We start from the raw sequence: 72,089 nt of genomic DNA, 5'->3' as shown, positions 1-72,089 counted from the left end.
CTAATAGCAATTAATGTTCTTTCCTGTTCTAATATTCTAACTCAACTTTTATTTTCCCCCCTCCACTAACAACTCCCTCAGTTTTTATTCTTAAACAAAAGTGGCAGGTGGCCTCCTAATCTCACTCACCTATTCAGATTTCTCATTTTCTCTTCCTCCTTTTTTTTTTAACTGGCTTTCATGGCACATGACCCTTTGTTAATTCTAACTCCATAGTAATTTCTTCTTGTGTGGACTCCAGGCAACTTTGTTGGTTTTACAGGCCACCATGAAAGCTCATACATTTGACAACCAGACCCCCTACATTTTCTTAGTTTAGGCTGAGAGGTAGAAAAATGATCAGATTAGAATAAGTACATTGGATATAATTAATTGTAAAGGAAAATCTTTTTTTTTTTTTAACAGAGTCTTGTTCTGTTGCAATGTTCAGGTTTCAATGAAGTGTGGTAGGATAATCACAGCTCATTGCAGCCCTGACCTTCCAGGCTCAAGCGATCCTCTTACCTCAGCTTCCCAAGTAGCTAGGACTAAAGGTGTGTGCCACAATGCCTAACTAGTTACAAAAAAAAAAGAAAGAAAGAAAAAAGAAAATAGCTTTTTTTAGAGATGGGGTCCCACTATGTTGTCCAGGCTGGTCTTGAACACCTGGGCTCAAGCAATCCTCCCGCCTTGGGCTCCCAAAGTATTGAAATTGTAGGCATGAAGCACCCCTCCTGGCCTCTTATCTTTTATGTATCTAGGGTTGGCGTATCTGTGGGGTGTTAGAGACTTGATGTAGGCAGAAGAGAAGAGGTTTAGGTGAACTCTTTAAAAGCCCACTCATTTTGTTTTTGTTCAACAAGTACCTGCTGAATTTTCATCTGTGCCAGTACTATGCTGGACAATACCAACAGTGGATATAATGGTAACAGCCCTGCCCTCTCAAGCTTATTCTTTGGTAAGAACGGTGGACATTTAATAGATAGGATACAAATAAATTAAGTGGTAGCACTTACTCCACACATCAAAAGTTATTCTGACCACTTGAAAGACAGCATTCATCTCAAAGCATCTTACATTTCTCCAAAAAAACATAAAGAGGTATCTGTTGATTTCAATATTAATGCTAAGATGCCATAATACAAATGCTCAGTGGATATAGCATGCATACATATGTATGTACATTTTCAGATCGTTTTGTTAAGGATTTTGTTTTCTGGGAGATACAGTTGTATTTTGGGAAAAGAAATGGAATCAGATGGTCCTGGCATAGATTTTAATGCTAAGTAGCTGTGCTGCCTTGAGCAATCATGAATCCACTCATTAAGAGTAAAACAACCTACTTCAAAATATTGTTGTAAATACTTAATGAAGTAATTTATTTTAAAAAGTCCTGTAGAATATCTGACAGATAGCATAGTGAATTAACATTTGAAAAAATAATCACAGTGCTTAGACACATATTCAATTTTTTCTTTAGCAGATACAGTTAAAAGTATCCCTCTCTAGAATTTTGAGCCTGACACAGATTTTAAGTGAAGAGAAAAATTTCAGCCTATATGTTTTTGTCTGAAATAATAGTTACACTGATATTTGTATTAAAAAATTTTTAGTAAAGCCAACTCAGCAGAATTTTAAGTGGCTGTTATTGATATGTCAAGGATAAATAGTAAGATTTTTTTAGATCAAAGAAGTTTAAAATCTTTTGGATATCTAAGACAAATATATCAAAAATAATAATTTTTGATTTTTTTTTTTTCTTTTTAAGATGGGGTCTTACCATGTTGGTCAGGCTGGTCTTGAACTCCCAACCTCAGGTGATCCGCATGCCTTGACCTCCAAAGTGCTTGGATTACAGGTGTGAGCCACCACCATGCCTGGCTGATTTTTTTGTTTGTTTGGCCAGCAGTTTCTTTCTTCAGCTTATTTCCTTGACACCCTCAGAGAATAGGGCAGAGACATAGTGTATCAGTTAGCTATTGCTGCATAACAAACTACCCCACAACTCAGTAATTGGACTTGCCAATTATTTCTTCCCAATCATATGTTTGCAAATCAACTGGGAGTGTGCTGTACTTGGCTGAGGAGCTCTGGCTCAAGCCAAGGGTCCAGTTGCACTTCACTTTTTGATATGGGTTATGCTCAGTTGTGCTTCATCTCTATTCATTCGATAGCAAAGAATAAAGGGGCATCAGCTGTCCAATTGCAATTGCAGAGGCATGAGACTCTTGGAAGCCTAGGTCCAGCACGGGCAACTATCGCTTCTGCTCACAGGCCATTGCCCAAAATAAATCATATGGCTAGGTCCAAAGTCAAGAGGCAAGGAAATACACTTCATTTCTAGAGTGTGAAAAACTGCATTGTTACCTGGCAAAGCACAGAGATTCAGAAAAGGATGAAGAAATGGGGCCAGGAACTTATTCTACCACATTAAAGTAGGTTGAAAGTTAGTTATGTGCAGCACACAAAAGTACACTACATCTAATTTTAAGAATTTTTCACCATATGGGCCAACAGAAAAGAAAGAAGAAAATGGTAAGGAAATATCAAATTGTGAATTTCTTCAGGAGGCATATATTCTAATATACCTTTCAGAATTTTGCAAGAATTCTTGCTCAATTGTAAGCACCACTGGATGGTATTTTGAACACTTCAAATTAAACTGTTTCAGTGAAGCTGAAATGTACTAATTTTGAATACTTAGCCATCTGGTGCATTATATGCTTAATTACAGCTGAAAACTCATGAATGAACAGTATGAGGCAATTTTTCTTTCCAGTGGATCCCAATTGTGTTTGTCTTCATTCTCAGGAGAGGAAAAAAGGAGAAATTTGCCAGTGTTACATTATGCCATTTCTTGGGCTTGGTCTTTTCTTCTCTTTTTATGTATGTCCATCTTAAAAACACCATCAAGCCATGCCAAGATCCTTGTACCTCTTCATGAGAATCAACTACAGATGCAAATCTGTTATGTAAAGTAATCATGATCATAGAAGATTATTTTATTCTGTCAACTAATGAACTCAGTTTCACATTTAAACTCGGTTTCCTCAAAGCTTGCATGTTTTATATATATATTCTGTAGCACATTTCTCTCTATTCACTGTATTCAAAACTCTTAACTAAATACAGTTATTAAAAAAAAGAATTAGTGGTTCTATTTTCATTGTGAGAAGTACAATTAATTTAGAAAAATTGAGCTAAGAAATTAAGAGCTTAAGCACAGACTTTACTAATCTCATTTTTCCATTCCCTCCTGAACATATTAAAGGTCAGTAAAAGCCAACTCTGCAAACACTATGCAAGGTACTTAAGGCACGTTCAGCCTTGGCCATGTTGCTCAGAACTTGCAGATATAGCTTAAGACTCTTCTTTGCTATCAAAATGCTTGTAGTCTGGTTGAGAGGCAAAGCAAAGTGATATGAAATAGTCAACTGCAAATCTACCACTATATTGTATGCTGTATTTCTTGGTATTAGACGTAACCTCTCTTTCTCTACCCTACTTTAATTAGGTCTGTCCCCACCCTCTTTATCTCTCAACACACCCTGCTTGTATCCTTCAGAACACTTATCACAGTTTCTGGTTCTATGTTTGCATATGTGTTTGCTGCCTGCAGGCCCCATTAGGTTGTAAGCTCTAATGGCAGGTGCTATGTCTGATTTATTCACTGATAGATACCCTGTACTTCACATAGGGAGTTAGCCTCTGTAAACACTGTTAAATGGATGACTGAATGAATGAGTAGAAGAAATAAAGAAGGAATAAATATCTCTGTTGAAGTAAAATAATTTAGAGTACTTTAATTTGAGATTTACAGTGTGTTAGAATGAAGACCCATACTTGAGGGTTTGTTGCTGTTGCTATGGGGATATAGTGTGTTAGATGGAAGAAGAAAGGGCAGTCAGGTAAGCAGCTATGACAGAAGTGTGTGCCCATCCTCCTCCTCTGTTACTCAGCATGTCTGGGATCTGGGCCAGCTCTAAAGGCACAATTCTCTAGTTTAAGGAAGAAAGAGAGTGTGTGTGTGAGAGAGAGAGAGAGAGAGAGAATGATAGAGAGAGACAGAGAGAGAGAGACTTACTGTGTTCACTCTGGTCTCAGAATTCTGGTACTGAAAAGCAGTTCTTGGTCAATTGTTGTGTGTGGTAATAATAGGAGAATCTCACTCTTTATGAGCAGGTACGATTTACAAAGCACTGTCAATGTGCCATGTCCTGTGGTTAAGTGCTTAAACAGTGTACTCTCTGATTCTGGACAACAACCCTAAGTGGCGGTTAGTACCGAACCCATTTTACATCGAGGTGACTAAGGATCAGGAGAAGGGAAATGGCAGTGAAGTGTCTTGGCTGAGATTTGAACTCAGTTCTGTCTAACTGGAGTTCATGCTCAGAGCCCAAAAAACTGTAATAGATTTTTTCTTCTGAGAGACTTAATTTGAATTCCTTTCATTTTGTGCATGAAAACAACTTCAAGACAGTTACTTAATCAAATCAATTAATAGTTACTGAACTTCTAGGTCTTTGGGATACAAAGATTCACTCATTCACCTAGTCAACAAATAGTTCCTGAGCACCATTATGTCCTAAGTACTAATCTAGGGGCTTATAGTTTATCCATAAATAACAGTCCAAGATCCTGCTCTCATGAAGCTTACATTCTAGATAAGGAAACAAACTATAATCAATACACAGAATAAGAAGTAAATTATACCTTGTTTTATTTTTATTTATTTATTTGAGACGGAGTTTCACTCTTGTTACCCAGGCTAGAGTGCAATGGCGCGATCTCGGCTCACTGTAACCCCTGCCTCCTGGGTTCAGGCAATTCTCCTGCCTCAGCCTCCCGAGTAACTGGGATTACAGGCACGCGCCACCATGCCCAGCTAAATTTTTGTATTTTTAGTAGAGATGGGGTTTCACCATGTTGACCAGGATGGTCTCGATCTGTTGATCTCGTGATCCACCCGCCTCGGCCCCCCAAAGTGCTGGGATTACAGGTTTGAGCCACTGTGCCCGGCCTATACCATATTTTAAAAGGTATTAGCTAAGATTGCCGGGCGTGGTGGCTCATGCCTGTAATCCCAGCAGTTTGGGAGAATGAGGTAGGTGGATTGCCTGAGGTCAGGAGTTAGAGAACAGCCTGGCCAACATGGTGAAACCCCGTCTCTACTAAAAATATGAAAATTAATTAGCCAGGCTTGGTAGTGCTTGCCTGTAGTCCCAGCTACGTGGAAGGCTGAGGCAGGAGAATTGCTTGAACCCTGAAGACAGAGGTTGTAGTGAAGTGAGATCATGCCACTGCATTTCAGCCTGGGTGGCAGAAGGAGACTCCGACTTAAAAAAACAAACAAAAATAAAAGGTATTAGCTAAGATCGAAAAATAGAAGATGGTACAGGGCCTGGCAAAAGGGTCAAGGAAAGTGGAAGTCCAGGTTGCAAATTTAAAGACAGAGTTCAGAAGAGATCTCAGCAAGAACCTGACGCTTGAGCAAAGTGAGACACGAGATCTCTAGGGAAGGGAAGCGCCGGGCAGAGGAAAACAGCTGCTGAAAAGCCTTTATTGTGGATAAGGACAGCTTAAAGTAAGGCGAGTCACTGCTTTCCAGGAGCTCACACTCAGGATGAAGGAGCTAAACAAACAAACAAAGTAATTACACATAATTATGGTTGAGAGTAATCAGTCTCAAAGAGAAGGTGTGTGCTTGGTGTTATGAGAGCTCAGAAGTAGAGGGACTGACTGCCTGGGGGCATTTGGCAGGCCTTGCTGAGGAGATGATGATGTCATTTTTTCCTAAAATAGAGGACATTTCTCAACTGGCTGAGGGAAGATCGACAGAGATGTAGAAGAAACTCGTTGGAGCATCTCGTGCTCAGGAAGCAAGAAGATGACTTGCCTGAAGCCAGAAGTTGAATGGACAAGGGATTGATAGGTTGGAAATGGAGATTAAGGTCAGATTGTACAGAGCCTTGCTTACTGCTAGAAGAAAATTTCATGTCTTAAATGATGTGGAGGCTCTAAGCAATTTAACCACAGTGGAGGGGAGGCATTTATACAAATTAGAAATGTGGGTTTAAGAGAGGTTAAGAAACTTCTTGGGCCACAGAGCTTCTAAGTGGCAGAGCTGGGATTTCAGTCCAAGCTTGTTTGACCTCAGAACCATGATAACAGGAGAATTTCCCCTGTTGAATTCCCCCTTAGTTATTGCAGAACAGTGAACCTTGTGAAGTCAGGTGCTGTTCTTATTAGGAGAGCCTGGTCAGAGGTTGCCTTGCTTTTGGGAAGTCCAGAATCCACTCTGCCTAGAACTTTACTTTTTCAGAAAGTCCAGAATTCATGTCATCTGTTATTTTATCAACGTTTACATCAAAGTCGTCACAAATTTTTCTCATTTTTAATGGTTGAGTACGTGGTATCACAGATACATTAAGTAACTTCATTGAAATCACCCAGCAAGTCACTTTCAGACCTGAATGAGAAGGAGACTAAGCAAATTGAAATGAAAATACAACATAAATGTATCCAGTCAGCAGGAATATGTTAGGCCCTATTTTTAGGAGTTAGAGCTACATATAAAAACAATTATGCTGAACAAACTTAAATTTGATGTTTAAACTCAGAGGGGCATTGAAATTAGATGAATAAATATTATATCCATGGTACAGTATAATCACAGATGGTTTTCTTTCCCTTTTCTGGAAAGATAAATTTAGAAGCTACTGCTTTGCAGGCATGTATTTACGTCATGACTATTATAAAAAGGTAATATATTACCCTAAACTTTGTGCCTTTTTGATTTGTTAACATAAGTGTGAATGTACATAAGTCTAAAGGAAGGCCTGCAATAATTTTCTTTTTCTTGTTATTTTCAGGCAGGAGTGTGGACATGTACGTGTACATATGTTCTAGGTAATGATTTATAAAGCATCAAACTATCAGAATATACATTTTTTTTTAATTTGAGAAGATAATCACATTTTGGTATAAGTTGTGGTAGATTCATGGCACCCCATGAATCTAAAAATCAACACATTATTTAGGACAGGTAAACTGAGGATGAAAAAACAGATTTCTTAGCCAGGCATGGTGGCTCATGCCTGTAATCCCAGCACTTTGGAAGGCTAAGGTGGACGGATCACTTGAGGTCAGGAGTTCGAGACCGGCCTGGCCAACACAGTGAAATGCTGTCTCTACTAAAAATACAAAAATTAGCCAGGCATTGTGAGCACCTCTAATCCCAGCTAGTCAAGAGGCTGAGGCAGGAGAATCGCTTGAACCCAGGAGGGAGAGGTTGCGGTGAGCTGAGATCGCACCACTCACTCCAGCCTTGGCAACAGAATGAGACTGTCTCAAAAGAAAAAAATAGATTTATCAAATTCAGCCACTTAAATAACAAAAATGTTTGTCTCTTTCTCATTTGGTCTGAGAATTCAGTTCTAGTGAAGCTCTCCACCATACAGCGATTCAGAAATCAAGGCTGTTGGCTGCTTGGACATCTTTAACGTGCGGCTTCTAGGTAGAGCATTCTGAGCATTCCATCACAGCCAACCTAAGTTGGGAAAGAGGAAAGGAGGAGTGCACATGGAAATCATTTATGGTCCAGATCTGGAGGTGGTACACAACACCTCTGCGAACATGCCAAAGGAGAGAGCTCAATCACATGCCATGCTTAACTGCTATGTTGTTTTGGGCCAGAAGAAGGGGAATATATATTTTGGTGGACAGCTAGCTGGTAAGATCCTTTTATGGTTTTGTTGGATACTGATGGAGAATGATTCCAGAAGGAAAAAAGCATCCTACATTTACTTACCACAGATTCTGTCCACGAAATTATCATACTCATAAAACCTTAAATCCCCGACCTCAGTATCAACTCTCTTGACTTGCATTTCTCATTTTATTAGCTTTCCCATGCTTGAAGTCAATTTAAATGACATTTTTACTTTATTTTATTTATTTATTGTTTATTTTATTTATTTATGTATTTATTTAACTTCTGCGATACATGTGCAGAACGTGCAGGTTTGTTACATAGGTATACACGTGCAATGGTAGTTTGCTGCATCCATCAACCCATCATCTGCATTAGGTATTTCTTCTAATGCTATCCCTCCCTTAGCCCCCCACCTCCTGACAGGCCCCGATGTGTGATGTTCCCCTCCCTGTGTCCATGCTCATTGTTCAACACCCACTTATGAGTGAGAACATGCAGTGTTTGCTTTTCTGTTCTTGTGTTAGTATACTGAGAATGATGGTTTTCAGCTTCATCCATGTCCCTGCAAAGGACATGAACTCATTCTTTTATATGGTTGCATAGTATTCCCTGGTGTATATGTGCCACATTTTCTTTATCCAGTCTATCATTAATGGGCATTAAATGACTTTTTTTTGTTGATAACAGTTGATTCACATTCAAGCTGATGCTAACTGGCAATTATCAACCAGTGGCTCTAACTTTAGTAGGCATCAAATCACCTGGTATAATGTGCAAATTCTAGGCCCTAACCCCACAAAGTTTCAGGGTTAATAGGTCTGGAATAGAACCATATATATATATTTATTTATTTTGAGATAGAGTCTCTCTCTGTTACTCAGGCTGGAGTGCAGTGGCTTGAACACAGCTTACTGCACCCTCATCCTCCTGAGCTCAAGCAATCCTTCCACCTCATCCTTTTAAATAGCTGAGACCACAAGTGTGCACCACCACACCCAGCTATTTTTTTTATTTTTAGTAGAGATGAAGTTTCTCCATGTTGCCCAAGTTGGTCTCAAACTCCTGGCCTCCCAAAGTGCTGGAATTACAGGCATACAGGCATAAACTACTGTGACCAGCCCTGATGTTTGCATTTCTAAAAGTTTCAGATAAGGCTGATTCTGCTGGTCTGGGACCACATTTTGAGAATAACTACCCTAGACTTTTGCAGTGATGTCTGAATTTTTCTCTGCTATGCTTTTGCCACCTCCTTACAGCAAAACCATCCCTCCTTGAACCCAAGAAGACTTAAAGATACCTGCTCACTTTCTGTAAGGCAGACTGAAACTTCCGTGTGAGTTGGTGTTTTTGCTAAGATTGTGCCCTCCGATTGTATTTAATTGGACAAGAAGCTGTGATTTGACTTATTCCATATCTGAAAGATCATTCTTGCCCTCACACTATCCCAGACTTCTTTTTGGCATAGGTTTTCTTGTCACATGCTCCAAATTTGGATTTGCTAGTCTAAACCCCTGGCTCACAGTAAAAATTAAATAGTCTTACTTGGAGCCTTCAGTGTGCTTCTTCCACTTCTCTAGCAAGTGGCATCACTCAGAAAGTTGTATTTTTGTATCAAATGCCTTGCTTGTCTGGGACTTTTATTTTTATTTTATTTTATTTACTTTTTTGAGATAGAGGTTCGCTCTGTTGCCCAGGCTGGAGTGCAGTGGTGCAATCTCGGCTCACTGTAACCTCTGCCTCCTGGGTTTAAGCGATTCTCTGCCTCAGCCTCCCGAGTAGCTGGGATTACAGGCACGTGCCACCACACTTGGCTAATTTTTGTATGCTTTTGTAGAGACAAGGTTTCACCATCTTGGTTAGGCTGGTCTTGAACTCTTGACCTTGTGATCTACCCACCTTGGCCTCCCAAAGTGCTGGGACTACAGGTGTGAGCCACCATGCCCGGCCTGTCTGGGACTTTTAAACAATGTTTTAAAACTAGCAACCTTTGTTTGCTAGTTTTCTTGAATAACTACCATTCTTTATGTATCCCAAAGATATATACATCTTTGCTACAAAGATACATCACTTCTTTATGGAGTAAAGAATGGTAGGCACACTGTATTTTTTAATAGCGCCACATCTTGATCTTTATTTATTATTCAAAACTGCATGCTTATTATTGGTTACTGCAGGCTGCCTGTATAAGCCAACATTTATCGCATATTTGAAAATTTGATTCTTTTTCTTTTTTGCTTCCAAAATAATTATCTCAGGCAAACCGGAGTCTATGAGAACCATGATCATATCTTTTGACCCAATTTGTCTGCTGACTTCTCTTGGTGATTCAGTGTAAAACACTACAGGGGCTAATCTGCCTGGGGCAGGAAAGTACAAAATAGATTCGGTACAACAGTTTCAAGGCTTACAGGTAATTAACTCAGCATGATTTAGCTGGATTTGTACCAAGCATGTGTTTGCCCGTGCTGAGAAAAATAATACTTTGTCTCTTTCATCAGTGGACCTCAAAACACTTTGTAAACATTAATTAATGCTTATCACATGTCCCATCATCCCCATTTCCAGATGAGGAAACTGAGCAATAGAAGCTAGAAGGTGATTTGCCTGTAGTCTTGCAGGTGGGCCTGGTGGAGTGCACAGTAGAACACTGATTTTGGTCTTTTGACCTTTGGGTCATACTTCTTGTCGATGGAACAGCTGACACCACCCTCTTAAATATGGACAACCAAGTTTAGTCATTCCTTCAAGCTAATCTATTCAAAATACAATAACAAAGTGAAAATTTAGGAAAGCTATGTGGCTATGTTTTGTATAGATAAACTCTGGTGGGAGTGTGTGTGTGTGTAATCACATATGTGTATGCTTCTGAACATGTACTTAACATTGAGTTAGAATCATTACTTAGTTAGGCAGCATTATATAATGGTTTATTTTCCCTGTGGAGAGATCAACTGACCAATGAAGGGAGGGAATGGGAGTAAAGGGTTGGTTGGCTCTTTCCATGGATCAGGTCATGAGATGGCTGGGAGTAGGGGCTCACCCAACTCTCAGGGAATGGCTGCACTACAAATTGGCTCTCCATGGGACGAGTGGTTCTGCCCCTCTGCAGTTGGAAGAGCTGCCTCTAAACCCAACTTTATACCCAATGTTCACCAGTTGCCAGTTGCCAGCAGCTGGTGTTTCCAGATAGCTCCCTGCATAGCAATGACTGGCCCAGGCTGCTCATTCCCTGCCTGCAAGTCTGTTCTCACACTTGCCTTACAGAAAGGGAGAGCAGAGGGAGGGTGGTGATTTCTCTCCTGAAGCACCCTTTTAATGTGGGCTCAACTGTACTAGGCAAGAAACCTCTTCCTGCAGGGAGACCTGGGCGCATGCTGACCCTGTTCTCTTGTAGTTCCAGCCTGCACCATGGGACACCACTGGTAACAGACCAAGCCTTTTATAAACACACCTGTCCTAGGCATCAGAGTCTTGACTCTCAGAGTCAGGCCCTCAGTCCTGATAACCATATATCAATAGTGGGAGCAATTTTTATTGGCTTCAGTAGATAACTTTTTAAAGACAAAAGAGGAATTGTTAAGAGTGTCCAAATGAATTAAAAATGATGTGCCTTTTACAGGGTACTAACATAAACAGTATACATTTAATGAACATTTCACGTGCACATATATAAACACAAATGCAGATGCTTCTTAACTTACAGTAGTGTTATATCCTGATAAACCCATTATAAGTTGAAAACATCTCCATTTAATGCAACTAACTCACCTAAAATCATGGCTTAGCCTAGCCTACATAAAAATTCTCGGAACACTTATATTAGCCTATAGTTGGACAAACTTATCTAGCACAAAGCCTACTTTATAATAAAGTGTTGAATATCTCATGTAATTTATAGAATATTTTACCGAAAGAGAAGAACAGATGGTTTTGCACTATTGAAAAGTCAAAAAATTGGACGCCAGTAAGAACGAGGAAGATGAAGGCCATTCAAACTCCTCCCCACGACACACTGAAGCAGCGACGGCACAGCGGGAAGAATGAAAAATGTTTATAGGAGGCCTTAGCTGGGACACTACAAAGAAAGATCTGAAGGACTACTTTTCCAAATTTGGTGAAGTTGTAGACTGCACTCTGAAGTTAGATCCTATCACAGGGCGATCAAGGGGTTTTGGCTTTGTGCTATTTAAAGAATCGGAGAGTGTAGATAAGGTTATGGATCAGAAAGAACATAAATTGAATGGGAAGGTGATTGATCCTAAAAGGGCCAAAGCCATGAAAACAAAAGAGCCGGTTAAAAAAATTTTTGTTGGTGGCCTTTCTCCAGATACGCCTGAAGAGAAAATAAGGGAGTACTTTGGTGGTTTTGGTGAGGTGGAATCCATAGAGCTCCCCATGGACAACAAGACCAATAAGAGGCGTGGCTTCTGCTTTATTACCTTTAAGGAAGAAGAACCAGTGAAGAAGATAATGGAAAAGAAATACCACAATGTTGGTCTTAGTAAATGTGAAATAAAAGTAGCCATGTCGAAGGAACAGTATCAGCAACGGCAACAGTGGGGATCTAGAGGAGGATTTGCAGGAAGAGCTCGTGGAAGAGGTGGTGACCAGCAGAGTGGTTATGGGAAGGTATCCAGGCGAGGTGGTCATCAAAATAGCTACAAACCATACTAAATTATTCCATTTGCAACTTATCCCCAACAGGTGGTGAAGCAGTATTTTCCAATTTGAAGATTCATTTGAAGGTGGCTCCTGCCACCTGCTAATAGCAGTTCAAACTAAATTTTTTGTATCAAGTCCCCGAATGGAAGTATGACGTTGGGTCCCTCTGAAGTTTAATTCTGAGTTCTCATTAAAAGAAATTTGCTTTCATTGTTTTATTTCTTAATTGCTATGCTTCAGAATCAATTTGTGTTTTATGCCCTCCCCCCAGTATTGTAGAGCAAGTCTTGTGTTAAAAGCCCAGTGTGACAGTGTCATGATTAGTAGTGTCTTACTGGTTTTTTAATAAATCCTTTTGTATAAAAAAAAAAAAAAGAAAGAAAAGAAAAGTCAAAAAATTGTAAGTTGGGGACTACCTATACATACTTTTGGGGAATAGGGCTATTCATCAACTTCCAGATCCTCCTTACAAAAGCCTTGGAAATCTCTAGCTGATGTGGTGAAGGACATGGTTTCTGCTTTCCTATATCCTGGCCCTCTTTCCTTTTTTTGTCTCATATTTGGGTTTCCCTTCTGCGGCTTAGGTCATTCTTGCCCCATACCAATCCACAATAAGATAAGGTAGGGTCTTTGCTACTGCCTTTTCATTACTACTCCACAGTTTGATGTTCTCGAATGGTAGTGTTCATTAGAAGTATCTGGAGATCTTGTTTAGAAGAAAGTGTGGCTTCCTGGCCCCACTCTTAGAGAGGCAAATTTAATAGCTCTAGGATAGGGCCCAATTGTCTGTTTTTAACAAACACGCCTAGGTCATTCCAATGTATGTGACCCATGGATCACACTTTGAGAAACATTGCTTTAATATTTGTCTTTGGAAACATCTTAAGTTTGTTTCAAATACAGCCTTTGCCAAAGCTAATCCTCTATGAAGTGCTGGTTGCCCACTTTGTTAAATAAACTCCAGGAACAGCTTTTGCTGCTTACCTTGTCTCTCAGCTTTCTATGTCTCAATATTCTGTTTGGCTTCTGATCTCTTTATCCTCATGTGTTCTCTCCTGTACACTAGGGTAAAAGAAAAGAATTTTTATTCTTCTGAAAGTGTAACTTTTAGATAAAGGTCCTAATTAAAAAGAAATCTCCCTATTATACACAGTCATGTATAATACTATTAAGCACCCCTCAGGTGGCAATTACTGATTTTTTATTGTTTGAACAACTGGAAAGGTATGCTTGTGGGTGGTCCAGTTTTTAGAAAACATAATTATCTATTAGTCAAAAAGATGTCTTCTGTTTTCATTATACTGCTTACATATATCTATATATATATATATTTATATTTATTTATATATTAGAAAATGAAAAGACAGTGTACACTCAGCAAATTTGATTTCTGTTATTGTCTTCTTCTAAATTATCCAATTTTCATTCCCTTTTATTGCCACTGGCATATATTTTATAATGGACACATGGCAATCAAGGTCTATATTTGCTAACACCTGCCATCCCTTTAATTCCAAGGATCTATCAAGCAGGCACCTGCCATTTTATGCAGTTAAAAAAGAGTAAACAAGAAGATTGGTTTGCCCGACACTGAGAAGCAGGATGGTTTCTCACCATGGCAGCTAATATTACACCCTATGTCAGGAAAGCAAAACTATGACCTCCAGGCCAGATCAGGCCCATCACCTATTTTTGTAAATAATGTTTTATCAAAATAGAGCATGATTATTTGTTTCCATGCCTATGATTGCTTTTATGCTACAACATCAGAGTTCAGCTGTATGGCCCATACAGCGTATCATATTTGTGTCTGTCACTGTGCTACAGATGGGCCCTTCTGTGGTCACTATTCACATGGAATAAGTAGCAAGAGCATTTATGAGATTTCCTGCAGCCTTTCTGGAGGATTGGGCTCAATCACTGGCTGAGTGTTTGCTGTATTTCCTTGGGAATGAGTATAGGGAAACTACATTTAAAGAACATTTACAGTACTTTTTATAAATTGTCTTCTTTTCTCTCTGGCTTTAAAAATGTAAATATTTCCCAACTTGTTTTCTGGTTAGAAGAACTTATCGTTATAGGTACCAGGGTTTTCCAAACAATATCCTGAAGCACACTGGTATTCTTTTATATCTGAATATATTTTGTTGTTTTTGTTGCTGAGACAAGGTGTCACTGTGTTACCCAGGTTGGAGTGCAGGGGCACAGCCATAGTTCACTGCTGCAGCCTTGACCTCCTGGGTTCAAGTGATCTTCCTGCTTTAACCTCTTGAGTAGTTAGGACTGCAGGTAGTGCACCACCATGCCTGGCTAATTTTTATATTTTTTGTAAAGACAGGGTCTTTCTTTGTTGTCCAGGATGGGCTTGAATTCTTGGGCTCAAGCTATCCCCTGCCTCAGCTTCTCAAAGTCCTGGGATTATAGGTGTGAGCCACTGTGCCTGGCTTTAGATCTGAATAATTTTTTTTAATTAAGAAGTTTGGTAAGTAATGGGGTAAACAAACTTTTACTTTATTTATTTTTTCCTTGAGATGGAGTCTCACTCTGTCGCCCAGGCTGGAGTGTAGTGGCACAATTTTGCCATCTCTGCCTCTAGGTTCAAGTGATTCTCCTGCATCAGCCTCACAAGTAGCTGTGATTACAGGCACACACCACCACACCTGGCTAATTTTTGTATTTTTAGTAGAGACAGGGTTTCATCATATTGGTCAGGCTGGCCTCGAATTCCTAACCTCGTGATCCACCCACCTCGACCTCCCAAAGTGCTGGGATTTCAGGCGTCAGCCACCATGTGCAGCCAAACTTCTACTTTTTTATGCTGTAGAATTTATCAGAGCTTTAATATGCTCCAACTCTAAAAATAAACTATACCATGGAACATCTTCCAAACTTGTTTGTGCAGTGTTTACATATTAAACCAGGGAATATTTTTTGAGGAATAGTAATTTTTGCGAGAACACGGATTAGAAAATGCTAGCCTACTTCAAGTCCTTGCCTTTTATAGCATGATACTAAATAATTCTCAATAAGCATGATTTGCCTTTTGGCAAGTTTGTGTCAGGAAATTCTACCCACTTAGTTGCAGCCCTGCTCACCTACTTGAAACACTATTAATTTGTGGCTTCAAAGTCTATATTCACAGCATTCCAGTGACTTGATCTGTTCATTTTAATTGTTTTAAACACTGTTGCTGTTAAAAACAGCCTCCAAAGACTGCCTCAAGAGCTTGCTCAATTATTTAAGATGCTAAGGCAGAAAAGCAATACATCCTGAGGAAGACACACCATTAATTAACGTGTCTTCTGTCTTATCATTGTCCTTTGCATTTTATCCCATTGTAAAGTTGTTTAGTTTATTAATAACTAAGGAAGAGGCTGGGTGTGGTGGCTCACACCTGTAATCCCAGCACTTTGGGAGGTTGAGGTGGGCAGACCACCTGAGGCCAGGAGTTCGAGACCAGTCTGGCCAACATGGTGAAAACCTGTCTCTATTCAAAATACAAAAAAGAAAACAAAAAATGAGTTTGGCCAGGCATGGTGGTGTGCACCTGTAGTCCCAGCTGAGCCAGGAGAATCGCTTGAACCTGGGAGGTGGAGGTTGCTGTGAGCCCCAGATTATGCCACTGCACTCCAACCTGGGCTACAGGTTGATGAGACTCTGCCTCAAAAAACAAAACAAAAAAAAATAGGGCAACAAGACTTTGTCTCAAAAACAAACAAAAACAAAACTAAGGAAGAGTTTGGCTGCATTTGGAACCTGCAATGTTTGTGGTCTTGTTAAAAAAAGTGATATGTTCATTATCTCATTATATACAAGAAGCTTATATTTGTATAAGCTTTTTGTTTCCACCTTCCCCTTCCCTTGTGTGTTTGGAGCTTTATTAGAAGCTTTATCTTGCAATCAGCCAGTAGGCTAAGTTCATGATACATATGCCTTGACAAAGCTTTTTCACTGTTTGTTGTTGTTTTTGATGGCTACAAGACTTTTATTATTGACATCTTCTTTTTTTTCCATAGTCACAAATTAATTATTACATGTAGAGTTGCTAATGTACTGCCCAGGTCAGTCCATCCCAAACCACTGATACTGTCAGCGGTTCTGTAATAAACTAATTTTCCTTCTGCTTTGAGCCAGTCGGTCCCCATTCTGATTTGATAGATTCTGGAGACATTTATGAAATTTAAAATTAATACTTTCTCTGACAATTTAAGACATTTGGAGAGTGTCACATGGGCATTTAAACTAAATTCTCCAAATTACTTTAGATGGCGATCTGGAAACCCAGCCACCTGGGGCAGTAAACAGGCAGGTGTGGATGAGGCAGCCCACATCCTCCGAGTCAGGACAGACTGTGAAATTCACATGGGAAACATAACAAAGAAATGTGGTGGTGCCCTGAGACCCCAGCTGCCTCCACAAGTGCTCCCACAAGTGAGTTTCTGCTTCTGAAAGCAAAACTCTAATTTGTATTGACTTTCTGCGATGTATCTGTATGTGTCAGCCAGCAGTTGCTATGTGCATCAGGACAGCAGTGACCAAAGGCAGTAGCTGTGTGGTTTGTTAGTTTTTTTTTTTTCCCCTGCCTTCTTTGTGAGGAAAGCCTAACATCTTAATCAGAAATAGCATGTGCCTGTAGGAGTCTGATGTTTTTATCATTATAATTTCCACCTGTGCAGACGGCAAAGCACCTTTGCCCTGGGACAGATGCTCACCACGCATTACTCACCATTGGTTCTCTCTCATCTCCCAGAGTGTGAATTTTCCAAGTGGTGTGTTAAAGCTGGCTTGTACCACCTCATGAGAGCCAGTATTTTACATACCTCTTCTCGACTCCATGTTCAGTGATGTCGAGGGATTGAAAGCAGCCAGATTGGGAGTATTTGTAAATTAGAGCTTCCTTCCCCCTGCCAAGGAGGCTGGTTGGTAAACATGCACTGGCAAACCACTGGTTCCTTCCTTCCTGATGTAGCCTCCCAGAACTTATCTTTGGCATGTAGAACTTCAGTACCCGCACAACTCAAGCTAAATATTTCTAATTCTTTGTACCTGACATCTCTGATTCATTTATTGACTTATTTATATTTGACCACATGCCAGGCACTATGTTACAGTTCCAGGGTTCAAAAACAACATGCCTTATCCTTTAAAAAAAAAAACTCTGAAGGTCGGTGCAGTAGCTCAAGCCTGTAATCCCAGCACTTTGGGAGGCCAAGGCAGGAGGACTGCTTGAGCCCAGGGTTTTGAGATCAGCCCGGGCAAGGTGGCAAGTGCCCGTGATCCCAGCTACATGGGTGACTGTGGGAGGAGGACTGCCCAGGAAGTTGGGGCCGCAACATTTATATCATCCCCAAAAGAAACTACATATGTCTCAGCTTTTCGCTTTCTCCCTGCTCTCCACCCACCCGTTTTTTTTTTTCCTTTTCTTTTTTTTTTTTTTGAGATGGAGTTTCGCTCTTGTTACCCAGGCTGGAGTGCAACGGCGCGATCTCGGATCACTGCAACCTCCCCCTCCTGGGTTCAGGCAATTCTCCTGCCTCAGCCTCATGAATAGCTGGGATTACAGGCACGCACCACCATGCCCAGCTAAATTTTTTGTATTTTTAGTAGAGATGGTGTTTCACCATGTTGACCAGGATGGTCTCGATCTCTTTACCTCGTGATCCACCTGCCTCTGCCTCACAAAGTGCTGGGATTACAGGCGTGAGCCCCCGCACCCGGCCTCTCCCCCCTTTTTAATCACTAATCTACTCTGTCTCGATAGAATTGCCTATTCTGGACATTTTACTTAAACGGAATCATATAATATAGCCTTTTGTATCTGTCTTCTTTCACTTAGCACAGTGTTTTCTTTTTCTTTTCTTTCCTTTTTTTTTTTTTGAGACCGAGTTTTGCTCTTATTGCCCAGGCTGGACTACAGTGGTGTGATCTCAGCTCACTGCAGCCTCTGCCTCCCAGGTTCAAGCGATTCTCCTGCCTCAGCCTCCCAAGTAGCTGGGATTACAGGTACCCACCACCATGCCTGGCTAATTTTTTGTATTTTTAGTAGAAATGGGGTTTCACCATGTGGCCAGGCTTGTCTTGAACTCCTGACCTCAGGTGATCTACCTGTCTCAGCCTCCTAAAGTGCTGAGATTATAGGTGTGAGCCACTGTACCCCGGGTTCAAGCGGTTCTCCTGACTCAACCTCCCAGGTAGTTGGGATTACAGGCACCCGCCACCACATACAGCTAATTTTTTGTATTTTTAGTAGAGATAGGGTTTTGTCACATTGGCCAGGCTGGTCTTTAACTCCTGGCCTCAAGTGATCCGGCCACCTTGGCCTCCCAAAGTATTGGGATTACAGGCGTGAATCACTGCAGCTGGCCTGCACAATGTTTTCAAGATCATCCATGTTGTAGCATTTATCAGTACTTTATACCTTTTTTAAAAATAGACAATTATTTTGTAGAACAGTTTTATTTTTATTTATTTATTTTGTAGAGCAGTTTTAGATTCACAGCAAAATTGAGAGGAAGGTACAGAAATTTCCCATATCCTCCCACACACATGTGCATAGTCTCACTATTATTAATATCCCCCACCGCAGTGGTGCATTTGTTACAATTTATGATCCTGCATTGACACATCACAATCACCCAAAGACCATAATTTACATTAAGGCTCACTCTTGGTGTTACGCATTTTATGGATTTGGACAGATGTATAATAACATGTATGTACCATTACGGCATCATGCAGAGGAGTCTCACTGCCTTAAATATCCTCTTTGTTCTACTTGTTGTAGGGGAGGTAATAGACCTTTTCTCTTCGAATTCTAGGTTGATGTTTGAGAACATTATAACAAAAAACAGATTAGCAAGAGGAAAGCGTGCAAACGTAGTCACATCCAAACATGCTTTTCTCTTGATAATCTGAATTTGGAAAATAACTGGCAGGAAATTTTTATCTTCTTTTTTCAACCAGGCACTACAAACGAAGGTCTGGGGGGCTGACTTTATCTAGTGAGGATTTTTACCTTTGCAAGCTTTTATCAGTTTTGCTAGAATCTCATCTGCAGCTCTGGAGCAAATGGGGTGTTTTAGTCTCCTCATCACTCCATGTTGGGCTCCAGAAAATGTTGGGAGTAGAAAAAAAAAATCTTTTTCTCTACTCATTTTAGGTTTATGGCTGAGACGCCTTTAACAGAAGACAAATTAACATGAGAAGAGCATACATATTCATTTCATATAAGCTTTATGTGACATGGGAACCACTATAAAGAAATAAAGACTCAAATAAATGGTTAAACCTATGTATCTCTATGCTAGGTTTGATGCAAAGCGGATGGTTATGGGTAAATGTGCTAGGTCAAAAAGGGTATGACCTAATGGTGACAAACTGAGGGAAATGTAGTGAGATCTGTTTGTTCAGATTCTCTCTATGACCCTTTGTCTTCAGAGATATGGATGTTCCTATCCTATAGGTACAGGGAGGTTACCTCTCACATGGGGATCTTGAAGTCAGAAAATTCACCCTAGGTTTTACGACCTGCTTCAGGAAAGAGGAGTGTGGGAAGGGTGAGAGTGACCCTTCCTGTTTCTGTTGCTTTCTCAGATAGCACGGTGCCGTGTTTTGGGGAACGATATTCTGAACCCAATCACTGTTCATCTCCTTCTTTAACCCCTGGCAACCGCTGATCTTTATCCTGTCTCTACAGTTTTGACTTTTCCAGAATGCCTTCTTTCAGTTAGTGTATGCATTTAAGTTTCTTCCCTGTCTTTTCATGGCTTTCCCCCTTATTTCCTTGTAGCACTGAATGCTATTCCATTATCTGGATGTACCAGTTTATTTAACTAGACACCTACTGCAGGTCATCTTGGATGCTTCAAAGTTTTGGCAACTATGAATAAAGCTGCTATAAGTATCTGTGTGCAGATTTTTTGGTAGATATAAGTTTTCAGAATGTTTGAGTAAATATCCAGAAATGCAGTTGCTGAATTATAAGATAAGAGTATGTTTAGTTTTGTAAGAAACTGCTGGACTATTTTCTGAAATGACTATACCATTTTGCATTCCCACCAACAATCAAAGAAAGTTCCTATTTCTCCATGTGCACTTTATCTCTTTTTATAACTGCCTAACATTCCGTTGTATGAATATATCACGTTACTATTTTTTGAAGAAATGCCAAACTATTTTCTACAATGTCTATCCCAATATACCTTCCACTAGCAATGTATAAGGGGTTCAATTTTAATACATTACCAGCAATTCCTTTTATTTTCTGATTTAAAAAATTATGGTAATTCTGGTGGCTGGTATGTCATTATGATTTTGATTTTCTATTTATTTATTTATTTATTAGAGATGGGGTCTCACTATGTTGCCCAGTCTGGAGAGCAGTGGCTATTCACAGGCATTATCCCACTACTGATCAGCATGGGAGTTTTGACCTGCTCCGTTTCCGACCTGGGCTGGTTCACCCCTCCTTAGGCAACCTGGTGGTCCCCTGCTCCCAGGTAGTCACCATACTGATGCCGAACTTAGTGCTGACACCCAATCGGCATAGCACACTACAGCCCAGAACTCCTGGGCTCAAGCGATCCTCCCACCTCAGCCTCCTGAGAAGCTGGGACTACAGGTATGCCGCCCCCAGCTATGATTTTGATTTTTACTTTTATGACCCCCCGAAGCTGTTAAACATCTTTGCATGTACTTATTGATCATTTATATTTGTGTATCTTCTTTGGAGATACATTTATTCAAATCCTTTTTCCATTTTTTAAATGGATTTTTTTTCTTTTGTTAGTGAGTTGTAAGAGTGATTTATATATTCTACATACCAGACCTTTTTCAAATATGTGATTTAAAAATATTTTCTCCAATTTTGTAGGTTGTATATTCATTTTCTCAATGATGTCTCTCTCTCTCTCTCTCTCTCTCTGCTTTTTTTTAAAGACAGGGTCTTGCCGGATGCAGTGGCTCATACCTGTAATCCCAGCACTTTGGGAGGCTGAGATAGGCAGATTGCCTGAGGTCAGGAGTTTGAGACCAGCCTGGCCAACAAGGTGAAACACCACCTCTACAAAAAATGCAAAAATGAGCAGGGCATAGTGGCGCTTGCCTGTAGTCCCAGCTACTCGGGGGGCTGAGGCAGGAGAATTGCCTGAACCCGGGAGGCAGAGGTTACAGTAAGTAAAGATCATGCCATTGCACTCCAGCCTGGGCAACAAGAATGAAACTCCATTTCAAAAAAAAAACAACAAAGACAGGGTCTTGCTCTGTTGCACAAGCTAGAGTTCAGTGGTGCAATCACAGCTCTCTCTGCAGTGATGACCTCCTGGGCTCAAGTGATCCTCCCACCTTGGCCTTCCGTTTACTAAGATGGACAACACTGGAAATGAAAAGCCAGGTTTAGGGAAAATAATTAACATTTGTTGATTTTTTTTAGATGTTTATTTGACATCTAGAAGAGATGTAGAGGCCATACTGGATATGGAAGTCTATAGTTTGGGGAGAGAGCAAAGCTGGAGACATAAAATTTGGAAGTCAATAGCATATTTGTCCTTTAAGGTCTTGAGACTTGATGAGATTACATAGGAGCAGAGTCTAATAGAGAGCTAATGAGGTCACAATACTGAACCCTCATGTCTTTATGACATTTGGAGGTCGGTAAAAGAGGATTCAGTAAGTGGGAGAAAAACCAGAAGACAACTTGACTTTAGAGCTGGGTAAGTAAAAATGGAAATAACGTTAGTAGTTATAGCAATAAGGATGACTGTAACACAAGGTAGAGAGGTGTCTTCATTAAGAAATTCCTTGATAATTATATTGGAATCTGTCTCTTAGGGTAAAAATTTGAATAAAATTTAAAAAAAGGATTGCCAATGTGCTATTCATAAAAGATAAACAGGAATTTGGAGGACAAGGAGAATTTTAGTGAGGTCATTGGGAATAAGGGCAGAGTGGATGACTGAACAACATGGTAGGGTGACTGAAGAATTTCTAGAGTTTAAGTCATTCTAATTGCTAGAAGTAAATTCATCTGTTTCCCCAAGCCTTCAGTAATGTGTGCTACATGAAAAAAAGCTTATAGCGACTAGTGTGTGTGTGTGTGTGTGTGTGTTCATGTGTATGACAATTAAGACACTTGTGTAGATTGGATTCAGAGCTGAGCAGAGAGGAGGGGCAGAAGAGGCCACCTGTCTTGAGAGAGGAGTGGAATGTAGTTTTATGTAGGAATAAAAATTTGAAGGCAGAATGGACATAGGAAGGGAAGTCACTGGGAATGCAGAGACATCTCAGGGTCTGGGATTGAACTAGCATTTAGGTTATCTATGACCTAGTAGCTGCCTGATTCCTCCATCATGTTAACTGCTTTGGACCAGGATCTCTGGCTACTTAACTGTCAGTATTTATGCTGATTTTCTTAGTTGCTTGGACTCCCATTCCTGCCTGCTGCTGGACAATGCTGGTGGGCTATCACCCTTGCTCTGGCAGTACTCTTTCCTTTCAAATAGGCCAAGTAAGATTGATGTGTATTTCCTGCTTCTAATGAAGTACAAATAAATTCCATGAAATATGACCTCCTCTGATGCAAAGAATGTATCTTGATATGTTTTCAGCTGCCCAGCTTTCAAAATACACCCAGTACTTTTTCCCACTACTAGGTTTGCCTTGTTTTTGTCAATAGTGGTATTAATTTTTTGTGTCATCACTTGTATAAATTAACTCCAAATTAAAAGAAAATCTTTTTTTTGTTCTTTCTAAAAAACAGTTTAATTTTTAAGACCTTTGCTACCTTTTAGATAATGGCCAGTTGATTGTATTTTTTATAGACTCTGAATCTTTATTTCAATATCTGAAGACTAGACAGAGGATATGGAAAAAAAGACTAATTATGTTCAAGTAACAAAAAAAATACTAGACTTCTAAATTAGTTTTCAAATTCCCCAATATTTCTTCACAAATGGTTAGATTAAACAATGCTATTTCTCTGGTTTCTACCTAACCTTGTTCCTTCTTTAACTAACTGCCTCTTATCTCTCCCTTTCTTCTTTCCTTCTTTTATTCCCAAATGAGTCTCATAACCCGCAAAGCTAAAGAAATTAGATACACTGAACCACTCTTGAATAGAGGAAGAGCCCAGATCTGATCTATTAATAAGTTCAAATCTCACTTCCCATTCTTGTGACCTTCATAAGTTGTTTAACCTTTGTGCTTTCGTTTCCTAACCTTCAAAATGTAGATAATAATAGTACCTTATCACATAGGGCTGTTAGGGAAACTAAAATAGCTAATACACACATAAAGTACTTAGAACAATGCCTAACATAAGCTGCCCTTACTCTCCACATTGCCTCAGATTTAAACAAGAAACTAAAGCTAGAGGGAAATAATTAAAGTATATTCTGCAGTGTTGTCTTTTTGTACAGAAGTAGCTGGGGCTGGGAGAAACATTAAATGTATTTGAAGAATAGATGAAGAAGAGCCAGGTAATAGCTCATCTTTCTTAAGCTAAGTTAGAAAATACCAGTTAGTTTTCTTTCTTTTCTTTTCCTTTTTTTTTTTTTTTTTTTTGTAGTGGGGTCTAGCTGTGTTTCCCAGGATGGAATGCAGAGGCATGATTAGAGCCCGCTGCAGCTTCGAACTACTGGACTCAAATAATCCTCCCACCTCAGCCTCCCAAGTAACTGGCACTGTGCCTGGCTTATTTTTAAAATTTTGTGTAGAGATGGGATCTTGCTTTGATTGTTGCTTAGGCTGGTCTCAAATTCCTGACCTCAAGTGATCCTCCTGCTTCAGCCTCTGGTTTACGTTCTTCATTGCTCTTCATCTGTGTGACTTTGCTACTTACATGTCATTGAAAAAAGAGCAGTTACTTTGATGTCTGCAGGCCTCATGCTGGTCTTGCCACTAAGAAAAAGAAAGTGACTTTGAGCAATTTATTTAACTTTGGAAGTCCTGATTTCTTATATCTAAAATGGAAATAGTAACTTAGAATCAAATGAACTTTGGAAATGCACCATGAAAACATTATCAAGACCCACCTTTTTCTGGAAGCTTTGTAATATTCTGTGATTGCCAAATGAAGGATGGATATGATTTTACAAAGTTCATCTGGTCTTTGCTGAGTGACTTACCCACACAAGTTCTATCCTATGTTTCTAGGAAAATTACTTCAATTAATCCCTGAATTGTAGCCCTCTCCCTGGCATAGCTGTTCGATACTCCAGAACAGGAGACAGCAATCTTGGTTTATAAAAGGGAGGATACATTTTTTTGTTCAGCTATAATCACAGGGGAGTTTTGGAGGTGGGTAGAAATTTTTCCAGAGGAGAATAATTTCCTCTTCTTTATTCAAAACAGAAAGCAAATACAGATTAACAACTCCTACCTGTGCAATGGCAAAGGAAATCCAATTTCGTCATGGTCCTTCTCTGTTGGCTGCTTATCCTTAGGGCCAGGCACTTGAAAAATCTCTGAATCACCAACAGACTAGAGTATAATAGCCCTTTTGGAGCAGTGATGGTCTGTCTTGTTAGAGGCCTTTGGGGGACACTTTAATCCTTGTATTAATAATACAATAGCCTGAAAATGGCTTCTTGGAAATCATCTGAATGTGCCATTACAAACCCCCCTTGACTTAGAAATCCAACTCAACTGACTAAAAACTCCTTTCCTGATTTAGATAAGAATGATGTCAGGGCATGAACAATATTATAACACCTTAAAACACTTTTCTTTTTTCTTGGAACTGGCAGACACTATAAGTTTATATTAGAAACCTATCACCTACAGGATTTCATTGGAAAAGCCGTAGCTATTATAAATATTCTCTTTTAGTAGCTAAAACCATAAGTCATTTATTTTGGCCTTTCTAGGAGTGCCTCTCAAAAATGGTCAGACTGCTTTACAGTAAATCAAAACAAGGGACCAGTTGCCCTTGCACAGGTCCTTGGTTTTCTTTGTGGTATGTCTGTGTAATTTTTTTCATTAACTGGTTCAGGCATTTTGGCAATTTCAGTGCTAAAGGCAGATTAATGGAAGTTTAATTCAATAAACTGCATAGGATTAAATCCAGTGCCCAGAGTGAAGTGATGTGAGCTATTTTAATAAAGGTCTTAGCTTTTCCTCTTTCCTCCCAACACCCATGTTGGCCCCTGCCTTGACAGAATTATTAGTATATCTCTCAGGGCTATTTTCCTGATTGTGCAGAGTTTGTAACCAAGGTGGCCTATTTGATCCATTTAGTTTTTGTGGAGGTTTGTGCTTAGCTGAATGGCTTTCTGTAAAGCATTAGTAGATGTTCTTTCCACCTAACCACAGGGAAAAGCAGTGAGGAAAGTGCTTCCTTTTTCAGATGAAGGAACTGATGTTTTGTATTAAAAGAAAAAGTCAGAAAGGAATTAGTAGGATATTGGTGGAAATAAGTCTTGGGTGGGAAAACTCTCAAGACTCTGGGAGAGAAGACTCCCAAAAGAGAGAGCTAGATGCCAATGAAAGAATTAATCACACAGTTCACATAAATTGAACAAGAAAAACAAATTACACTTAGCAAAGCAGGAGGGAAAAATTATAACTATAAATGCAAAAATTAATGAATTAGGAAAATAACAAAATTGGCTGGGCATGGTGGCTCATGCCTATAATCCCAGCACTTTGGGAGGCTGGGGAAGGCAGATCACCTGAGGTCGGGAATTCAAGACCAACCTGACCAACATAGAGAAATCCCTGGCCAACATGGAGACAGACCGTCTCTACTAAAAAGTACAAAAATTAGCTGGATCTGGTGGCACATCCCTGTATCCCAGCTACTTGGGAGGCTGAGGCAGGAGAATTGCTTGAACCTGGGAGGTGGAGGTTGCAGTGAACTGAGATTGTACCATCGCACTCCAGCCTAGGCAACAAGAGTGAAACTCCATCTCAAAAAAATAAAAATAAATAAAAGAAAATGACAAAATTATTAAATACATCCCAGCATATTTTTATAATAAGAAAACAGTTATAATAAATAAAAATATTCAAATAAGTTACTAGCTCATCTATCTGTGAAAAATAGAGAAAAAACACAAATATGTAATTAGGAATGAGAAAAGTGAAATAACCACATACAAGAGATCAAAAAAAGTCTTAAAGAGTAGGCTAGTTTATATGAAGACCTTAATGAAGGAAATTGTTTTGTAGGAAAACATGAATTATCAAAATCAATTCAAGAAAAGTTTAAAAACCTGGCCAACTGAATATTCATGAAAAACATGAGAATACTGAAAAATCTTTAGAAAAGATTCCAAACCAGATAGTTTCACATAAGAGTTTTTTTTTAACTCTTTAAGCCTCAGGTGAAGCCTATTATTTCTGCTGTTCTGGTATTTTTTTTTGTTTTTTTTTTGGGGGGGGGGAGGAAGGCAGGAAGGGAGGGAAGAAGGACGGTAGGGAGGAAGGAAGGAAGGAAGGAAGGGAGGAAGCGGGGAGGGAGGGAGGGAGGGAAGGGAAGGAAGGAAATCAAGCAATGAGAGAGACATTGCCGACCTGGATCTAGAGGTTTACAAGTTGATTTCTTTTTTTTTGAGAGAAGAAAAGAAAAAAAAAATAAGTAAAGGAGAGGAAGAAAGAGGAAGAGAAAGAGGGAGAGTAAATGGAAATATTGCTTTATTTGGAAAAAAATTGAGTATTAATAATGGCCAATCAATGTTTCATTTAAACTTATGGGTAGGTGTGATGTGGTATTGACAAGAATGTATATTTTGTGTATTTGAAGTGGAGAGCTCTATGAATATTTATTAAGTTTACTTGTTCCAGATCTGAGTTCGAGTCCTTGATATCCTTATTAATTTTCTGTCTCATTGAATCTAAGTCTCGTATCTGGGTTTTAGGATCGTTAGCTCTTGTTGTTGCATTGATCCTTTTACCACTATATCTTTGTTGCTTTAAAATCTATTTTCTCCGATACGAGAATTGCAACTCCTGCTTTTTATTTATTTATTATTTATTTTTGCTCTCCATTTGGTTGGTAAATCTTTCTCCATCCCTTTGTTTTGAGTCTTTGTGTATCCTTGCATGTGAAACAGGTCTGGATGTAACATGCCTTTGGGTTTTGGCTGTGTCTTTTGATTGGGGGATTTAGTCAATTTAAATTTAGGGTTACTGCCATTTGATGTTGACTGGCTGTTTTATCCATTCGTTGGTGTAAATTCTTCTTTATGTTGGTGCTCTTTACTTTTTGGTGTATTTTTAGAAAGGCTAATACTGGTTGTTTCTTTCTGTGTGTAATGCTTCTTTCAGAAGCTCTTGTAAAGCAGGCCTGGTGGTAATAAAATCTCTGAGTACTTGCTTGTTCATAAAGGATTTTATTTTTCCTTCAGTTGTGAAGCTTAGTTTGGCTGGATATGAAATTCTGGGCTGAAGGTTCTGTTCTTTGAGAATGTTGAATATTGGCCCCCACTCTCTTCTGGCTTGTAGAGTTTCTGCTGAGAGATCTGCTGTAAGTCTGATAAGCTTGCCTTTGTGGGTAACCTGACCTTTCTCTCTGGCTGCCCTTAGTATTTTCTCCTTCGTTTCAACCCTGGTGAATCTAACGATTATGTGCCTTGGGGTTGCTCTTCTTGAGGAATATCTTTGTGGTGTTCTCTGTATTTCCTGGGGTTGAATTTTGACCTGCTTTGCTAGTTTAGGAAAATTTTCCTGAATAATGTCCTGAAGGGTATTTTCCAGCTTGGATTCATTCTCTCCGTCGCATTCAGGTACACCTATCAAACGTAAATTTGGTCTTTTCACATAGTCCCACATTTCTTGGATACTTTGCTCATTCCTTTTTATCCTTTTTTCTCTAATCTTTTCTTCACGTTTTATTTCATTAAGTTGGACTTTGACCTCTGATATCCCTTCTTCTGCTTGAACAATTTGAGTGTTTAAACCTGTGCATACTTCTCGGAGTTCCTGTATTGTATTCTTCAGTTCCATTAATTCACTCATACTCCGCTCTAAGTTTGTCTATTCTCAATAGGATTTCATCAAACCTTTTTTCAAAGTTCCTAGTTTCTTTACGTTGGGCTACAACATGGTCTTTTAACTCACCGAAGTTTCTTATTATCCATTCCTTGAAGAGTGATTCTGTCATTGGGATGCGCTTGTTCTCCATCAAGCCTTGTTCCATTGTTGATGTGGAACTGTGATCATCTTTAGAGGGAGAGGTGTTCTGATTTTGAGTATTCTCAGCTTTTTTACACTGGTTTCTTCCTGTCATTGTAAATTTATCCTCCTGTCTTTGAAATTACCAACTTTCAGATTAGGTCTCTTGAGTGGACGTCCAGGTTGTTAGTTCCCAGGGCCAGAGCAGCAGCGTTAAAACTGATGGTGCTTTTCTGCCCAGGATTCTCCTGTCTGGCTTCCTTCTTGTGTCGGTAGTAGGCGACTCTGCCTTCCCGGGGCTCCAAACCTTGGTCAGAAGGGGAACCGGTCCTGTTTACTCTGCACCAAGCACTCTCGCACAGAGGTGTCGTCACAGCGGCTGCGCCAGGCTCTGGTGTCCTGCTGGGGACCCGGCCGGTCCTCCGAACCTGTTTACTTTGCTCTGAGAGCTGCCCTGCCGAGGTGCCGGCGGAACCGCTACACCGGCCACAAGAGTCGCGCTGGCCACCCCTGTGTTTCCTTCACTGGGGGATCTCCTGCTCCGTGAGCGACCAGAATTTGTCTGAAAGTGTGGCGTCCTCTAGTTCTCCACGCCTTCCCTGAGAGCTGCAATCCCAGGATGTTAGCGATCGGCCATCTTGGATCCCTACAGCCCTGGTATTGTTTTATCTGGTTTTATTTTGTTCCCTTCTCTTTCTTATTTTTCTCTTTTAAACAAAGCCAGCCTACCTTGACAAAATTAACACATACCTACTCACACATAAAATAGATTACTCTCATACATGAACATGCATAAAGCAACTCTAAGTAGAAAAATTTCAATAGAACTTAGAAAAAAATGTTAACCCTGATCAAGTAGGGTGTGTTAACATTTTGTGATTGTCATGTGAAAACTCAACTGTGATTCTTTAAGAGTCCATGTTGGTTTGTGGACCCAGGAGAACCAGGCATTAATGTGCCTTTAAATACAAAAGTATCCACAGACTTAAATAATATCATTCTCTATTATTTCTCAGCTCTGCTTCCCTTAAAATGTTGACTACACCTTCCTCTCTGGGGAAAGGGAGATGGCAGTCAGCAGCTCAGGTTCATATTCTTGAAGCTCAGAAATGCTGGTCACAAGAGACTGTCTTTCCTCCTGCACATTTATAGCCCCCTTAGGAAGGAACTCTGGCCATTATTGTGTTGTATGTCCACCTCTGGGTCAACCCACTTTAATGTTTTCTGCACATTGTCTTTGTGCCCTCTGTAAAGGCAATGATTTAGCGCTCCACTAAAACCATGGAATGGGTGAGAGGTTGCTTCTCAAAGAAGGGGATGCTGGTCAGTCAATACAGTATGTCCATTATCTAAGATTTAGTCTAAGAATACAAGTCTGGCTCAATGCTATATAATATTTATTATTATTGTACTGTATTTGTAGTTCAAATGGGAACAAACATTGGATATATTTCGTACATGCCAAAAATACATTTAATAAAATTCAACATTTATTCTCAAAAATTTTTATAATTAAAATGGTAATAAAAGATTATATCCCCAAAATAGGCCTCTCAAACTAACAGGTAATACAGAGTTTAGTGGTGAAATACTTGAGGACTTTCCAATAGTAATTAGCTTGAATAGCATCTGATCAGCATTATGACTTAAAATATTTATGGGATGCTCACTAATATGTTTAGACACTGTACCAGTAAAAAGAGATACAAATTTGAAAGGAACAACCATATTATCATTGCTTGAAGATTATTTAACTAACAATTAAAGGGATCACATGGAGACCTGTTGGATTTTATAATGTGGCATCTTGCACATTTTACTTATATCTCATTCAGTCTAAAGCCTTCTCATAAACTAATGATTCTCAGTGTGTGGTTTTTAGACACCTGGAGGCTCCCAGGACACTTGGATGGGGTCAAAACTGTTTTCACAGTAATACTAAGATCTTATTTGCCTTTGGCACTGTGTTGACATTTGCAGTAATGGTATAAAAGCAGTGGTTGGCAAAACTATTGGCACCTTAGTTGGAATCTACTGCCATATACTCACAGTATTAGAAACTGCTAGTTTCACTTAAGAATATCCTAATCAGCAGCCTAAATGGCTAATTCTATTAAATATAGACACTTGGATAATATGGTTTTAATATTCTGTGTGAGAAAATGCGAAGTACACATAAACATAAACACTTCACTTGCAGATGACATACAATGGATTCCCTGAGGAAAAATGTCATTCTTTAAGTTGTGAACTGAATTAGCCCCTTTTTACATTGAATGCCATTTTTATTTGAAAGCATGACTGGCACACAAACTATGGCCATTTAAATTTTGGTATTTTGCAGAAATTTTATTTAAAATGAATGACAGACTCTCATTTCAAGGAAAACGACTGAAAATATTTGTTGTCAATGATAAAATTCAAGTTTTTGTGCAAAATTAGAATTAAAAAACATTAAATCTGTCACTAGGAGCTTGATAGTTTTTAAATATGTAGAGACTTTCTCATGAAATTGGTGGTGATATTAACACATGTAATTTCATTGATAGTATAATATAATATGTAAACATTTGGAGCATCTTCAGTTAGACCTTTGAGTCAGGGATCTAATATTTTCTAATTGACCTATGTATGACTTTGAGAATCTATCAAGCATGAGTGAAAGATTCATTCAAAGTACAATATAGACCAATAGATTTTCATATAGCAGAGCATGAAAGATTCATTTCTATAGTTTCAAATTTCCAAATTGTATCTTATCTTTAAGAAACTATATTTGCTATATTTTAATGGAGTTTCAAAAATTATATATACAGTTATTTGGAAAGGCTATTAATATACTCCTTCTCTGTCCAACTATGTTTTGTATAAGACTGTGTTTTCTTCATATACTTCAACCAAAGCACCATATTGCAACAAACTGAATTCAGAAGCCGATATAAAAATGCAGTAAGAATCCCAGCACTTTGGGAGGCTGAGGCAGGCAGATAACCTGAGGTTGGGAGTTTGAGACCAGCCTGACCAACATGGAAAACCCCGTCTCTACTAAAAAAAAAAAAAAAAAAAAAAAAAAAAAATTAGCCAGGCATGGTGACACATACTTGTAATCCAAGGTACTCCAGAATCTGAGACAGGAGAATTGCTTGAACTCGGGAGGTGGAGGTTGCAGTCAACTGAGATTACGCCATTAAACGCCAGCCTAAGCAACAAGAGTAAAACTCCATCTAAAAAAAAAAAAAAAGAATGCAGTAAGTGATAGCCATCTTCTATTTAGGCAGACTGAAAAGATTTTCAAAGTGTAAATCAATAAAGAAATGCTGCATTTTTCACTAAAGTTTTTCATTTGGAAATATAAAATTTCCACAATAATGTTTTTGTGATAATATGTAATAGATTTATGTTACTAAAAATATATGAATAAAAATTTTTAATTAGTTTTAATTTAAAATCTTGTGAGATATAACTCATGTAAAAAAAGCCCTTTGGAGAGCTTCAATAATTTTTAAAAGAGGGGTTCTGAGTTCAAGGAGTAAGGAGTTTGAGAACTGCTAGCATATCTTAATCCCTTAGTTTGAACCTCTCTCTCTCAACTACAGGCACGCCTCATTTATTGCACACTTCTTTATTATACTTTACAGATATTGAGGTTTTTAAAAACTATTTATTTATTTTAAAATTGTTTTAAATTGCATTTTAGGCTTTGGGGTACATGTGAAGAACATGCAAGATAGTTGCATAGGTACACACGTGGCAGTGTGATTTGCTGCCTTCCTCCCCTTCACCTATATCTGGCATTTCTCCCCATGCTATCTCTCCCCAACTCCCCACCCCTGCTGTCCCTCCCCTATTTCCCCCCAACAGACCCCAGTGTGTAGTGCTCCTCTCCCTGTGTCCATGTGTTCTCATTGTTTAACACCCACCTATGAGTGAGGACATATGGTGTTTGATTTTCTGTTCTTGTGTCAGTTTGCTGAGAATGATGGCCTCCAGGTTCATCCATGTCCCTAAGGGCACAAACTCTTTGTTTTTGATGGATGCATAATATTCCATGTTGTATATGTGCCATATTTTCCCTGTCCAGTCTATCATCGATGGGCATTTGGGTTGGTTCCAGGTCTTTGCTATTGTAAATAGTGCTGCAATGAACATTCATGGGCATATGTCCTTATAGTAGAATGATTTATAATCCTTTGGATATATACCGAGTAATGGGTTTTTTTTTTTTTTCTTGAAGGTTTATGTCAACCCTACATTGAGCAAATCTATTGGCACCATTTTTTCAACAGCATGTGCTCACTTCATATTTCTGTGTCACATGTTGGCAATTCTCACAATATTTCAAACCTTTTCATTATTTTATTTGTTATGGTGATCAGTGATCTTTGATGTTGCTATTGTAATTATTTGGCATCCCTTGAACCATGCCAATATAAGATGGCAAAACTGAACTAATAAACATTGTATGTGTTCTGACTATTCCCCTGATTGTTTCCTCTCTCCCTCTCCTTGGGCATCCCTATTCTCTGAGACAAAATGATCTTGAAATTAGGCCCATTAACAACCCTTCAGTGGCCTCCATTTAGAGTGAAAGGAAGAGTTTCAGGTCTCTCACTTTAAATCAGAAGCAAGAAATTACTAAGCTTAGTGAGGAAGTCATGTCAAAAGCTGAGACAGGCTGCAAGCTAGGCCTCCTGTGCCAGATAGACAAGTTCCTAATGCAAAGGAAAGTACTTGAAGCAAATTAAAAGTGCTACTCTAGTGAACACACAAATGATATGAAAGCAAAACAGCCTTATTGCTGAAACAGAGAAAGTTTTATTGGTCTGGAGTAAAGATCAAACCAGCCACAACATTCCCTTAAATCAAAGCCTAACCCAGAGCAAGGCCCTAACTCTTTTCAGTTCTGTAGGGGCTGAGAGAGGTGAGGAAGCTGCAGAATAAAAGTCTGAAGCTAGCAGAAACTGGTTCAGGAGGTTTAAAGAAAGAAGCTGTCTCCATAACTTACAAGTGCAAAATAAAGTAGCATGCGCTGATGTAGAAGCTACAGAGGTTATCCAGAAGATCTAGCTTAGATAATTGATGAAGGTGGCTACAGTAAACAAAAGATTTTTAATGTAGCCAAAGCAACCTTATATTAGAAGAAGGTGCCATCTAGGACTTTCATAGCTAGCAACAAGAAGTCAGTGCCCAGCTTCAAAGAATAGGATGACTCTCTTGTTAGCAGTCAATGTAGCTGGTGACCTTAAGTTGAAGCCAATGTTCATTTACCATTCTGAACACCCTAGAACCCCTAAGAATTATGCCATATCATCTCAGTCTGGGCTCTGTGTATGGAACAACAAGACCTGAACATCTGTAAGCATCTGTTTATAGCCTGTTTTACTGATCACTTTAAGCCAGCTGTTGTGGCCTACTACTCAGAAAAAAAGACTCCTTTCAAAATATGACTTCTTATTGACAATGTACATAGCCAAGCAAGAGCTTTGATAGAAATGTACAAGGAGATTAATGTTTTTAATGCCTACTAATATAACATTTATTCTGCAGCCCATAGATCAAAGAGTCATTTTTACTTTCAAGTTGTATTATTTAAAAATACATTTCATAAAGCTATAGCTGCCATAGATAGTAATTCTTCTGATGGATCTGGGCAAAGTAAATTGAAAACCTTTTGGAAAGGATTTGCCATTCTAGATGCCATTAAGAACATTGGTGGTTCACAGGAGAAGGTCAAAACATCAACATGAGCAAGAGTTTGGAAGAAGTTGTTTTCAACCCTCATGAATGACTTTGAGGGGCCAAGACTTTAGTGAAAGAAGTACCTGCAGACGTGTTGGAAATAGAAAGAGAACTAAAATTAGGAGTGAAGCCTAATGATAAGATTGAATTCCTATAATCTCATGATGAAAGTTGAATGGATGAGAGTTGCTGCTTTTTTAACTTCTAATTTATGTTCGGGGTACATGTGCACATTTGTTACATAGGTAAATTTGTACTGTGAGGGTTTGTTGTACAGATTATTTCATCACCCATGTATTAAGCCTAGTACCCATTAGTTATTCTTCCTGATCTTCTCCCTCCTCCCAACCTTCACCCTCTAATAGGTCCCAGTGTGTTGTTCCCTCTATGCATCCATGTGTTCTTACTATTTAGCTCCCACTTATAAGTGAGAACATGTGGTATTTGGTTTTCTGTTCCTGCATTAGTTTGCCAAGGATAATGGCCTCCAGTTCCACACATGTACCTGCAAAGGACATGATCTCGTATAAATTGTTCTCTTATAAAGACACAGGCACATGTATGTTCATTGCGGCTCTATTCACAATAGCAAAAACGTGGAATCAACCTAAATGTCTATCAACAACAGACTGGTTAAAGAAAATGTGGTACATATACACAATGGAATAATGTAGCCATAAAGAAGAGTTGTTTTTTATGGATACGCAGACAATGGTTTCTGAGATGGATTCTACTCCTGCTAAAGACACTATGAACATTGTTGAAATAACCACAATGGATTTAGAACATTCCATAAACTTAGTTGATAAAGCAGCAGGAAGTTTTGAGAGGACTGACTTCAATTTTGAAAGAAATTCTACTGTAGGTAAAATGCTATCAAACACTATCACATGCTCCAGAGAAATTTTTTTGTGAAAGGAAGAATTCATTGATATGGCAAACTTCACTGTTGCCTTATTTTAGTGAATTGCCACAGCCACCCCAACTTTTAGTGACTACTACTGTTATCAGTCCGCAGTCATCACCATTGAGATAAGACTCTTCTCCAGCAAAAAGATTACAACTCACTGCAGGCTCAAATGATTGTTAGCACCTTTTAACAATAAAGCATATTTATTTATTTATTTTTGAGGCGCAGAGTTTCACTCTTGTTGCCCAGGCTGGAGTGCAATGGTGCGATCTTGGCTCACCACAATTTCTGCCTCCTGCGTTCAAACAATTCTCCTGCCTCAGCCTCCTGAGTAGCTGGGATTACAGGCATGTGCCAAGATAATTTTGTATTTTCAGTAGAGTTGAGGTTTCTCCATTTTGGTCAGGCTGGTCTCAAACTCCCGACCTCAGATCATCCGCTCGCCTTGGCCTCCCAAAGTGCTGAGAGTACAGGCGTGAGCCACCATGCCCAGCCAGCATTTTAAAATTAAGGTACATATACTGTGTTTTTGACATAATACTATTGCACACTCACTACATTGCAGTATAGAGTAACCATTAGTTTTATATGCACTGGGAAACCACCCCCCCCCAAAAAAATAATATCACTTACTTTATTGTGATGGTATGAAACCAAACATTCAGAGTATGACTCTATCTCTTTCCCAGCTCTGTCTTATTCTCTACCATTGATCTTCAAGTAAAGTTCCCAACCTCCCAATTTCCTAGACAGGATGATATTGCCCATTGAGGAGCTCCTGTGCACCCCTGTGTTTCTCTTCCATGGCACAGTCACCAAACTTCAGGTTGCAATCCCTCTTTCTGCCTTCTCACTAAGTCAAAGAAGTCCTTTCTTGCACTTCCAAAGTATTTAAAGGGGCATTTGGATCTAGTTTAAATATCTAGGGCAGAGCTTTGCTTGCAGTTAGTTAAATTAGGGAATTTTTAGAATACAGTAGTCCCTCCACATTTGTGGGTTTCACATCTGCAAATAAAACAATAGCAATAAAACAAAGTAATAGAAATAAAAAATTAGTATAATAACGATTTTCATAGTATTTGCAGCATGTTGGGTATTATAAGTAATCTAGAGATGATTTAACATATACAAGAGGATATGTATAGGTTATATGCAGATAGAATGTCATTCTATATCAGGGATTTGAGCATAGTGGATTTTGGTATCCATGGAATGCTGGAACATATACTTTGCAGATATCAAGGGGCAATTGTATATTGGTTCCATTTTAAAATTTAATTCAAATAACAAATTGCAATGATTAGAATTTGTATGATCTTATTTTGGTGCCTCTATTTTATTATTATCTTATTCTCTATCATTGATTGTAAAACCCTCTTTCCTCTCCTCCTCCCTCACCCTCAGCAGTAGTGAAACCAGGTATTGTAGAATATTTTAATGCCAAAAATTGAGGGACAGACTCATTGCCAATCATTCAGTCCAATCTGTGTAAACATCAGAGATTAAAGATAGCTGTTTCTTACCTTCCCCACTTCTAAAACTATAGGTTACTTTGCAATCTGAAATGCAGAAAAGAGGAGTTCAATTGGTTAGTGTAGTTCTGATTATTTGATTACTGTGGGTCAGTGAGGCTCCTATGAGGATCCTAGACCATCATTTTTCTTACTAGGCTTCCTGTATTGCGGAGAGGATGGCTCTCTCACTTTTAAGGTGCCTTGATAAATTAACTTGGGTAGACCTTTTCTGAGGGTGGGTGAACGCGTTTCTTCCAGGAATAAAAGTCTCACTTAAAAGAGTGAAATGAAAACTGACCAAGAACAAAGGCATCATTAATTTCAAGTGGAAGAAATAATTCACAAACCTGAGGTAAGTCACTTCTCATGGGCAAACTATTTCCTTTTATATACTTTGGTCACCTTAGTTTACATTACTATACAGAAACCTATTAGAATACTTTCATTTATGCTCTTAGATTTTCAACACCATTAGTCCCATGAGCTGAAAATGCCACAAACTTCAAAGTGTACCCATAGCTTCATTATTATTGCTTCAAACCTCCCTTTTCCAGTAGCCCACAAACTTTCCACCCCCTGAGTAGTTAAGCAGTAGTTACAGTTACCATATTTAAATTCTCCTCCTCTTGGCAAGGTGCCACTTCTTGTGGTTAAAGGAAGAAGCATAAAAACTTATTAAAAAGTTCTGAAAATACATCAAACACTCAACGCAGTGTGTGCTCATGATTTGTGTGGAAATGAATTACAAAATGTAGATTGAATTTCCCCCTAAATTCAAATGACTTGGACAAAATGAAAGAAAATAGTACATGGCACAGATGTAAGCACCATATAATTTTTCCTTCAAATAGTTTTTATGAAAGCTCACCATTGTCTATTTTACTCAACCCCTTAAGTGTTGACTTAGACTATTAAAATTTTTAAAGTCAACACTCAAAATGATTGGACTTTTTTTCTCTCACAAATCAAATTTATTAGTGTTTCAAGAACATTTCACTTGAAAATAAAAATCGAAGAATCCTCTTTGTCTTCTCTGATTCTTAACATGCTTTTGAAGGGGAAAATTTACTTAATTGCTAAAAGTTACTTATAAGTTGATGTTGAAGTCCATATAGAACCCTATGCATAGAATGAATATATATTTATACATGTGTGAATACATATTTTCTTTTTATTCCATGTTTGTTCCAAAGTCTTGATAAGTCCTGAGGTAATCCCTATTTCTAAGCATGAACATCCACAAAATGAAATGTCATTGTAGCTCAGATATTATATAATTTTGAGATTTCCTACAGGCTTGTTCTAAACATTAAAAAATAAAGCATGTCCCCAACTGTGTGTTCAATTTCCTGTGTGATCTTTGGAAATGCTGTAATTAAATAAAATGTAACACATGTGGGATCTGTACTCTTGCTTATTATGACTTTAAAGTCTTCAAGGCCTTCTCCTTGAATGCAGTCAAGATGCCCAGAATAAAGAATGACAAATGATACTTTTTGGTCTTGCTGTAACTTTCCACTAATCTTCAGCAGGTTTTGAGACTGCACTGCAGAAATCCTGGATAACTCCTATTTATTTTTGTTAATGTATAAGCAACACATGGGAGGAATACTGAATGTTTGGTATCCAGACTTCGTGTCCTCATGTTATGTACCATAGGGGAAACTGAGGCTCAGAGACTTTTCCTAAGATAAAAATAGAGCTACACATCTAGATCCAGCATCTCTCTGCTAGGATTCAGATGGTGTCCTATCTGTATACACTTAAGAGCAGACTACAAATGCATGTGTTATTCAGTTAAGTATTTCCCTTGCATTTCCTTGATGCAGTTAAAATTGTGAATGTATTCTTTGATGTCTTAATTTTCTTGGGCTGTTGAGATATGTCTGCTGACTCTCAATGTCAGAGCTCCCTCATTACTGAACATGTAGGAAGTTGAACACAGCTCTTGAGAAATTTATGCATTTAAAGGAACTCATGCAAGCTGGAATAAAAACAGAAGTGATATGAGAGTTTTTCTGTAGCTACTGTGGGTCGCAGGATTGAATGGAGTGATTAGGGACTGGAAAGTTCAATAGGAAAAATAAATTAGATCAGCCCAAGAAATAGGGAGTCATAAGAGCAGTAATTCTAGGTCACATTACAACAAACAGGGTTTTCTGGGTAGGAAATACAAGTTGAAGAACTTGGCTTTTGGACAGGAAATATTACTGGGCTTCATGACCTGTTTTAGGAGAGATGGGGTAAGGGGAAACTGAGAGTGACCTTCTAGCTTCTGCTACTTTCTCAAATGCCAGGGTGCTATATTTTGGGGTAGCTTGTCCTGAACTCCAACCATATGTTTAAACTAGTTATTTTATAACTTCTTTTGGCTAAAGGAATAAAAAATTACCTAAGCATACCGATAGAAGTACAAGTTAGAAAATACCAATTTCACGGTAGCATTGAAGCTGATTGAAATAGAAGACAAACATGACTCAGCAGTCACGCCCCTCCATCGTCTCCCTTTACCTGTAGGCTTTATCTCTCATCAGTGTCAACTAGAAGTTTTTGTATGACTTAGATGGAACCGTCCACCATAAAGTGCTGGCAATGATCCACTATGGTGAACCTCACTTACAGGAGAAGAGTGGAGCCAGATCAGATCTGCAAGGTTTTAGTCTAAGGCTGAGAACATTCTTGTGGGTTTTGTTTGTAGAAATAATCTCTAGTGAACCTGTCTTAGGTAATTTTATTTGCTCGGGTTTGTTGCCACTATCATGCTAAAGATTGATAAAAACCAAAGAAGATTGTATTTTCTTATGTCTGCTATTTTAAGTAAAGATGGTAGCATAGGCTAAGTAAGGCACAGAAACTTCAAACATTTGCTTATTTTTTTCTTTTCCAGAATAGCAGTTTCCTTCTGATTTGGGATCGCTTTTGCCTATGTAAGTATATTTTTCAGGGTCCAGTGACCTGAAAAGTGCTGTTCATTATGAGGTGACGTCTCAGATCAGCCTTGTTGGCATAGAATGGAATGTCCCAATGATGACGGCAGCTGTCCTTGTCTACTTGTTTGTTCTAAACAGTTTCTACACATTTAAAGGGTGATTTATTGCAGGCCCAACTGCTTTGTTTATTTTTTCAGTAGTTGAAATTAAAAATAATTCATTTGTAATTGAATCTCAGAGAGAAATAATATTAAATATACTTTCAGCCCGAGACGGAGCAGAAAGTAGAAGTTTTTCTCATGAATTAAAGCCATCTGCACAAAGATGCGTGGTTGCTTAGGGTGGACCTGAGGATGGTGGTTGGAATGCATTTTTAACTTTAGGACATGCTTTCTTTTGGGGTTTGGGCATAAAAATAACTGTGTTTTTATGATTAGCATGACTAGCACTAGTAATCCAAAAATAAAATAAGACTTTAAAACACATGTGCACACATTCACACCTACACACACACATTTATTCCTGCACACACACACAGACACACACACAAACACACAGACACACACACACACAAACAGTACTGCATAGATTCAGAACGAAAGTTTGAACAGACCCAAGTGAAAACATTTCTAATAGAGCTAAATGAAACCAGCACTGGAGACCGAAGCAAAGAAGAGAGAGAAAGGTGAGAGAAAGTTACAGAAGTTTGTTAGCAACGGTTCTGACAACAGGTTGGCAGTTACTGTGTCATTCAGAATAGAGAATTCGGTCACATTGACAACTTCACCCAGGCCATTTGGTTTTTAAAGCAACAACCACTTATTCAATTTATTCATATTCTTTCATTTGTTTACATACTTGTTTGTTTATTCAGCCAGTCATTTTAAGAGGAGGTTATTGGGAGCCTTGGGTATTCCTTCTTCTTTGTAGGATCTGTAGTGACCCACGTCACTAGTTGAGACCTCTGCTTCATGTGAGTGCCCTAGGGAGACAGGTTTGTATTCCGTTGTTTTTATGGTGACTGCGTGAAGAAAGCTGTAGAGACAAAGTGCTGTGGGACCACAAGAGAGTGACAGAAGCTTTACTAAAGACAGCAGTTGGCGAGGTTCTTATAATTAGTCCCTGACAGAAGCTTTACTAAAGTTGGTGAGGTTCTTATAATTGGTCCCTGACAATTCAGCTTGTCTTTCAATCCAAGATCCTTTTAGCTAAATCCCAGGTGAGTCTGTTCTCTTTTTTCTATCCTCACTTGTTTTCCTTCTTACCATCCTTTCTCTAGGCTTTACATCTCCTTTCTCATTCATCGAAGACTTGAGTTAACCATTTTTTCTTCTAATTTGTGGAGAAAGGTGCCATTTTCCTTGGCCTTCTGTGTCATGTGTTGACCTAAACATCAGGGAGGTCCTTTTCATCAAAACATTACATCAGTCTCACTGTATAACAAATACAACTCTCTACAATAGGATCTAATCTTATCTGTGAACCTAGGAGTCAGAGGTGTGAGGCATAAAGAAATCAAATGCTGTGTATGATTTTGTTTGGTGGGAAGAAGATAAGTCAAGGAATCACAGGTTCCAGGTGACCTCTGAGAAAAATGTGCTGCTTCTTTGAAAGGTAGGAAATAGGATTCTAAAAAAATCTCTGGGCTATTTAAAGGGTTGAGAAAATACTTAGATATTGTATATCACCCCAGTAAACTTATTACAAAGAATATTTAAGTGAAAAGTGGTTGCTATGTGACAGAGATATGCGGAAGAGAGGATGTCATTAGAGACATCTTCATTTGAGTGGTGTGGGCTTTACACGGATGGTAGAAGTGAAGTAACAGTTTCTTTCCACTCATGTCACAGCATGCAGCAGCACCTTATCATGTCACTTGAAAAGGTTCTTGAAAACCATTGTCAAAAGACTGAAAGAAGAAGACAAGCAGATCAGCTGTTCCCTGGAATACAAGTAAGGGAAGACACAGATCAGAGGCTGCCTCAAGACCCACAGGCAGCATCCCTGTGGCTACCTGCCTATACCTTAGGAGCTGGCTGCCTCCTGAGAATGAGAAATGCCTTTCTTGGGCCTCAGTTTCCAAATATTTTAATTGAGAAGCTTGACTAGATCAAACTTTCTCTATTTATTTTCTGGAGCAAACTAGAAGTGTGATGAGCCTCCCATGTGCAAATTGTAGAGCACTGATCATGCCTAAACTCTTTTCTTTCCCATAAAAGAAATCTTAATGGAAATTCAGCAAACTACCATTATCCTAGGAAAGGCCTTGAGTTCTCACCAATTTATATAAGCAAATTTTGGTACTTTAATGATTGTTAGTATTGAGTTACTTATGAATTCCTCACATTGCTATAGACAGCTGCCAAAAAGGACAACTCCAAGAAGTCGGAAGATCTAACATTCTAGATTTCATGTTTCCCAGTACCTGTGAAGAAAGGGGTTAAAATAGCCAGGCCTGAGATTGCTATTCCTAGAAAGGCCTGTCAGCAAGATTGGCATTTGACTGGCATCTGGGAACTTTACTGGTAAACAGTTCCCAGCATTGATATGAAACTTTCATTAAATGATAAGGCTGACTCATGTGGTTTGTGAAAACATATGGTTCATGCTGAATACCTGCTTTTCTTCTAAGGGTCTGGAATTTTGGTACATGCTAGGCAAAGGATGCCTATATGACCAGTCCCCAGTAAAACTTTGGGTGTTTAGTTTCTATTGAGCTTCCCTGATAAACAGTGCTTAACTCATGTTGTCACAGTTAGCTGCTGGAGTAGAATTAGGGGATCTTATTTGACTTTACTGAGAGAGGACCCTTGGAAGCCTATATCTGATTTCTCCATGTGTCTTTTTTCTTTGATGATTTTACTTTGCATCCTTTTGCTGATGTCTCTATGCTGAGTCCTTTGAGTCCTTTGAACAAACCTGGTGCTGGAAACCCCTAATTCAGGCCACATACTGATTTTTTTTTAAATTACGTATTAAATGTTGCCTGCTAAGTAACTTTTGGGGGCGAGGGGACAGAGTAATGGGGCAAGAGCAAAGATGAATAGCACATGGTTGTGTCCTGGTTTACTGGGTAAACTTGACTTACACAAGAGGGTAAATGCAGTAGAGAGTGATGGTAGGTGGGGCAGGAAGAGGGTGTCAGGTGCTGAGGGTGAGATGAGTATGACGGAAGTTAATTAAACATTTATAATGGGGATAAGAGGGTTATAACATGTGGTGCTCTTAATGCCCATTGCAATGTATAGATGATTTAGGGAGCATGACCTGAGTATGGAGGGAAGGTGAAATCCCTCAAAATGGTAAAAAAGAGTAAGGATATATTTGAGAAGGGGTGTTCTGAGACACAAGAGCCCAGAATCATGTACTTCGCTTTCTTCTAACTAAAAAGGAAGGGAATGGTATTGAGTGAGGAAGAACTTCAAAAGAGTCATCAACTTCAGATTGGAGTCGTAGGAATTCCAAGTCAGCTAAATCAAATCTAAATCCTTGAGTAGTGAAAAGCATGGTATGATGATTATGAAAATAATAATGACTAAATGTAGCATGTGCTTCCTGTGTGCCAGGTACTGTCGTGAGCTATTATATGCACTGAATCTTTTAATCACCCTAGCAACCTGTGACGTAAGTACTTTTCTCATCCTCCCTGTTTTAGATACAGAAGCAGAGGTCCAGAAAGTTACTTTTCTCATAGTTATAGACCTGGTAGACCTTACTTAAAACTTCCATAGTTAGCTGCTGTGGGAATTAATAGAAGGTTCATTTGTTAAAGGCAGGACTTCCTTTCCTCTCAGCATATGCCTCTGCTAGGAACACTCTAAGCTCATCCAAGACAATGGAGTACTGAGGAGAAAGGCAGAGGCAGCAACCTCTCCTCTTACCTAACACCGTGGTCATGGGATTATGGGGAGGCAGTGTGGTGCAGTGGTTTAGCGCCTGCCTTTTGTGTCAGTGGAAACTGAGCTAGATCAGCTCTGCAGCTTACTAGCTGACTGATTTGGGACAGGTTGCTTAGATTTCTCTGTGCCTCATCTCCTTCATGGATAAGCTGCAGGAACCTACTATCTACTTGATGTGGCTCCTACAAGGAATGAATGCTATAAGATGATGATTGTAAATTGGTGGCACACTGCCTGGTCCATAGTAAGAACTCAACAAATGGTAGCTATTACTAATCAGTAGGAAATAGAGTATTCTCACACCAATTTCCATTTTATGGCCACTTTTAATTTACCACTAATTACATTTTGATGGCATTGGCATACAGCATTTAATTGACTGAAAAATTCCATTAATACTTTATAATGAAGTACACAAATTATAGGGGGAAATCATTGTGGTGGTGTTCTAAAGGAAGGCCTACTTTTTCCTTCTATCAAATATGTGAAAATTGTGAGAATGTCTATATCTCAATAACTTGGTAACTGTCAACAGCTTCATGTGAATGGGACCATTAGGCTCCTCAGGAGTGAGCGATACAGTCTTTGACAGTGGTACCTCTTTTTCGTACTCCATCAAGGAAACTGCTGTACTTTTAGTCATGTCCCTCTCCCCACCACCACCATTACCATGTCCATCAACTCCTTTCCTTAGGGTAATTTCTGTTTTGTTTTGTTTTAGATAGTCTCACTCTGTTGTCCAGGCTGAGATGCAGTGGTGCAATCACAGCTCACTGTAGCCTTGAACTCCCAGGCTCAGGTAATCCTCCCACCTACGCCTTCCAAGTAGTTGAGACCAGAGGCATACACAACCATGCCTAGCTAATTTTTTTTTTTAAGATGAGTCTCACTCTGTCACCAGGCTGGAGTTCAGTGGCATCATCTTGGCTCACTGCAACCTCTGCCTCTCAGGGTCAAGTGATTTTCCTGCCTCAGCCTCCTAAGTAGCTGGGACTACAGGTGCGCGCCACCATGCCCAGCTAATTTTTGTGTTTTTAGTAGAGATGGGATTTCACCATGTTGGCCAGGATGTTCTCGATCTCTTGACCTCATGATTGAGACCAATCTCGATCCACCCACCTCAGCCTCCCAAAGTGCTGGAATTACAAGTGTGAGCCCCTGTGCCTGGCCCTGGCTAATTTTTATTTTTATTTTTTGTAGAGATGGGGTCTCGCTATGTTGCCTAGGTTGGTCTCGAACTCCTGGGCTCAAGCATTACTCCTGCCATAGCTTCTCAACATGCTGGGATTACAGACATGAGGCACCACACTCTGCCTCTAAGGTAATTTTTGGATTCGTATCTTTGCTTAGCCACCAGCTTTACTCTTAGGATAAGAGTGTTAGCACTCCACTCATGTCCTGTCTTTTGAACCTTAGTCACATTGCTGGTTCAGCACACTTAGTGAAAAGGTGACAACTGTGAATCTTTAATCCTTCTCATCAACATGCTGCCTCTACCAGTGTCCTGAATGATGTCCTCAACCACATGTCACTAGCTGGCTTCTCTCTTCCCCTGGCCTGCCTTGAAAAAGAGGTTAAAAAAAAATATGCTCAGAACCACTTATGGATTGCCAGTTCTTCTTTCTCAATGATCTGTTTTTGAGACAGAGTTTCGCTCTTGTTACCCAGGCTGGAGTGCAATGGTGCAATCTTGGCTCGGCACGATCTCGGCTCACCACAACCTCCGCCTCCTGGATTCAGGCAATTCTCCTGCCTCAGCCTCCCGAGTAGCTGGGACTACAGGCACGCACCACCATGCCCAGCTAATTTTTGTATTTTCAGTAGAGAGGTATTTCACCATGTTGACCAGGACGGCCTCAATCTCTTGAGCTCGTGATCCACCCGCCTCGGCCTCCCAAAGTGCTGGGATTACAGGCGTGAGCCACCGCGCCCGGCCCTCAATGATCTTCAGTGACCTAAAGTCCCTGTGCCCAGGCCTTGACCCATTGCCGTGGGCATTATAATTTCTTCTTACCAGGCAGAAGGCAAGGGGTCTAAAATGAGCTTCCTAGCTACTCACATAAAGGGACTTTTATCAACCTACTGTATCTCTCGCTCTTGCTGGTATTCAAGTTCACCATGACGCCTAGATTTTTTTCACCTGTACTTCCTCAGCCTTTATTTATTCTCTATTTGCATTGAGGGTGTTTGTTCTTAGGTATTACTTTACATGTACCCTTACTGAAGTTTATCAATTGTTACTGCCATTGAAAATATTTTGTGGCCAGATATGGTGGCTCATGCTTGTAACGCTAGGACTTTGGGAGGTGGTTCCAGGCAGGTAGATCGCTTGAGCCCAGGAGTTTGAGACCAGCCTACTGGTCATGGCGTGACATGGTGAAACCCCATCTTTACTAACTAAATAACTAACTAAAGAAATAAATACAAAAGTTCACCAGGCATGGTGGCCCATGCCTGTAGTCTCAACTACTTGGGAGGCTGAGATCAGAGGATCACTTAAGCCTGGCAGGTGGAAGTTGCAGAGAGCCGAGATAATACTACTGCACTCCAGTCTAGGTGATAAGAGAGAGAGAGAGAGAGAGAGACCCCTGTTTAAAAAAAAAAAAAAATTCTGTGGTTCCAGAGTTCTTACTATACAAATTAATTATCTGAAAATTTGATGAGAAATTCTTGATCTCTTTTTTGAAGATAGAGACAGCAATGTTTTCCATATTTCAGTTATTCATATACAACACCTTCAAAACTTTTTGCTATATGTCCATACCCCTGTACTATTATTTGCTTAATAAAGTCAAATGACCCCTGGGGAGACAAAATTGCTACAAGTGGAGAATCACTGATGTGATTCATGTATATATGGGAGAACAATGCAGGTCTCCTTGCCTTAATATTTATTCTTTGAATAGAAACTTCGGGCCAATATGAGATGTAAAACCAGACTACACATATTGTTTATGGAGGCTGTCATTCTGTCATAGGAGGAGACTAAATAGGTTTGCTAAGATTTATCCTTCTTTTAGTCATACTGGTTTCTATGCAGTCCCTAAATCAGGGGTCTGTCATTTTTTTAGAGGGTCTAAAGAGGAGCTACCTTGTCACTCGCTTGAGGATTCATCAGCAACAGAAGAGGAAGCTGATCTAGGGGGATGCTGCTGATTGTCTGTAAGCCATACAAGGAGTAGACAGTTCACAGAGGAGCAGATGCCACAGCCACCATTATCTTGTCTGTGTGTGTGTTCTTCATTCGTTCCTAGGATAAGGCTTTTGCAAGGAGAATAATGCTCTTTTCCCTTTTGTGGAAGTAAACTTGTATGTGGATGATCATACTTGTATGCAACCTACTGTAAGAGAAAAACATAATAAATCCTACAAATAAAAAATAACATTTTGCTCACATCACAGTTGGGAATGGGTTGCAGGGTCCTCTGAGGCAGCTGTCCTTTAAGTGTTTACTCAGGGATCTCAGCATTGCTGCCTTTGACTATGTGGCTACATCATCTTGGGCCAAGAGATCATGGAAGATTATTTGGGACTGCAGGTACATAGTTCTGGTGAAAACTCTGAAGAAGGTATGTGAGCAATTAAAATTTGTCAAATGCAGTGTTAGGTGACAACCTGCATCGGATTTCTAGATAGCCAGTGTTTGATGGAATCTCCCTGGTGTTGGCTCTCTAGACCATTTGTTCTAGGGACCTGTCTGCCCAACTGGACTTCCTGCCTTGTCTCATAGTGCCTCCCTGATGTCTCCTCAACTGCAACTCCAAATCCCAGCCACTCTCTGTCTGCATCCCTCAGCTACACAGTCCCCTTCCTGGTCCTCTGCATGATGAAATAAGTCAAGTAGACCGGTTCAAACTTCTCCACTGGGACTGCAAACTGTGATCTCAGACAATGAAGCATGGCCTCCTAAAGTTATAAGCCCAGGCATTCCAGAGAGACAGAATGTTGGAAAATGCCTTATGTTAAATGCAATAAGGCAAATGAAAGAACATGCTTTAAAAATAATAAGATCTGAGAGAAGTGTGTTTTATTTAATTATTATATTTCTACTAGAGATGGTATCATGGCAAAAATAAGGAGACTTTCTCCATCAGCAAATCCCATTCCAGTTTTACTAAGGTGTAGTCACCCTTTAGTAAGAAGAAAAGGTGAGAAGAGTTTCGATTGTTTTCATTCTGAGGTTTATGGCCAGGTGTTTGTATATACTTAGTGGACTTACATAAAAACACTTTAAAAAGTTACAATTTTTTGGTGAAGATAATGCAAAAGAAAAATGTTAAAACAAACTAAAATCAGCACTTTGGGAGGCCAAGGCGGGTGGATCACGAGGTCAAGAAATCGAGACCATCCTGGTCAACATGGTGAAACCCGCCTCTACCAAAAATACAAAAATTAGCTGGGCATGGTGGTGCGTGCCTATAGTCCCAGCTTCTTAAGAGGCTGAGGCAGGACAATTGCTTGAACCCAGGAGGCAGAGGTTGCAGTGAGCCGAGATCACATTTTTACTATCTTCTGTTAAGAAGTGTTTTTTCTCCATGAGGAGGACAACATAATTTTTCTTCATTGCTTGTATTCATCATACCCGAGGAATATTATTGGTTATGTTTTATATCTTGATGAGTTTAATCAAGTATACTTGATGCTATGCCAAATTGGAAAAGAGACAAGATATATCATCCAGCCATCCCATTCCATACTTTTAGCTACTCTTGTTGGTTCATGTTTCCCTCAGATGCAAGTATTTTCAGGCTGTTTTGTAGGCTGGGGATACTATTGATCAAAGTTAACAGATTTGGTTCTTTTGTACTCCTCCTCCAATTGTTTGGACAGGGATTTTTTTTTTTTTTTTTGAGACCGAGTCTCTCTGTTGCCCAGGCTGGAATGCAGTGGTGGTGGTGTGATCTCGGCTCACTGCAACCTCTGCCTCCTTGGTTCAAGTGATTCTCCTGCCCCAGCCTCCTGAGTAGTTGGGACTACAGGCATGAGCTACCACATCCAGTTAATTGTTTTTTGTATTTTATAGTAGAGATGGGGTTTCTCTATGTTGGCAAGGCTGCGAGCTCCTGACCTCAGGTGATCTGCCCATTTCAGCCTCCCAAAGTGCTGGGATCATAGGTGTGAGCCACTGTGCCCAGACTGGACAGAGATCTAGCAATAGATGATGGTTGTACTGAAGCCTGCTCTTCCCTTGCCTATTGATTTTGTTTTTACTGTTATCCAGGGGAAAAAAAATTCATCCAATGAAACTAATATACACTGAGGTTTTAGGGGACTAATATATGCTTTCATTAGAAGAAAACTTTTTCATCTTTCTGAAAACAATACTGATTTTGTTTGTGATGTTAAGCTATTTAGAAGAAAATGCAACTGAAAGCTTTAATTGCATATATATATATATATATATATATATATATATATATATAATTGAAATAGGGTGCCTCAGAACATACTAGCCTGTGAAAGTTAATGATGGAGCAACAATAATCATCGTAAAACTGTTTCTTTGGAGGCACTTGGCCTGTCAAGTTTTGTCCTCAGTGATTTCAGGGTTCACCAGGGAACTCTTCTTCTGCACATGTGTCCTTGTGACCAGCAGTTTTGCTGTTGCCATGACTACTCATGCTGCTCCTGAAGCCAGTGAAGCTCTCTGAGGCCCAATAACCTTGTCATCTTCTGATGTTAGGAGACTCCTAATGTTTTCACATGTTCTAGCTACAAGCCCCAAGCCAAACCCGTCCTCGTCTTTCTCTTATGGGTGCATCTATTCTAAGCTTCAGAATCTTGCTCTTTAGTGAAATAGATGCTGCAGTGCGTTGAGTGGTGGCTTGCCAAAATTTTTTCTTAAATAAAGTAGAGTTGGTTGATATGTTTGTCCATATCCTGACTCCTGGAACCTGTGAATGAGACCTTATTCTGGAAAAGAGTCTTTGTCAATGTATTAATAATTAATATAATTAAAAATGAAGTAATTATTAATTATGCAATGTAATTAAGGATCTCAAGATAAGATCATCCTGAATTATTAAAGTGGATACCAAGTTCAGTGGCAGGTAGGTGTCTTTGTGAGTGACAGAAGAGGAAGACACACAGACAAAAGAGGGGAAGACCATGTGACAGAGATTGGGGTTATGTGCCCACAAGCCAAGAAATGGTTGGAGTCATCAAAAGCTGGTAGTGCCCGGGACGGATTCTTAGAACCTTTGGAGTATGTGTGACCCTGCTGACTCCTTGATTTCACACTTTTCAATTCCAAAACTGAGAAAGAATATATTTCTGTTGTTTTAAGACACTGAATTTGTGGTAATTTGTTACAGCAGCTAATTAGGAAGACAATACAAATATATATTTCAGACTTTATTTCAACCACTTTTCTCTAAGACTCAGTATCAATTCCTGGGGATTGCGTTTAGGAATCTACATGACAGACTGCGATAATATACTCAAAATCAGTCCTTAATCAGATGCTGATTCAACCTTAAACCACGCTGTGTGCCTCAGCTTTCTCTTCCCTTGGTTTGAAGTTTTTTCATGTTTTTTTTTTTTCTCCTCAGGGACTTCCCCAGAGCCTGTGATAGGCTGGATATCACACATGAGGCGGGTTATCAACAGCAAAATTCCTTTGGTTCTGGTCATAATATTAGGTTAGTGCAAAAGTTGTGGTTGCTGTCATTATTTTCAATGGCAGAAAACACAATTACTTTTGCTGCAACCTAGTAAGTTTAGAAGTAGACACCTGACTCATGCCTGGCCATCCAGTGGGGATGGTGGTATCGAAACCCAGAGCAGTGGGCAGATGGAGCCATCCCATGTAAATTTGGAAGTGGGTATGTCCATGTTTCATGCAATATACTGGGGAGGAGAGGAAGTATGTCTGTAGAGAAAAGAATACAGGTAAGAGAAAGCATGTCCCCAACCTGATCCCTTTCCTGGTCTTTTCTAAGGAGTATTTTGGCTCTTACTTCCCCACCATGAATATAACACATTCCCCTTTTTATTTCTTAAATAAAGTAGAGTTGGTTGATATTTGTCATGAAAAAGTTCGTAGTGAAAGCAAATCCAACTTCTGGGCTCCCTAGTCCTTCCTAGAAGCACTGCAACTCACACTTGGTCCCTGCCATCTAGCACTTTGTAGGTACAAAACACTCTGGTCCGCATTATCTCATTCCAAACTTGTGTGGGCGGTGACCTTTGAGACATGGGCAAAGGAGATTTGATCCATCCTTAACATTTAAAGGTACTGGACTTAGAAAGGATGACAGGGGCTCTGGAATCCAGATCAGTTCTATTCTGTTTAAAAAATTTAACAACCAAAGCAAGACTAAATGGTCCTAGCAGGGTCTGAATATGAAAGATTCTTCAGTATAGAAGGTTCAGAGCAGAAGGAATAATGGAACAAGTGTATTCTGTGACTACTTTCAGGGCAGACAGTGGGAAGGAGGGGGTTGGAGGAAAACAATTACCCAGTCTGAGAAATATTAACGCCCCCAGCCCTGGGAAGGATGGATGACAAGAGAGCACTGAAGAGGTGATTGGGCCCCTGATGTGAGGAACAGTCACAAATAAGCCGACAAAGCCACACATAAGCCTAAAGCATCCAGCAAGGATTAAGCCCCATTAGTTAACCTGTTAGCATAGAGGTATTTGGCTGGGTTAAAAGGTAGTTTTACTTTAACCCACACATTGCCTGTACCAGAAAACTAAGTAGAAAGTGGGCTTTGTTTTACATGTTTTAGGTCTACATGTTTTAGATTTCAACACTTTCAAAAGAGTTTGGGAGCATAAATAGTCAATATCAGAGAAGAATATCAGTAATTTCTGTCACCCTCCTCACATTTTCAAACCTCATTCGATTTTACTGTTTTTTTTTCCCCAGAATAATTATCAGTCACTACTCTCTCTGCTGCAGCCTATTTTTCTCTCTAAGCTTTTGATTTTTATCTGCTTTTTCCCGGGAGAAATAGTCTTCAGGTATCTGAGGCCAACTACAATTGAAAATCCTCCCAATGGTTCAGTTATCATTTAACTAATATTTTATTGAGCACCAACTATGTGCCACGCATTGTTCTAGGAGCTCAGGATACATAGTGAGCAAACATTTCTGTCTTTTGGAGCTTACATTATTAAACAGGTGAAAAGGAGAAAATGTTATGGGAGAAAATAGAACAAGAGAAAGGATGAGGAGCATGGGTTGCAAGTTTCAAAAGACTGGTAGTGGTGGTGATTGTTTCTGGCCCATCTCCTAGCTGCTGAAGTTTTCTCTTTGACTGGCCCATCCTCAGTCCTCAATGCTTCAGGACAGGCATTGTGTCCCTTATTTTAGGATTCCTGCTGCAGTTAGTTCATTAGAGTTGAGATAATCCTTGCTAAGGGCCCAGGATTAGAAATGTAGCCCATTAAAATGTGGCCCATTAAAAAATACTAAGCCATGAGAATAAAAAATATTATATGTGTGTTACCTACTTACATCTTTATACTTTTTTCAATTCCTTGTTGAATAAAAAGAAAACCTTCTTTCTCCTTTTTCATATCAGGATTTAAATTAATCATGTTGCCTACTTGTCCTCCATTCACTTTATTAGGAAAGTCACAGAGTGGAGGAGGAAAAGTCAATCTTACATAATCAACCTGGCTGTTTCTGGCATTTTCAGGAGAAACAGAAGGAATGCAATTATTATTATTATCTATTTTTTAAGAAATGCAAAGAGAGTTTTCTATTTATCCTCTCTGACACCTTTCTTGTTTTCTCTGCCTTCTGAAGAGTTGACACCAGTGGGGAACTTCATTTGAAGTCAAGGAAATCAATCTTTTATTGAGATTTCAGGATCCAAACTTGCATAAACTGCTCTATTCAAACAGCTTTTCTGCCTTTGTTGAGTTCTAATCTTGCCCTGCAGGACCAACCACATAATTTTTGGGGCCCTCTGCAAAATGAAATATGAGGCCCTTGTTCAAAATTAAGAATTTTCAGATGGCAGCAGCAGAGCAGTAAGCCAAACATGGGCCCTGCTGAATGGACCAGGAAGCTGACCCTGCCTCCTATTCCTGTTCTTGAATCAGGTGTTTATTTGCTTTAAAATTCACAGGAAAAATCCAGTCCAATCAAAATATTTGGTGATACTTTACAGCCTTAATTTTATGAGACAAACATTTTAATTATGTGTAAACCGAGAAAGAAAATGAGCAAAGGATTTACTGGATGTATGAAATTGAGAAAACACAAGATCTTTTTGTTTAATATAAATATGTAATTAAAAGAAAAAATTCTTAAAAAAGAATTCACCTTAGAAATAATCTGGAGAGTACAACTTGAACACTTTCTTATTAAATACAATAATAGCTAAATTATAATCTGCTTAACCCAGCTTCCCTGGTCTGCATATCATGTTCACATTCCAGAAAGCATTACGAAATAGAGAAATAGAATAAACCAGATTTTCAGCTCTAATTTTTGGAAACAAGGGACGTGAGGAAAATACATTTATTTTGGAAGACTGCCATGGGAATCATCTATTTAAGGTAAGTTTTCTGGCTCACAATTGCAGTGATCTTGCTCATAATCATTATTAATATATGATTTATATTTAGGAGTATGTCCTGCATATTACATGATGTATTTAACTGTATACCATACATCATGTAATAGTGATAGGATGTCACTGTCATCATTTATATTTAGGGATATATCACTATTACATGATATCTAATATGTCCATTGAAGCAAATACTCACCTTTGGCACTATCTAAGCAAAATTGCCAAAGGGAACTAAATTCGCATTGAGCAGTTCTGCCCTGGGAGAAAGGTACAGGGACACATACTCCTATATCCACATAGGTGCACACACACTACTCATACCTACACACATCATAATTTAGAGCAGGGGTTGGCAAATAGGACCATTGGGTCAAATCTGGCCTGCAGCCTGTTTTGTATAAATAATGTTATATTGGAACATCACCACACTCATTAGTTTATTTGTGTCTATGGTGTCTTTGCACTGCAAAGGCAAAGTCAAGTAGTTGCTGTGAATTCCAGAGAAGCTTCTAGGATAATAAATATCTTAGAATATTTACTATCTGGCTTTTATAGAAAAAAAATTTGCTGATCCCTTGTTTACCATTATTTAACTGTTGAAATATTTTTCTAGTAAATGATTAAGCCTATAAAATACATAATAAAAGACACGTTGTTTATCCACATATATTAATTCCTATTACACACATATCACATGGCAATGATTTTTACTATTTAACTGGCATAAAAAGAGTATTGAGACAAGTTATTTTTCTCTAATTGTGGCAAACAGGACTACATTGCTCTGTATTCCTGACATGGTTGATTTGGTTCCCAGTTTGTCTTCTTTAATATCCAGGGACGCCAGGTGGCTAAGCTGTTGTATATTTTCCATTTAAAATTTCTGTAATCATTTTGGTGTGTATGTGAAAACCTAAAAATCATGATAACTTACCTGGAGACCTTGTGGAAACAATTTTGCTTTGATTTTTCCAGTCAGTCATTGTAAATCAGCTACTGAATATATTTCCTTGTTAGGAGTTTTATTTCCTTCACAGTGTCAAAATTATGTGATTTACTTACCAATAATAGAGAATGAACTTAAAAGAGTAATTTAAAAAATGAACAAAAATGCTAAGAATGTAACATAGAATTTAATTTTTCAACAACTATTATTTACTTACTAAGATAAAACCAGTCAGTTTACTTTCTTAGATCAAGTTTAAAGCATACACACACAGCAAGGGAGGTGAGGATATTTTCTCAACCAAAAAATAAAAGGGGGTGATTCTAGAGACAGTATTTGTAGACTCATATCATCTCTGGAAGAGAATTATTTGAATTGGTAACTTTAAGAAAAACCTTGGGTGTGGAATCATCACTTTTTATTTTATTTTATTTTATTTTTAGGAAGGGAGGAAGGCAGGAAGGGAGGAAAGGAGGAAGGGAGGGAGGGAGGAAAGAAGGGAGGGAGGGGGAGGAAGGGAGGGAAGGAGAGAAGGGAAGGAAGGAAATCAGCCAATGAAAGAGACATTGCTGACCTGGATCTAGAGGTCTACAAGTTTATTTCTTTATTTCTTTTTTTGAGAGAAGGAAAGAAAAAAAATGAGTGAAGGAGAGGAAGAAAGAGGAAGAAGAGGGAGAGAGAATGGAAATGTTCCTTTATTCTAAAAAAAATGAGTATTAATAATGGCCAATCAATGTTTCATTTAAACCTATGAGTAGGTGTGATGTGGTATTGACAAGAATGTATATTTTGTGTATTTAAAGTGGAGAACTTTATAAATATTTATTAGTTTACTTGTTCCAGATCTGAGTTCGAGTCCTTGATATCTTTATTAATTTTCTGTCTCATTGTGTCTAAGTCTCTATGTATCTGGGTGTTAGGATCGTTAGCTCTTGTTGTTGCATTGATCCTTGTACCACTATATCTTTGTTGCTTTGAAATCTATTTTATCAGATACGAGAATTGCAACTCCTGCTTTTTATTTATTTGTTTATTTTGCTCTCCATTTGGTTGGTAAATCTTTCTCCATCCCTTCATTTTGAGTCTTTGTGTATCCTTGCATGTGAAGTGGGTCTGGATGTAGCATACCATTGGGTTTGGGCTGTATCTTTTGATTGGGGGATTTAGTCAATTTAAATTTAGGATTACTGCCATTTGATGTTAACTGGCTGTTTTATCCATTCGTTGATGTAAATTCTTCTTTATGTTGATGCTCTTTACTTTTTGGTATATTTTTAGAAAGGCTAATACTGGTTGTTTCTTTCTATGTGTAATGCTTCTTTCAGAAGTTCTTGTAACGCAGGCCTGGTGGTAATAAAATCTCTGAGTACTTGCTTGTTCATAAAAGATTTTATTTTTCCTTCAGTTGTGAAGCTTAGTTTGGCTGGATATGAAATTCTGGGCTGAAAGTTCTGTTCTTTAAGGATGTTGAGTATTGGCCCCCACTCTCTTCTGGCTTGTAGAGTTTCTGCTGAGAGATCTGCTATAAGTCTGATAGGCTTCCCTTTGTGGGTAACCTGACCTTTCTCTCTGGCTGCCGTTAGTATTTTCTCCTTTGTTTCAACCCTGGTGAATGGGGTTGCTCTTCTTGAGGAATATCTTTGTGGTGTTCTCTGTATTACCTGGGGTTGAATATTGTCCTGCTTTGCTAGTTTAGGAAAATTTTCCTGAATAATATCCTGAAGAATATTTTCCAGCTTGGATTCATTCTCTCCATTGCATTCAGGTACAGCTATCAAACAAAAATTTGGTCTTTTCACATAGTCCCACATTTCTTGGAGACTTTGCTCATTCCTTTTTATCCTTTTTTCTCTAATCTTGTCTTCTTGTTTTATTTCATTAAGTTGGACTTCAACCTCTGATATCCTTTCTTCTGCTTGAACAATTCGAGGGTTTAAACCTGTGCATACTTCTCAGAGTTCCTGTATTGTATTCTTCAGTTCCATTAATTCACTTATATTCCTCTCTATGTTGTCTATTCTCATTAGGATTTCGTCAAACCTTTTTTCATTGGGCTACAACATGTTCTTTTAACTCACAGAAGTTTCTTATTATCCATCTTCTGAAGCCTGATTCTGTTAATGGGATGCACTCGTTCTCCATCAAGTCTTGTTCCCTTGTTGATGAGGAACTGTGATCCTCTTTAGAGGGAGAGGCATTCTGATTTTGAGTATTCTCAGCCTTTTTATGCTGGTTTCTTCCCATCATTGTAAATTTATCCACCTGTCGTCTTTGTAATTACCAACTTTCAAATTAGGTCTCTGAGTGGACGTCCAAGTTGTTAATTCCCAGGGCCGAAATATGAGCAACCCTCTGTGCTGGCCAAAACAGTGGCATTAAGACTGATGGTGCTTTTCTGCCCGGGAATCTCCAGTCTGGCTTCCTTCTTGAGTCTGTAATAGGCGACTCAGCCTTCCCGGAGGTCCTGGGTCAGAAGGGAAACCAATCCCGTTTATTCTGCACCAAGAGCTGCCGTGCCAAGGTGCCGGCAAAACCACTGTGCCGGCCACAAGAGTTGTGCTGGCAACCCATGCAGCTCCTCCACTGGGAATCTTCTGCTCCGTGAGCAACCAAAATTTGTCTGAAAGTGTGGCGTCCTCTTGTTCTCTGTGCTTTCACTGGGAGCTGCAATCCCGAGATGTTAGCGATCAGCCATCTTGGATCATTCTCCATCACTTTTTTTGTGTGTTTGTTTGATATGGAGTCTTGCTCTATCACCCAGGTGGGAGTACAGTGGCACCATCTTGGCTCACTGCAACCTCCGCCTCCTGGGTTCAAGCCATTCGCCTGCCTAAGCCTCCCTGATAGCCAGGATTACAAGCGTGCACCACCACATCCAGCTAATTTTTGTATTTTTAGTAGAGACGGTGTTTCACCATGTTCACCAGGCTGGTCTTGAACTCCTGACCTCATGATCTACCTGCCTCAGCCTCTCAAAGTTCTGGGATTACAGGTGTGAGACACCATGCCCGACACCACTTGGTATTTGTATATTCCTCCAGGTAAATTTATATCACCCTTCCTTGCCTTTTAGAAATATTATTTTCCTTAAGCACAAAATAGTTATCAAAGAATGTTTATTACATAAATATAAAGTACAAAGCATGATAATATTCACTATTAGAGAAAAGAACATTGCCATTGTCTTTGACATTTCCTGTGTACCCTTCCCCATTCCAGCGGGGTCTCTTCTCTCTCTCAGAAGCCACCAATATTCTAAATGTCATTTCTCAGCCCTTTCTGCCCTTTTTATTTATTTATTGTTTTATGGTTCTAGGAAATTTTATCACATCTATAGATTCATGAGACCATAGCCATAATCAGAATCCAGTACTTTTCCATCATTGCAGATAAGTTCCTTCATGGAACTCCTAAAGAGTTTCAATACTCTGCCGCAACCCTAAACCCTGGCGACCACAGACCTGTTCTTCATCACTATAATCCTGTCATTTTGAGAGGAGATTGGCTTTTTTCAATCAGCATAATGTCACTGGGGTTCACCACTGGGGTTCAACCCACTATTCATAAACTTTTATTAAGTTTATGAATAGTGTGCTTTATTTCTGAGTGGTATTCCATTGTGCTGTAGTATTATAAAAAAGTACTATAGTTTATTTATCCATTCACCCTTGAAGAACATTTGGGATTTTTTTCACCCTAGTTTTTGTCTGTTACAAATAAAGCTGTTATCAAAATTAACATAAAACTTTTGTTGTGTAAATATAAATTTTCATTTCTTTAGGATAAATACCCAAGAGAACAATTTCTGGATCATATAGTAAGTACATATTTAATTTTATAAGAAGATACTGAACTGCTTTCCAGAGACACTACCATTTCACATTCCCATCAGCAGTGTACTAGAGGTATGATTGTTCTACATCCTTGACTACATATGGTATTATCAGTATTTTTTATTTTAGCCATTCTAATAGGTATCTGTAAAAAGTATTATAGGGGTATCTCATTGTAACTTTAATTTCCATATCTCTAGTGGTGAATGATGTTGAATATCTTTCCTGTGTTTATTTGCTGCCTGTATACAGTTTTTCCCTGTATCTACAGTTTTACTTTTTGCAGTTGACTGCAGTTTGAAAATAGTAAGATATTTGAGAGAGAGAAAGAGACCAAATTCATATAAGCTTTTATTTCTCTATTGTTATAATTCTATTTTATTATTAATTTTCTTAATTTTTGCTATGCCTAATTTATAAATTAAACTTTATCATAGATAGGTAAATATAGGAAAAAATCATAGTTTACAACCAGCCTTCTGTATCCACAGGTTCTGCATCTGTGGATTCAACCAACCATGGCTTAAAAATGTAGTTAGGCCTGCAATGGTTGCCTCTGTAATAAATATATACAGACTTTTTTTGTTATTATTTCATAATCTATACAAAATAACAACTATTGCCATAGCATTTATAAGATATTGTATAGTATAAGTAGCCTAGAGATAATTTAAGGTATATGGGAGAAAGTGCATAGGTTATATGCAAATACTGTGCTATTTTATATAAATGGCTTGAACATTTGCAGATTTTACTAGCCATGGGGTGCCTAGGACAAACCTGAGGATACTGAGGGATGGTTTGTATGGGAGCTCTTGGAAGTTATCCTGTGCTGATGAGGGACTACAGTATACTCATTGACAAAGTATTCATTCAAATCTTTGGCTTGCTTTCTAATGGGATTTTACATGAAAAATATGCTCAAAATCATTAGTCATCTAGGGAGATGCAAGTTATAAGGAGTTAGCACTACAAATCCCCTAAGAAGACTCAAATTGAAAAGACTTAAATGAAGTGTGGATGAAGATATGGAGCAACTAGGACTTTAATGCACTGCTGATGGGCATGTGAAATGGCTCAAGCACCTTTGAAAACAGTATGACAATTTCTTATAAAGTTAGCCATACAACCAGAAATGAAAACATATATTTACACAAAAATGCCCATACTGCTTTTATTAAAAACTGTCAAAACCTGAAAACAAGCCAAATATCCATCAGCCTGTAAATGAAGAAACAAATTGTAGTATTTTTGTACAATGGGATACTATTTAGCAATAAAAAAGGAACAAACTACTAAAACATGCAAAAACTTGGATGAATATAAAATACATCACGCTAAATAAAAGAAACACAAACTAGAAGAATATATATTTTTATCATTTCATTTATAGAAAAGCCTATAGTACATAAAACTATAGTGCCTAAAAGCAAATCAATATGGGCTGGGAGAAGAAATGGGGAACCTAAACAAAGAAGAATGAGGAAACTTTCACTAATGGAAATATTCTGAATCTTGATTAAGATGGTTGTTACCCAGATGTGTACATTTGTCTGAACTCATTGAATTGCATGTTTAAAATGGATACTATATATATATATAGTTTATATATAATTGGATAATTATAAATGGATACTAATATATATATAAATGGATACTATATATATAGTATATATATAGTTTATATATATATAAATTATAGCTCAATGGGGTGATTAAAAACACTTATTTTCAAAGTTATTTTTGAGATGAAGTGTTAGATAGTTCTGAGGCAGTCTAATTTTTCTTCATTTACAGATAAATTTTCATTTCTGCCTACTTTCTGAAAATATCTTTTTTCTTCATTTTTGTAGATTAGCACATATTTACATCTGAATCTCTTTCTATGAATTTTGTTGGTGCTTTCATAATGCCTTCTATCTGAAAGATCTGTAAACTTGTATTTTCTTTGCTCTTTTTTTTTTTCTTCTCTTTCTCCTTCCTCTGTTGTTATTTTGTTCCAGTAATTTTGATCTCTCCTCTTGGAACATTTTATATTGTTTAATTCTCTGCTATTTTAATCTTTACTATTTTTTTTTAATCTCTCTGCCATTCTGAGAGCTTCTTAAGTTTCTTCACACTCTCTCTATTTTCCTGAGACCCAGAAGCACTTCTTACACTAGCAGTGGAGTATATTTTAATTTTGAATTATAGCTTCAGTTTTTCTATATCCTTTCTTTGTCTTATGCTATTACCTTTTATTTTCTCTTATAATTCTTTCATCATGGCTTCTACTCTGTTTCTCCAAACCCAATACTTTCATTTGTTTATTTCTATAATTTTATTCTGGTTGCTCATTAGAAATAAGTTTTAGAGTGGTTCCTTGCATCTGTTGAGGTTCTTCTGGTGCACACAACAGAAACTGATTCTAAATTAAGGAATGGCTCACAAAAGCAGGGAGACTGGAAGGAGCCAAGGTAACAGGCTGATGGTAGGAATCATGAATATTGCAGTGATGAAAACTCCAACTACTCTTCAAGACCAAAATGCCAGGCAGGGGTACCTAGTTGATTTTAATTGAGTCAGATAACTGCCTCTTGGCTAGAAACCAGCAGGACCTCCCAAATACAGTCTCAAGGTATTGTCCCCAATAGAAAAATATGAATTCCTCAAATATAAAAAGATCTGTTATGAAAGGAAGTAGGTTTTTGGTCACCAAACCCAACAGATATTCATTATAATCTTCTTCTGAATTATTAGGATGGTATTTCTCTCTCTTGACCTGTTGTCTGTCTTCATACATATCTTGCTTCTTGTTTTTGCTGTTTTCTTGTTTACTCATCCTGTAATGAGGGGAGATCTCTGCAGATCCAGTATTTGTCAGTGGACATAGTAAAAGGCCTTTACTCCTGTGTGAATCCCAGTTGATTCACTGATAGTCTGATTCAGCAGAGTGGATGAAAATTCACAGTCCCAAGAATTTAGTGCTTTGAAGCTTTAAAAAGACTTCCACTCTTTTACATTTTTGACTGATTTACAGGAATTAAGCTTGTCAAGATGGAAAGGGACACAGCTCCGTCCTCCCTTTACTCCTGTTTTGTTGTTATGGTGGAGTTGAAACTGTCCTAGAAGGATTTCTGTTGGAATGCATTTCTCTAGCCACCTCTTCTAGCAGTGGGTCTGTGACTGATGCTTCTAAATGGTACAGGGCTGGGTTACTGAATCAGAGGACAGGTAGAAGAGCAGCTCAGATAGGAGAGTCTGTCTAGTTCCCTTCAGGCTGGTTCATCAGCTTGTTTTCTGCTGCTAAAGCCTGTGTCAGTAGCCCAAGATGAATCAAAATTCACTTGTAGGTTTTGTATTAGTAGATCCTTCTTACACTTTTAAAGTATTTTTTTAGTGTCTTTTTTTATCTTTTAATGATTTTATAGATGCTTTATCAGAATATTAGAAGAAATATCAGTAACCACCATTTAACACAGATTCTATTTATTAGATACACTATGCATAATAGAATATGCATTTATCATATATTCTATTTATTAAAGTAGCAATGTATGTAAACATTAGATATTTAAACAGTCCGTTGTTTGTTTTCTGAGTCAATTAGAGATACCTTCAGGTCTGCAAAGGAAGAGGGGAAATAAAAAGGTTTCTCTATGTGAGTCTTTTGGAGTTTACCTACTTTGTCTGACTTCCACCCTGGCTAATACTTTCATTGATTCATTCAGCAAACACTTATCCCCAAAGAGGCCTGTGATCAGCTCTCCTGGAGGCTGATCGCCACCTATAACAAGTGACTGGACTCCAAGTGGGGAGAGACATTTATGTTTTCAAGAATAAGGATTTAAGAATTTATTTGAGATACATTCACAAAATTACTTCAATCAAATGGCATGTTTGTGCCATTGTCTTCCTTATAATGATATTAAAATATGTTCTATTTAATATTAGAAGTCTGATGGTTTTTTGAATAAATATAATTTCTATAGAGGTTTATCATCACTAGGGCTGTTTATGAAACTGCGGCTACAAGAAAACAGGCTAGCACCCTCATACCAAGATGGATGAGAGAACGGCAATGAACAAAGGGAAAGGCCGGTTTTTGTGTTTTCCCTGACTATTCAAAAGTATCTAATATAATTTGTTCCAGTGCTGAGGACAATCAGAATCTATATCTCTAAACTTTTTCACTGAAGTAGGCTCTAAGCAAAGGAAAAAAGACAAGGTATAACTCAGAGAAAAATTTAATCCATTCATCAAAATTAAGCCACATGAATAAATAAAGCTAGGTGTAAAGAAGAGAGAAAATGTTTCATTTTTATCTTTTTCTCAAAGTTGAAGTCAAATGCATGGGAAAAAATTCAGTGCATTTCATTTCTGGTGCTTTTGAAATCTTTTCTTGAAACTGCAAATTATTGCTTTGCATCTTAACATGAAGCTCTGAAAGTGATTGTTGTTTATTCTGGAAGTTTGGTTTTTAAAAATTCTTTCTTGTCAAAGAGGAATAAATCCTGACAGGCAGATGACAAGAACCAGTGCTCCTTTTTATAGAGAAGGGTCTATAAAATCAAAATGCTCCTGAGTAAAATACTGACCTCCAAAGGGACTTTATTAAACACGTCTTTTGGTGGCATTCAGTATATCACCTTGGAGGGCTAGTTAGGTGGCAACCATATTGGAGACCTATTATTGTGTTCTGCACAATAATAAATATCAAAATAAGCATTTGACATATTTCACTTGGAAGAAGTCAAACTCCCTGGAGGTGTTTCTGAGTTGACTGACATCTGACAGGGACTCCCTAATCCCATCCCTCTAAACAACTACCTGCGATCTCAGGGTTTTGACCCTGCATTTGTCTGCTTTTTGTGAGCTTCTCAGTAGAAAGATGCTATCAGGTTTGTGTGTGATATGGGAATTGGCTCACAAAGACAAGGTTGTACAGGGTTTCTGTAATCACATGTTTCCATAAAGTCCACAACCGTGATATCCAGGCAGAGAGATAAGATCAATTTTTTTTAAAGAAGAATATCTTATCATTTTGTCAAAACTCTTGGAAATCTATGAATACTAAGGCCATATTAAATGAAAGAAATACTTCTTATGTTGGTTTTATTTTTACTCTATTATTTCCAGTGGCTTTTGAAAATGCCACTTCATTTGAAAGCACTCCTTTGGCCAAGGCACAGGAGAGAGAGAGAAGACCTATTACAAAAGGGAATAAAAATTACTTAATCTTAATTCATAAAATCTTAGATGAGAAGCAACCTTTGAGATCATCAGTCCAATCTCTTCTGAAGATAATCATCTAGCCTCACTTGAGCATTTCTAGTGATTAGAAACTCATGTTTTAGAGAGTCATTCTCTTTGGGGAAATTACTAGAAGCTCTCTCTTAACTTGAGATTAAATGTGCATACCTGTAATTTCTACATCTCAGAGCAACACAACAAAGATGATTAATAATTTCATTTAAAAATAGTTATCTTAGGCCTCTTCAAATGTTTGAAGAAAGTGTTCATGTCCCCACCTGAGTCTCTACCTCAACCTCTTTCCCAAGGTTAAACACATTCACCTCCTCTAACCATTTCTCACAATTTTATCATACCAGTAACCTCTGGACAAAATAACAGTGTCTCTCTAAAAATTCCAGTTTAGTTTTGGCCAAGTAAGAGCATTTTGATCTCTCAACCTGATCCCTAATATCTCAACCTCAACCCTGCCAATGCATTTGAATTGACTGGAGAACCTTGACAAATTTTACATCCTTTGTATAACATTTGATTTCAACTGCTACGGGATGAGGCCTGGACTTTAGACTTTTATAATGTAAAAGCAGTAAGAACCCCTTCTACTGAAATCATCTGAGTTCCAGGCACGGCTTTAGAACTGGGAGCAAAGCTAATTAATAAATGTATGACCAGGCCCAGCTGAATTTTGAGCAGCCTATCTAAGCATTTCAGAAGATGATATTTACCATTTACATGCTTACATAAAGCCTGGCATCAGGCTAAGCGTGAACTAATTAAAATACAAAATAATAAATGAGAGCCTGATGCTCAGAGCAACTAAGTGACGTGACCAAGATGATACTGGCCAGAACAAAGAAGCAAGGAGATTCCATGCTAGGCTATGGGGATCTTGAGCCAACTTCCTTTTAGATAAATTGGTTTTGATTCTGTTACTGGCTCTCCTAGAATAGGGCCTGAAATGGAAATGGTGGCTGTTGGACCACAAGAGTCAGTTGTTCTCAGGTTGCTGGCTGACCTAGTGTGAGAGAAAGCTGATTGAAGCCCTTTGCTCTCTAGATTACTGAGGCAGTCCTGGGTAGGGTGAGCCTCTCCCACTAGTGCCCTTGCCCTGCATCCTTGCCCACCAAGTATCCTAAATACAGGAGGTAAAACTAAAAGTGGAGGACAATGCTGTTCAGAGGCTGAGTGGCCTGGCTATACCAACATTTAGCACAGAGGAAGCCAGGAGGGCTTGGTGACACTACCACAGCTTTCGTGTTCATTCTCCTTCGGTACTTCAAACCAGAGCAACAGGACTTTCTCCAAGTATGTGAGAAAAAAAATGGACGGACTTGTAGAACTGAATAAAGAAGCAGATCAAACTGACAAACTGAGTGTTCATCCCCAGGATCCTTAGACAGCTGAAGAACTATCTGGTACATATATATCAACCATGTTAAATACTATTCATCACGGTCTGACCATCCCACACAAACCACTTTCTCAAGACTTGTCCTTCATCCCTGGCATCCCAAGCCTGGTGGAGGTTCCCGTGGAGCTCTTGTAATAAGGGCAGTCATGAGAAAGCTTGGAGCCTCTGGAGGACCATTCTCTTTTACTTACTTTTGTCATGTTATTTTATTTTATTATCATTATTTATTATTATTTAATATATATATTTTATTGCACTTTAGGTTCTGGCTACATGTGCAGAACATGCAGGATTGTTGCATAGGTACATACATGTCAATGTGGTTTGCTGCCTCCATCCCAGCATCACCTATATCTGGCATTTCTCCCCATGTTATCCCTCCCCAATTCCCTACCCCTCACTGTTCCTCCTCTGGTCCCCATCACAAACCTCAGTGTGTGATGCTCCCCTCCCTGTGTCCATGTGTCCTCATTGTTCAACACCTGCCTATGAGTGAGAACATGTGGTGTTTGATTTTCTGTTCTTGTGTCAGTTTGCTGAGAATGATGGTTTCCAGATTCATCCATGTCCCTATAAAGGACTCATTGTTTTTTATGGCTGTATGGTATTCCATGGTATATATGTGCTACATTTTCCTTGTCCAGTCTATCATCCATGGGCATCTGGGTTGGTTTCAGGTGTTTGCTATTGTAAACAGTGCTGCAATGAACATAAGTGTGCATGTGTCCTTATAATAGAATGATTTATAATCCTTTGGATATATACCCAGAAATGGGATGCTGGGTCAAATGGAATTTCTACTTCTAGGTCCTAGAGGAATCACCACACTGTCTTCCACAATGGTTGAACTAATTTACACTCCCACCAGCAGTGTGAAAGTGTTCCTATTTCTCCACATCCTCTCCAGCATCTGTTGTCTCCAGATTTTTTAATGATCACCATTCTAACTGGTGTGAGATGGTATCTCAATGTGGTTTGATTTGCATTTCTCTAATGTCCATTGATAATGAGCATTTTTTTCATGTGTTTGTTGGCCTCATATGGGTCTTCTTTTGAAAAGTGTCTGTTCATATCCTTTGTCCACTTTTGAATGTTTTTTTTTTTTTTCTTGTAAATTTGTTTAAGTTCTTTGTAGATTCTGGATACTAGCCCTTTGTCAGATGGGTAGATTGAAAAGTTTTTTTCCCATTCTGTTGGTTGCCAGTTCGCTCTAATTATTGTTTCTTTTGCCGTGCAGAAGCTCTGGAGTTTAATTAGGTCCCATTTGTCTATTTTGGCTTTTGTTGCTAATGCTTTTGGTGTTTTAGTTATGAAGTACTTGCCTATGCCTGTGTCCTGAATGCTTTTGCCTAGGTTTTCCATTAGGGTTTTTATGGTTTTGGGTTTTATGTTTAAGGCTTTAATCCATCTGGAGTTAATTTTTTAATGTAAGGTTTCAGGAAGAGGTCTAGTTTCTGCTTTCTGCACATGACTAGCCAGTTTTCCCAACACCATTTATTAAACAGGGAATCCTTTCCCCATTGCTTATTTTTGTCAGGCTTGTCAAAGCTCAGATGGTTGTAGATGTGTGGCATTGCCTCCAAGGCCTCTTCTCTGTTCCATTGGTCTATGTCTCTTTTTTGGTAGCAGTACCATGCTGTTTTGATTACCTTAGCTTTGTAGTGTAGTTTGAAGTCGGGTAGTATGATCTTTGTTCTTTTTGCTTAGAATTGTCTTGGCTATGTGGGCTGTCTTTTGGTTCCATATGAAGTTTAAGGTGTTTTTTTCCAGTTCTGTGAAGAGGGTCATTGGTAGCTTGATGGGAATAGCATTGAATCTATACATTACTTTGTGCAGTATGGCCATTTTCACGATATTGATTCTTCCTAACCATCCGCATGGAATGTTTCTCCATCTGTTTGTGTCCTCCCTCATTTCCTTGAGCAGTAGTTTGTAGTTCTCCTTGAAGAAGTCCTTTATATCCTTTGTTAGTTGTATTCCTAGGTATTTTACTCTCTTTGTAGCAATTATGAATGGCAGTTCATTCTTGATTTGGCTCTCTTTAAGTCTGTTATTGGCATGTAGGAATGCTCGTGATTTCTTCACATTGATTTTGTATCCTGAGACTTTGCTGAAGTTGCTTATCAGTTTCAGGAGATTTTGGGCTGAGGCGATGGGCTCTTCTAAATATACAATCATGTCATCTGCAAATAGAGACAATTTGACTTCCTCCTTTTCTATTTGAATACCCTTTATTTCTTTTTCTTGCCTGATTGCTCTGGCTAGAACTTCCAATACTATATTGAATAGGAGTGGTGAGAGAGGGCATCCTTATCTAGTGCCAGATTTCAGAGGGAATGCATATAGTTTTGCCCATTCTTTATGATATTGGCTGTGGATTTGCCATAAATAGCTTTTATTATTTTGAGATGTGTTCCATCGGTACCTAGTTTATTGAGGGTTTTTAGCATAAAGCACTGTTGAATTTTGTCAAAGGCCTTCTCTGCACCTACTGAGATAATTATGTGGTTTCTGTCTTTGGTTCTGTTTATGTGGTGAATTACATTTATAGACTTGTGTACATTGAACCAGACTTGCATCCCTGGGATGAAGCCTACTTGATCTTGATGGATAAGATTTTTGATGTGCTGTTGCAATTGGTTTGCCAGTATTTTATTGAAGATTTTTGCATCTATGTTCATCATAGATATTGGCCTGAAGTTTTCTTTTCTTTTGGAGTATCTGCCAGGTTTTGGTATCAGGATGATGTTGGTTTTATAAAATGATTTGGGAAGGATTCCCTCTTTTTGGATTGTTTGGAATAGTTTCAGAAGGAGTAGTACCAGCTCCTCTTTGTATGTCTGGTAGAATTCAGCTGTGAACCCATCTGGACCTGGGCTTTTTTTGTTTGGTAGGCGATTAATTGCCTCAACTTCAGCCCTTGTTATTGGTCTATTCAGGGTTTCAAGTTTTTCAAAAAAAAAAAAAAAAAAAAAAAGTTTTTCCTAGTTTAGGCTTGGGAGGGTGCAAATGTCCAGGAATTTATCCATTTCTTCCAGGTTTACTGGTTTATGTGCATAGGGTTGTTTGTAGTAATCTCTGAGGGTAGTTTGTATTTCCATGGAATTGGTGGTGATATCCTCTTTATCGTTTTTTATTGCATCTATTGGATTCTTCTCTCTTTTCTTTTTTATTAATCAGGTTAATGGTCTATTTGGTTGACCTTTTCAGAAAAACCAGCTCCTGCATTTATTGATTTTTTGAAGGTTTTTTTTGGTGTCTTTATCTCCTTCAGTTCTGCTCTGATCTTAATTATTTCTTGTCTTCTGTTAGCTTTTAAGTTTTTTTGATTTTGCTCCTCAGCTCTTTCAATTTTGATGATAGGGTGTGAATTTCAGATCTTTCCTTGCTTCTCATGTGGGCATTTATTGCTATGAATTCTCCTCTAGACCCCGCTTTAAATGTGTCCCATAGATTCTGGTATATAGTGTCTTTGTTCTTGTTGGTTTCAAAGAACATATTTATTTCTGCCTTCATTTCATTGTTTATCCAGTCAACATTCAAGAGCCAGTTGTTCAGTTTTCATGAAGTTCTGTGGTTCTGAGTTAGTTCCTTAATCCTGAATTCTAATTTGATTGCATTGTGGTCTGAGAGACTGTTTGTTATGATTTCTGTTCTTTTGCATTTGCTGAGGAGTGATTTACCTCCAATTATGTGGTCAATTTTAGGGTAGGTGTGATGTGGTGCTCAGAATAATGTATATTATGTGGATTTGGGGTAAAGAATTCTGTAAATGCCTATTAGGTTAGCTTGTTCCAGATCTGAGTTCAAGTCCTGGATGTCCTTGTTAATTTTCTGTCTCATTGATTTGTCTAATATTGTCAGTGGAGTGTTAAAGTCTCCAACTATTATTATGTGGGAGTCTAAGTCTCTTTGTACGTCATTAAGAACTTGCTTTATGTGTCTGGGTGCTCCTGTATTGGGTGCATATATATTTAGGATCGTTAGCTCTTCTTGTTGCATCGATCCTTTTACCATTACATAATGCTCTTCTTTGTCTCTTTTGATCATTGTTGGTTTAAAGTCTATTTTATCAGGTACTAGGATTGCAACTCCTGCTTGTTTTTACTCTCCATTTGCTTGGTAAATCTTCTTCCATTCCTTTATTTTGAGCCTATGTGTATCCTTACAAGTAAGATGGGTTTTCTGGATACAGCACTGCAATGGGTTTTGACTTTTTATCCAATTTGCCAGTCTGTGTCTTTTGATTGGGGCAGTTAGTCCATTTACATTTAAGGTTAATATTGTTATGTGTGAATTTGATCGTGCCATTTTGATGCCAGCTGGTTGTTTTTCCCATTAGTTTACACAGTTTCTTCATTGTGTCATTGCTCTTTACCATTTGGTAGGTTTCTGGAGTTGCTGATACTGCTTGTTCCTTTCTATGTTTAGTGCTTCTTTCAGGAGCTCTTGTAAGGCAGGCCTGGTGGTGATGAAATCTGAGTAACTGCTTGTTGGTGAAGGCTTTTATTTCTGCTTCACTTATGAAGCTTAGTTTGGCTGAATATGAAATTGTTGGTTGAAAATTCTTTTCTTGATGGATGTTGAATATTAGCCCCCACTCTCTTCTGGCTTGTAGGATTTCTGCCAAGAGATCTGGTATGAGTCTGATGGGCTTCCCTTCGTGGGTAATCCAGCCTTTTTCTCTGGCTGCCCTTAGCATTTTTTCTTTCATTTCAACCCTGGTGAATCTGACGATTATGTGCCTTGGGGTTGGTCTTCTTGAGGAATATCTCTGTGGTGTTCTCTATATTTCCTGGTGTTGAATATTGGCCTGCCTTGGTATGTTGGGGTAGTTCTCCTGGATAATATCCGGAAGAGTGTTTTCCAGCTTGGATTCATTCTCTTCATTACATTCAGTTACACCTATCAAATGTAGATTAGGTCTTTTCATATAATCCCATATTTCTTGGAGGCTTTGTTCATTTCTTTTTGCTCTTTTTTTCTCTAATCTTGCCTTCTCATTTTATTTCATTGAATTGATCTTCAATCTCTTATATCCTTTCTTCTTCTTGTGGATTCACCTATGAAACTTGTATATGCTTTGTGAAGTTCTCATGCTGTGTTTTTCAACTCCATCAATTCATTTATATTCTTCTCTAAGCTATTTATTCTTGTTAGCATTTTGTCAAACCTTTTTCAAAGTTCTTAGTTTCTTTGCATTGGGTAGAACATGTTCTTGTAGCTCAGAGAAGTTTGTTATTACCCACTTTCTGAAGCCTGATTCTGTCAATTCATCAGACTCATTCTCCATCCAGCCTTGTTGCCTTGCTAATATCTAACTTTAACCTTATGTGTCACCCTGCATGAGCCCAGTCCACTGACAGAACCATGAGAAATAATAAAAGCAATTTTGTTTCAAGTAACTGAATTTTTGATTGGGGGTGGGATTAGTGGAGGAATTGTTACAGTGTATTAGATAACTGGAATGTCAATTTGGGTTTTAAGGATGGTTTCTTAGAGTTATAAAAAGGTCACTTATATAAGACCTTCTTATAGTATACAATAAGCTCACTTATTTTGAGTTAGAGGATGAGTTTGAATTATCCATAAGAGAAAGTTAAAAGAAATGATAAGTGCAAAAAGAGCCTGGTATATTCAGGAAAATGAAAGCAATTTAGATTTACTGAATGTGAAATAATAATAAGGAAACCTAGAAAATTGGGTCCATTGTTCAAAGAGATTTCTATGTATTGTGTCGAGGATCTGGTGTCTTCTAAGTGGTTTTAATTGTTCTTAGAAAGCTAACAGTCATATGTCATCAACTAATTACATAATAACAAACTTAGGGGTTCATCCAAGTTGTTTCCAAATATGTTAATTGGCTTTGCTCAGCCTCATTCATTCATTTGTCCAAAAATGTATTGAGTTCTTACTAGGTGCTAGATGTTAAAGGGCTCAGAAAATTAGTAAGTCATGTTTCCTTTCCCTCAAATGCTTAGAGTATCTTTGATATTTAAATGTCGAGGAAAAAGTTAAAAAAGACACAGATCACAGATGATACATTGAAAATTACACCTTCTGAATGTTCTAAGAGTTAAGAGAAGAAAACATGATTGTGGATTCCCACACAAGATGGTGTTCTTGAGCAAATAGTTTCACTTCCTAATGTGCACAAAAGCCAATAGCAATGGCACTGGCTTTTGAGAAAAGAAAAGCTCTATTGCAAAACCAGTCCATAAGAAGACAGTAAGTAGTCAAGATCAAAGCTGTCTCACAGGTTTGAGGTCTGGGGCAAGTTTCAAGGAATCAGAGGACAAGGGAAAGGATTTAGGGATGTTGGCTTGGCAGGGTCTGATTGGAGGGCTTCACATTTGACCATTTATGATAAGGCACACTGAGGCAGATTTTAGCCCTGGATCTTCCAGGACACCTTGCTTCTGAAAGAGTTCTGGTGTTCAGGTTTTGGTCAGTCCCAGTCTTGGTTCCGAGGGAAGGAATTGCTGGTCCTAGGTATTGTTAGAGGCCAAAGCTTTTTGTATTGTGTGTGTCCAGGCTATATGACTTGTTTTTGGCTCTGTCATACCTACCAGATAATGCAACATTTTGTTATCAACATAGTAGGCTAAGCTTGGGTGGGTCCTGTGGTTGCAAAGGGATTGTAGTTACTTATATATATCTTGGGAAGGAACTAACACTATCCCAAGGCAACCCTACAGCAATAATCACTTTCAAAAAAGACTGATAAGGTATTTTATAAAATAATAATCATGAAAGTAAACAAATTTCATTAACTATGTGTTAAGCACCAGTCTAAGTGTTTTAAATATTTTAACTCCCTGAAAGACAATGGTATGTGGTAGTAATAGTGATATTATCCCCAATTTAGAGAGAAGCTATAGATTCATTAACTTATCTATGGTCATATACCAGTAGGTGACAGCACTGGGATTTGAACCCAGTTGCTGCTACTAGCCAGCAAACTACTGCCTCTTATTATTATACTATGGGATTTATCTGAATGTGTTTTATGAAAGATAGCTTTTTAATGACAAGTCAATAACCTACTTTTGCTTTCTTTGCATATTAGCTATGGGCACTTTTAAAAAATAACAGAAATATTATATAGTCAAACAATCCATCTACCAGTGTATTATTTGGCTATTTTGCACCATTACTATCTTTTACCTTAATTGTATAACATAGTATATATCTTATATAAATCTGTAAGTAATGTATAAGATAGAACTAAATTGATTTTTATTGCTAGGGATACTTTTTGATAAGTAAAATAGAACCGGAATTTTATTTCATTGATGGGGGAACAGTAACTCAAATATTTGATTAAGCTCTGAAGACTGAAATGCATGAATACTGCTAGTTGAAAGCATGTCTCTAGCAGTTTTTACCTTTCTTTTGTTCTTATTTGAACTTCATCCAATTTGGCCAATTTAGCCTGACAGAAAGTGGCTTTCAGTGAAAAGAATGTAGTGAAGCAAGAGCAGACAGCTGTGGCAAGAGAGAGCAAGGCTTGGGATTGCTTTTGCTTGGGTAGTAAGGTAGAGCAGAGTCCGTCCCCAGAGACCCCACACACATCACAAGGTCTCCAGAGACCCCACACACATCACAAGGAGGGCATCTGCATGACTGGCTGAATTGCTGTTTCTTTTGTTTTGATTTCCCCCGCTCCCCCACCAC

The 72,089-nt window shown here is 38.6% G+C and overlaps 1 long non-coding RNA gene and 1 pseudogene across 1 annotated transcript; both read left to right on the top strand.

The window, feature by feature from the left end:
- The first annotated feature begins 11,650 nt into the window (after positions 1–11,650).
- Positions 11,651–12,565, top strand: LOC100397832 (heterogeneous nuclear ribonucleoprotein D0 pseudogene; annotated as a pseudogene).
- A 9,176-nt stretch (positions 12,566–21,741) lies between these two features.
- Positions 21,742–47,508, top strand: LOC118151411 (uncharacterized). Its single transcript, XR_008479587.2, has 7 exons — positions 21,742–22,065; positions 36,887–36,980; positions 39,516–39,555; positions 41,409–41,511; positions 43,125–43,182; positions 44,179–44,256; positions 46,529–47,508. It is a non-coding gene; the product is annotated as an uncharacterized LOC118151411 (long non-coding RNA).
- The last annotated feature ends 24,581 nt before the right edge of the window (positions 47,509–72,089 follow it).

This window comes from Callithrix jacchus, chromosome 2 (genome assembly GCF_049354715.1).
Source record: "Callithrix jacchus isolate 240 chromosome 2, calJac240_pri, whole genome shotgun sequence".
In the NCBI taxonomy this organism is placed as follows: Eukaryota; Metazoa; Chordata; class Mammalia; order Primates; family Cebidae; genus Callithrix; species Callithrix jacchus.
This window is presented reverse-complemented; position numbering and strand designations above follow the sequence as displayed.